At 41.9% G+C, this 71,316-nt stretch overlaps 2 protein-coding genes across 4 annotated transcripts; one reads left to right on the top strand and one right to left on the bottom strand.

The window, feature by feature from the left end:
* The first annotated feature begins 10,786 nt into the window (after positions 1-10,786).
* Positions 10,787-51,053, top strand: CEP41 (centrosomal protein 41). Of its 3 annotated transcripts, none has more exons than XM_045565486.1 (11): positions 10,787-10,989; positions 24,565-24,628; positions 34,177-34,224; positions 38,706-38,767; positions 40,133-40,202; positions 45,528-45,672; positions 47,684-47,835; positions 48,218-48,285; positions 49,369-49,483; positions 49,956-50,171; positions 50,853-51,053. In XM_045565486.1, exons 1-11 carry the CDS (start codon positions 10,957-10,959, stop codon positions 50,999-51,001), a joined length of 1,122 nt encoding a protein of 373 aa, XP_045421442.1. In that variant the 5' UTR covers positions 10,787-10,956; the 3' UTR covers positions 51,002-51,053. The 3 variants fall into 3 exon arrangements, with proteins under 3 accessions (XP_045421442.1, XP_045421443.1, XP_045421444.1); XM_045565487.1 differs by lacking the exon at positions 10,787-10,989 and adding an exon at positions 18,627-18,656; XM_045565488.1 differs by lacking the exon at positions 10,787-10,989 and adding an exon at positions 32,741-32,871 and having other exon boundaries at positions 24,585-24,628.
* Positions 51,054-60,158: 9,105 nt separating this feature from the next.
* On the bottom strand, positions 60,159-66,992 carry CPA1 (carboxypeptidase A1). The gene is made up of 10 exons (XM_045565490.1): positions 66,901-66,992; positions 66,305-66,386; positions 65,617-65,850; positions 65,286-65,387; positions 64,633-64,734; positions 64,329-64,439; positions 63,550-63,640; positions 62,876-63,075; positions 62,296-62,380; positions 60,159-60,443 (listed from the first exon to the last, which is right to left on the bottom strand). Exons 1-10 carry the CDS (start codon positions 66,963-66,965, stop codon positions 60,256-60,258), a joined length of 1,260 nt encoding a protein of 419 aa, XP_045421446.1. The 5' UTR covers positions 66,966-66,992; the 3' UTR covers positions 60,159-60,255.
* Positions 66,993-71,316: the final 4,324 nt, after the last annotated feature.

Raw genomic sequence — 71,316 nt, forward strand, 5'->3', positions numbered from 1 at the left:
ATCATTGCCAAATCCAATGTCATAAAGATTTCCCCCTATGTTTTCTTCTAAGAGTTTTACAGTTTTAGTTCTTAAATTTAGGTCTTCGATACATTTTGGGTTAATATATGGTGTAAGGTATGGCGCAACTTCATTTTTTGCACGTGGATATCCAGTTTTCTCAGAACCATTTGCTGAATAGACTCTTTTCCCCAGGCCAGCTTTCTTGCAGTAAGTGCTTGCTTGGTATGCCTTTTCCCATCCATTTACTTTTAACCAATCTGTACTTTCATTTTTAAAAAGTATTTCTTGTAGATAGTATATAGTTGGTTTTCTTTGTCCAATCTGATAATTTTTGCCTTTTAATGGTAGTATGTATACCAGGGGTTGGCCAGATAGTAAATATTTTAGGCTTTGCAAGCCATCCAATCTCTCTGATGAAACTTCTCAACTCTGTCATTGTAGTGAAAAAGAAACCATAGACAGTATCTAAATGGGTGTGACTGTGTTCCAGTAAAACCTTTCTTACAAAAATAAGCAGCAGGCTAAATTTGAACCAAGGGCCATCCTTTATCTACCGCTGGTTTAGACCATTTGTATCTATTTTAACTATTGATATGGCTGGATTTAAGGTTAATATCTTGCTATTCATTTTCTATTTGTTCCATTTAGTCCCTGCTCTACTTTCCTTCTTCAGAATAACTGAATATTTTTATTAATCTTTTTTATCTCCACTACTGGTTTATTAGTTATGACTCTTTTTTAAAAATTGGTTGCTCTAGGGTTTACAATATGCATGTTAAACTTATTAGAGTCTACCTTGCAATAATATACCATCTCGTGTATAGTTTAAGAACCTTAGGCCAGGCACAGTGGCTCACGTCTATAATCCTAGCACTCTGGGAGGCCGAGGCGGGAGGATTGCTCGAGGTCAGGAGTTCGAGACCAGCCTGAGCAAGAGTGAGATCCTGTCTCTACTAAAAACAGAAAGAAATGATCTGGACAGCTAAATACATAGAAAAAAAATTAGCTGGGCATGGTGGCACATGCCTGTAGTCTCAGCTACTTGGGAGGCTGAGGCAGAAGGATTGCTTCAAAAAAAAAAAAAAAAGAAAGAAAGAACGAACCTTGGCTGGGCACAGTGGCTCACGCCTATAGTCCCAGCACTTTGGGAGGCAAAGCAGGAGGATCGCTTGAAGCCAGGAGTTCAAGACCAGCCTGGGCAACATAGCAAGACCCCATCTCTATAAAAAATAAGAAAAATTAGCCCAGCATGGTGGCACACACCTGTAGTCCTGGTTACTTGGGAGGCTGAGACAGGAGTGGTGCTTCAGCCCATGAATTTGAGGCTACAGTCAGCTATGATGGCACCACTGCATTCCAGCCTAGGCAACAGAGTGAGAACTTGTCTCTAAAAAAATTTTATTTTATTTATTTATTTTTTATTTTTTTTGAGACAGAGTCTCATTCTGTTGCCTGGGCTAGAGTGCCGTGGTGTCCACCTAGCTCACAGCAGCAACCTCAAACTCCTGGGCTTAAGCGATCCTTCTACCTCAGCCTCCTGAGTAGCTGGGACTACAGGCATGCGCCACCATGCCCGGCTAATTCTTTTTCTATATATGTATTTTTAGCTGTCCAGTTCATTTCTTTCTATTTTTTTAGTAGAGATTGGGTCTCACTCTTGCTCAGGGTGGTCTTGAATTCCTGACCTCAAGCGATCCTCCTGCCTCGGCCTCCCAGAATGCTAGGATTACAGGCGTGAGCCACCGTGCCCAGCCAAAAATTTTTTAATTAAAAAAAAAAAAATCCACAACAGTATACTGCCATTTCCTCTCCCAACCTTTGTGTTATTGTTGTCATACATTTTAATTCTACATGTTCTAAGTCCTGTAACACATTGTTACTATTGTAGTTAGTGAATTTTCTTTTAAAGAGAATAAAGACTAAAAGAAAAATATCTTTTATATTACTCTGATTTTTATCATTTCCATTGCTCTTCATTTCTTTGCGTATACCAAAATTTTCACTGATATCATATTCTATCTGTCAAAGAACTTCCTTTAACATTTTGTGTAATACAAGTATATTGACAATAAATTCCTTCACTTTTTGTCTAAAAAATCTATTTCATCTTCATTTTTAATAGATATTTGCCTTGGGTATAGAATTCAAGGTTCACTTTTCTTTTCTGCACTTAAAAAATGTCCCTTCATTGTCTTCTGTTTTGTATAATTATTGTCAAGAAGTTTGCTGTAATCATTGTTCTTCTGTGTGTAATATTTCTCTTTTTTTCTGGCTACTGTTGAGATTTTCTCTGTTTCTTGGTTTTTTATCAGTGTGACTATGATGAGTATATAGGTAATTTTATCTTGATTTTCGTTTCGGTTTGGTTTGCTTGTATTTATGCTGCTGAACTTCTCAGATCTGTAGTTTATTATCTTTCATTAATTTTGGAAAATTCTTGGCCATTATATCTTCAAATATTTCTTCTACCCTATTCTCGCTCTCTATCCTCTCCTTAATTTTGTCCAAGTATTTTTAATGCTCTGTTCTGTACCCTCCTTCCCAACTTTTTTCTCTTTGTGATGTATTTTCGATAATTTCTATTGTACTATCTTCACGTTCATTGACTCCTCTATCAGCTGTGTCTAGTCTCCTGATGATCCTATTGCAAAAATTCTTCATCATTGGTATTGTTTTTTATTTCTCACATTTCCTTCTTCATAGTTTCCATCTATTTGTCAAAATTCCCCAGATGTTCATATGTATTTTCTAGCTTTTCTGCTGATCTTTTAATATATTAGTCATAGTTATTTTAAATCCTTGTCTAATATATTCTTATTGATGAGTCTGGTTCTGTTGATTATTTTATCTGTTGGCCATAGCTTTTTTCTCCCTCTCTTCTCTCTCTCTCCCCCCTCTCTCTCATTTTTATTTTCCTTTTTGTATCATAATTTGTTATTGAATGCCGGACATTATGTACAGAAGCCAGTAGAGACCGAGGCAAATAATATTTATGCCTAGAAATGACTATGCCCATTTTGTTAGGCTAGAATTGAGGAAGGTTGTATCTAGTCAGTAGCTGAGCGGGTTTGAGTTTTGTTTTTGCTGTTACCACCCTCAGTGCACCAGAGAGTACCATAACCTTGTGTTTAGTGTGGGGCATGGGTTGCGGGAGGGTTTTTCTCTGTATTCCTGCTCTACCATTGCCTTTCAGCAGTACCTGTACACTTGCACCATTGGGTGGGGGTTCTATCCATAGTCTTGCCTCCCCCTTAGTGGTAGACTATTGTTGCTTGCTATTTGTTGCTGGGCTGTGGTGGGGGCAGGTGGTGGTTCTTAATTCTCCAGCTCCAGCCTCAGTCTTAGGCAAGGCCTGTACACCTAGACCTGGAGGGTGGGACCTTCTCAGATTCCTCCCCTCCTCCCCTCCCCTTTCCCACGGTAGCCAAACTCTGCTTTGTATCTTTGGCAGGCCTTGGGCAGAAGAGAGTTACCTGTATCTCTATCATGGACAGTCTACCTCTGCTTTATATTGGTGCAAGTTCTTGGACTCAAGAGGTTTTTTTGTTCCTCCCTCCCCACCCCAAAAGCAAACAGCTTTTACTTCTACCCTCCCCCTGAAGCAACAGATGTTTGTTAAGTTCCCGAGAGTGAGAAGAATGGTTTCCTTCCCTCCCCTAAAGGCAGACACCTCCCCTGATGACTTGGAGCAGAAGGGTCTGCTGCCCCTCCCCTAATGGCCTAAGAGAAGCCCATTAATAAGAGAAGGATCACAGGGTACCGGTGGTGGTTTGTGCCTGTCCCCAGCAGCAGCAGTCAGTCATTTCCTACAAATCTACACCACCAAGGGCGTCTATATCTGGTCTCCTATCCTGCCCCCCTATCTTTCTTTTAACCACTCAGTGGACACTGACAAAGGAGACATTGCAAGTGGACATAAACTCCCCCTTGTGTCTGGGGCTCTGTATTAGTCAGGGTTCTCCAGAGAAACAGAATCAATAGGGGAGGGCGTGTATATGTCTGCACATGCAGAGAGATTTATATTAAGGAATCAGCTCACACAACTAATGGAAGCTAATAAGTCCAAAATCTGCAGGGAAGGCCAGTAGGCTGGAGACCCAGGACAGGGAGTTCAAAGGCAGTCTGCTGGAAAAGTCCCTTGGTAGTCAGTCTTTTTTTTTCCCTAAGGTCTTCAACTGACTGGATGAGGCCCACCCACATTATAAAGGGTAATCTGTTTTTCTCTAAGTCCACTTATTTAAATATTATTCTCTTCTTAAAAAATACCTTCTAGGAAACATCTAGAATAGTGTATGACCAAATATCTGGATACCATGGCCTAGCCACATAAAATTAACCATCGCAAGCTCCCAGTTATTCTAAACTGATCCACTAACCCAAACTCACTCAGCCTTTAGGGATTAGTGAAAACTTGAGCTGATTTCCTCTTCCCCACTTCTTTTCTTTTCCTTTTTTTGAGACATAGTCTTACTCTATCGCCCTGGGTAGAGTGCAGTGGCGGCATCATATAGCTCACTACAATCTCAAACTCCTCATCTCAAGCGATCCTCCTGCCTCAGCCTCCCTAATAGCTGGGGGACTACCAGCATGTGCCAGAACACCTAGCTAATTTTTTTCTATTTTTAGTAGAGATGGGGTCTTGTTCTTGCTCAGGCTGGTCTTGAACTCCTGAGCTCAAGCAATCCTCCTACCTGGGCCTCCCAGAGTGCTAGGATTATAGGCATGAGCCACCGCACCCAGCCTTTTCTCCACTTCTATGGCAGTAATTTTTTTCTCCAGTGCTCTGTCAAATGTGAAACAGTTTGTGTGTCCCTCCTCTTCTCAGTGGTGCTTGTCACTTTTTAGAATTAGGTTATGTGGCTGCTTTGTGACCTCATCTCTCTAAAGGATACAAGAAAACTTATCATTCTGTAGATGATTTACTTTTCTTATTTTAGGATGGGAGTGATGTTTCCTTGCAACTTTTTACATCTTAAAATGGAAGCAGAACTCCTATTAATGGGATTTTCATTTTGTTTGGTTTTCACTATGGCATGATCTTTTTTTTTTTTGAGTCAGAGTCTCGCTCTGTTGCCCAAGCTAGAGTGCTGTGGTGTCAGCCTAGCTCACAGCAACCTCAAACTCCCAGGCTCAAGCAATCCTTCTGCCTCAGTCTCCTGAGTAGCTGGGAGTATAGGCATGTGTCACCATGGCCAGCTAATTTTTTTTTAAATATATATTTTTAGTTGTCCAGATAATTTCTTTCTACTTTTAGTAGAAATGGGGTCTCACCACTCTTGCTCAGGCTGGTCTCGAACTCCTGACCTTGAGCGATCCTCCCACCTCGGCCTCTCAGAGTGCTAGGATTACAGGCATGAGCCACCGTGCCCAGCCAGCATGATCTTGATTATTTAAAAATCGTGAAGGACAGGAATTATATTTGCAGAGTCTAGCATAGGAATTGTAAGTTAGTGGTCCATAGGTTTCACATGAAAACCTAGGTTTCTGGATTATTTTGAGAAATGTGAACATCTGACATCCTTGACTCACATTTACCAGCCTTTTCACGGTCACAGGTTCTCCAGCTGTCCACTGTGCCCAGAGTAGGACAGGTACCTCTAACACTGACTCCTTCTCCATCTACTTGGGGCAGACCATTCTGAGACCCAGGCCACTTCCTCAAGAGTCCTCTTGGAACTGGGTCTGTGGCAAGCATTGTTCTGTGAAAATCTCAATCCTGAAGCCAACATGTCATGTGACAACCAAATGCCCTGGGTTCAATCACAAATCATAAAGAAGGTCTTGGATCTCCCTGGCAGAGGGCATTGTGCACCTCTTCTACCACAGCTAGGAGTTCCTTGTGGCCTACAGAGGTGGCTCCAGAACCACATAGGTGAGAATGCTAACCCCAATCAGGTAAGCAACCACAATGCCAATTTTTTTGTTTCGTCAGAATATAGTGTAGCCTGTGATGGTCCCAAAGAAATCCTGGGAGGTAGGTATTACTCCTCTGCGAGGGGCTACAGGGGTAATCGAGGCCTTCGGGCTCAGGCCAGGTACTTCAACTCTAGCCTAAGTTGGAGGCAGGCAAGGGCCAGCCCTCCACTCAGAGGCTGATGTATTCCTTACTCGAACACATTCCACCGCTAGGTAGAATGACACCAAATTGTCTCCACAATTGCAGATACTTCAGCACAAGGTAGGGCCTGTGGATCTGTGGGTTCACTGCCTCAGGCAGGTACAGTTCCATTTCCAGAGGCCAGGGGAAGAACCCCAGCAGGACTGGACTGGATTGAGCAGAATTGTTTCCTTTGGCATCTGTTAGTGCATGTCATTTAGGAAATGAGGGTGAATGAAGCCAGGGGAAAGAGCGGATGCCCATATCTGAGAAGTAACATCATCAGTCAGGTCTGAGGGGAAGTTTCTGGGCTCTAGGCAGAAAACCAGGCTTGAGAGCTGGGGGTGTGTGGATGGAGAGCTAACCGGGGCTGTGAGGCTGCAGGAGAAGAGGGATTCAGGATGAGGGAGGGTCCACAAGGTTTCAGACTGGGGAGAGGGCCAGCCTGCTAGACACCAAAGCACCCATTTAGTTCCGGAGGAAGCGACATGAGCACCTAAATCACAAAATGGCTTTAAACTAGCCACACTTACCTATCTCGGGCTCCCACCAACCCTGCAGAAATTAAGAGCTTTTTGGAACACATACAGTGTTAAAAAGCAGACATCAAACAAATGGAAGTTCACAAGAGCACTTCTAACTTTGAGAAAAATGAGATTAATCAGTGGAAGTAGGAACTTTTAAAGAAAAGAATTAGAACTTTTTCTCTTACAAACAAAGCTTGAACCTCTTAGTAATCACGACTCTGATTGCGAGACTCTTATTCAAGTGCCTGGAGAGTCTTTTATTGCCAAGAACCGTGGCACTTCAGATAGAAGAATTACTCAGAATTCAGCTCCAGTCTAAATTAGCCCAGACAAAAGACACAGACAGTTTTCAGGCTGAAGTCAACATCAGGTTTTTTGTTTGTTAGAGGGAGAATATGATTTTTAAAGTATGAAATTAATTCACAGGCAATGAAGAAAATCAGTGAAATATACAAAAGCATAAAGAATAAAACAAATATCCATAGTGATACTCCAGAGGTGGTTGACATTTAAAGTTTTTTTTTCAATTTTATTCTGTGAATACCTGTATTTTTCTCCATGCAAATCAGGATTATATTAAATAAAAATTTGCTTCTTGCTCTTTTCATCAGGAACAGTTTTCCACTGCCTGAATTATTCCTTGAAACATACTTTTTAATGGTTCCATAAGATTAGTTTTTATGAATGTCATCATTTATTTTATTCATTTTTTATTTGATGATCAATTAGGTTGTTTCAGTTTTTCATGATTTTAAATATATTAATAATTGTAGCAAACATCTATGGATGTAATCTTTGTACATCTCTCTGATTATTTCCTTAAGAGGAATTCTTAGACTATTAAAATTTGAGGACTTCTTGTTACCCACTCTCAAATTACTTTTCAAAATGGTCACACTTCTTTACTGTGTGTCTGGGGTGGGTTAATTTGAATACACGTTTCTCCCCCCACCCCTTGATTCTGATGCAGGGGAGCCTGAGAGCCACACTTGGAGAGACTGCTCTTAAAAAGCCACTCATTTCCTTCACATTTTGCCTCAATGGAATCCTCAGAAAACTTAAAGCTATAAACCAAAAGGCTTGTGACATCCTGAGTTTCTCTTTAAGATTCCTTTTGGACCCTACTATGCCAAAACTAGATCAAAATTCAGGCAAAGTGCATACCTTGAAAACATAGGTAAATGGTATAAAATGATAACCCATAGAAGAAAAATATTCAATGAACATATAAAGAAGTGTCCAACTAATAATCAAAGAAATATAAAACAAAACAGCTAGATCCCATTTTTCAACTAACAAATGGATAAAGGTTTTTGTTTTCTCTCTCCTTTTTTTTTTTTTTTAGTGATAATGCTCAGTGTTGGCTAATGATTCATGAAACAAGCACATTCATATATTGTTATTAATATTTGCACACATTCAAGTGCATTCAACAACGCACATTTCTATAATCTCTCTATATGCTTCACTGACAGCCCAAATTCGACAACCACATGACTACTGAGGCAAATAAACCTGATGTTCCTATACCCTCTGGAACAAAACACAGACAATCATACAAAGAAGTGAGCTAAAACATGGAAGAACAGAAGTTGCATGGGCTGTTGGGTCATATTGTACTTTCCGTTCTTTTGACTTCATTTTTTTTTTCTATTTTCTTTCTTCTTCTTTTTCTTTTTTTTTTTTCATTCTTTTCTTTTTACCAGAAGAAGTGAACAGATCTTTTGACTTCTTGACCAATGTTCTTTAACACATTAAATTGCCATGTGAATTGTATTTAACTCACGCTAGTTTTGAGCCTGGGGACTTGTGAAGCATATGAGGACTCAATTCTCTGAAACAAATTCAGAGTCCTGAGTCACATTCAACTCATGGCGTGCAGTGTAAAAATTGATTCTAGCACTATGTGAATAGCACAGAAAATAATAAAAAATAACAAATTTTTCATTAAGTTAGAAAGGATTGTTTTGTTTTCTAAGTTTTTATTCTATTTTCTTAATAAAACACCATGGCCCCCGGGAAAAAATTTTTTTCTAGTGGGTGGCAATCAATGTGTTAATTTGATTAGTGCATTATCACCCATCTACTCAGTCCCCCAAGTTAGAAAAATTATAGCCAACCTTGATGCCTTCCTGTTCCTTGCATCCCTTATTTCTTCTTGTGTATATAACTATTAATTTTACCTACAAATATCTTTAAACCTCTCCCTTCCTCTCTTTCTCACCACCTCTTAGTTTAGTCCTTTATCATCTCCCTCTCCCTCCTGTTTACTCTATCCATAATCTCTATGGTCACCCCACCCCTGTCAATGGGGGAAAAAAGCCAAACTCTGTAAAATAACTTTTAAAAGATTTATTCTGAGCCCAATTTGAGGACCATAACCTGGAGCTAAGCTCAGGAAGTCTTGAGCAAGCGGACTCGCTGTGGCTGGGTTACAGTTTGGTTTGGGAGACAGGGGTTACAGGTAAAGTCATAAATCAATACGTGGGAGGCAGACGTTGGTTTGGCCCTAAAAGGTGGGCCATCTCGAAGGGGGAGGGGCGCTTACACGTTATAGGTGGGTTTAAATATTCTTTGACTTGTAATTGGTTAAAGACATGAAGCTTTGTCTAAAGGCTTGGAATGTTTTAACATAAGGAGCTGTTCATCAGAGATAAGCCACCGGACATATATTTGTTGTGTAAATTGAGGACCTGCAGGTTTGTCTTGCATACCCTTAGGCCTGTTAATGGGTTACAAAGGATGTCCCCAAGAAGGGAGGGGAGGCATGATGAAGCATATCTGACCTCCCTCCTTCTGTCAGGCAGTTTAGTTTTAGGATATTCCTTTGGCCACGAGGGGATCCATTCAGTCAGCCAGTGGGGGGTGAGCCTTAAGATTTTATTTTACTTCACACCCCCAAACTGCACCAGGTCAGCATACAATCTAAGTAGTAATGTGACTAGAAGCTTTTGTTGGCTATGAAAAAGCTTCTAGATGAATAATATCCTTCCCATTGCCCTCTTCCAATTTTTTACAGCTTCAGACCTTTCCTTAGTGAAGGAGTGAGAGTGGGAATTTTAGAGGGGTTGAAGGACTGGAGAACACTAGGGAAGTTAAAACTTAGTAAGCATGAAAGAATGAATGAAATGCAGGAGGCAGCTATGGCCTGAGTTTGAAATTCTGGAGGTCAAGCAGCTCTGAGTGACAGTGATTCAAGGTATAGCCCTAAGGGTGGGTTGCCGAAGTGTGTGAGAGACAACGGAAGGCAAGGCCATGTTGTTGAATGGGTCATCTGCACAGACCCTTAAGTAGCTCAGATGTACGCTATTATTCACACAGCCAGCGAATATGAACAGCTCAGTGTAACCTTTCTCCATTCTTGGAAAAACAACTTAGAACGAAGGACAAAGGGTTACTGTGTTGTTCCTTCCATGTAAAAGGAAATAATAATTTTGATGGATTTGGTAGGACATTTAGGAGCCAAATCAAACTGTTCGCGTAATTGTTTTGCAAAGGTGCTAGGACTTAATTTTCAGATCTGGAATGAGAACAGGTGGTGGCTGGTGGCAGGAGTCACAATGGTTTCCATGACGACGGGATTGGGTCTTAGTCATCCTCCCATCCTCCACAAAACCTACTGCAGCTTTTCTCATAGGGTGCTTATTAAATATTTGTTAAATGAATGATGAGCCAAAGAATGGCGTGTGTTCTTTGCAATTAAGGCTCCTGTTCTTTAGCTAGTCTAAAAGCTTTTAAAGCAACAGTAATTACTGTATTTACACATGACATTTTGCATAATTTGCATATTACCCTGAAAATAACAAACTATATACTCCCATTCCAGCTGAACAATCCCGGCCCATATTCCCTGTTGTGGAAGAAGTAGCCCAGATGTTCGGTTAAAATGGTCATAAAAGAGGGGAGTGGGTTCAGGGGGTGTGGGGGCGTCCCGTGCTGTATTTATGCTCCCACATTAGCTAAAACGCTTGTTTTGTTCCCGCTCTCCAGCCCCTCCCCCCTCTCGGGCTCGACGCAGGCGCCAGCCTTCCCCTCCCCCTGCGGTCCTCTTCCCGCGCTAAGGCTAATGCCGACCAGCCCCGGCCCAAAACACAAAAGGCCTTGCTAACTGGCGTCCCGCGTTGCCCTTGGCAACCATTGATTGGAGCCTTGCTCTCTTGACCCTACGATGAGAAAGTAAACGGGGCTCCCATTGGCTGGCCGGGGAAGACAGGCCAATCGGAGAAGAGCTTATAGGGAGGCGGCTGAGCTGGGGGGAGGGAAATAGGAAGCTAGGGTTAGCGGCAACCCGTGAGGCTAGAACCCCGAGCGTGGTCGGTTGGAGCAAATATGTCTGTCCGGAGGCACATTGGGAATCCTGAGGTGAGGGCTAGGTCCCGGTCGAAGAGCCGGAGGGGGCGGGCGCACCGGAAAAGACTTCAAGTGGGCAGGGAAGAGCAGCTTGCGACTTCCGCCGCCCGGAAGGCGGGAAGTGTCCGGCGTGAGGAGGGGGTCGCAGGGCCGGGGGCGGGGCAGGCCTGGGGGACCCGGAGCCTCGTTCAGGATCCGGCGCTGAGAGGCGATCGGTCACCTCGAACGTGCTATATGCCAATACTTGTTGCGAGGAGTGAAGGACATAAAGACACAGCCCCTGCCCTCAAAGGGCTTACAGTCCCGGAGTGACAGTTACAAAACATAAGTAAAAGACAAAGGAAGCGCCAATACTATTGGAACGAGATGAAAGGGAGCCATCGTATCTGATTGTGGGGATGTGAGAAGAACAGGAATAAGCAGACCAAGGCATTGGGAGAGGGGGCAAAGTAGACATTAGTTTTGCCCCTTCTCCATAGGACCTTTCAGTTTCATCATCTTTTTCAACCCTAGTGCCCTGCTGCACTTGTGGCGATATAATTACTTTTTTTTTTTTTTTTTTTTTGAGACAGTGTCTCACTCTTGCCCGGGCTAGAGTGAGTGCCGTGGCGTCAGCCTAGCTCACAGCAACCTCAGACTCCTGGGGTCAAGTTATCCTCCTGCCTCAGCCTCCTTAGTAGCTGGGACTACAGGCATGCGCCACCATATCTGGCTAATTTTTTTCTATTTTTAGTAGAGATGGGGTCTCGCTCTTGCAGAGGCTGGTCTCCAACTCCAGAATTCAAGCGATCCTCCTGCCCGGGCCTCCCAGAGTGCTAGGATTACAGGCGTGAGCCACCGTGCCCGCCTGGCAATTTAATTTCAACAAACATGATTGGACTCTGACCATGCAGTAGATGCTAGACACACAAAGAGAATAAGACAAGGCCTCTGTCCCTTAATAAATTCAGTCTAGTGAGGGAGACCTGTAAATAGTTTGAGTACAAATTTGGGGAGCAAGATGCCATGAGAATATTATATGAGATGTTATGAGAAAAAAGTAGGACTCAAGGAAGGGAGTCAGAGCAGGGTTCTGGAGAGAAGGGTTCCGCACATGGCAAGGCCATTAGTCACGTGAGGCATGCCAGGTAGAGAAAACAGCCTGAGCAAAGGTAGGGAGTGTGTGAACTCTGAACAGTTCCCTGAAGGAGTCTGTCTGTACAGAGGCAGGAGTAAAGTTGGGAGGGGCCTTCTGTGCCTTACTAAGGTTCTTAGATGTTATACCAAACAGGAGTTGAGATAGTTTCATCTCTTGGTGAATGCCTGGTGCTACCTTGAGAAAGTTGTAAGGCTGAGTCTAGGCTCTCTAGGACAGTGCCATGATCAATTACTAATGTCTAAAGACTGCATGATCTTATTTATAGAGGGAATCTAAAAAAGTCTAACTCATAGGGCTGGGTATGGTGGCTCACGCCTGTAATCCTAGCACTCTGGGAGGCTGAGGCGGGAGGATCGCTTAAGGTCAGGAGTTCGAGACCAGCCTGAGCAAGAGCAAGACCCCGTCTACTAAAAAAAATAGAAATTAACCAGACAACTAAAAATATATGTAAAAAAACTTAGCCGGGCATGGTGGCACATGCCTGTAGTCCCAGCTACTCAGGAGGCTGAGGCAGGAGGATTGCTTGAGCCCAGGAGTTTGAGGTTGCTGTGAGTTAGTCTTATGCCATGGCACTCTAGCCCGGGCAACAGAGTGAGGCTCTGTCTCAAAAAAAAAAGTCTAACTCATAGAAGTAGAGTGTAGAATGGTATTTACCAGAACTTGGGGGTCAGGGTGGGAATGGGGAGATGTTGATCAAAGGGTACAAAGTTTCACTTATATAAGAGGAATAAGTTTGAGATCTATGGCACAGTAGGGTGACTCTAGTTAATAATAAATACAGCCAACCCCCAGTACAATAGAAAATCCACTTAGAACTTTTGACTCCCCCAAAACTTAACTATGAATAGCCTATTGTTGACCAGAAGCCTTAAAGATAACAAACAATTAACACGTATTTTTATGTTACATATATACTGTATTCTTACAATAAAGTAAGCTAGAGAAAAGAAAATGTTATCAAGAAAATCATCAGGAAAAGAACATATATTTTCTATTCAGTGGAAGTGGACCATCATAAAGTTCTTCATCATTGTTACATTGAGTAGGCTGAGGAGGAGAAAGAGGAGGGTTTGGTCTTGCTGTCTTAGGGGTGGCAGAGGCAGAAGAAAATCTGCATGCAAGTGGACTTGCACAGTGCAAGCTCTGTTCAAGTTTCAACTATATTGTATATTTCAGAACTGCTAAGGGAGTAAATTTCAGATTTCTCGCCACAAAATATAAGTGAGGTGATAGATATGTTAATTAGCTTGATTTAATCATTACATGTATATTTATCAAAATATCACATTGTACCCCATAAATATGCAATTATGATTTATGGATTAAAAATAATATAAATAAAAGTATTAGTATTGTCTATCATGGGGGTGGGAGAGGTCGATGTGGAGAGTGGCCGTTTGACATATTTATCCTGCCTGCTGGTCAGAATTTCAGAAGCTTTTGAAGAGTTTTAGTAAGAGTGACATGGTCAGATTTGCATTTTAGGCAGACGGCTGTAGCCACATTGTGGAGGACGGATGGGTTTGTTGAGGCTCCAGGACTGGAGATAGTGAGATTGGTTAGGTGGTTACTATTTTGATGCATATCTAAACTAAGGCTATGGAGCTAGGGACAGAATTGAAGAGAAATATTTGGGGGTAGAATCATTAAGACTCCATGATTAGCTTTGAGAGATGAGAGTATGATGGGTGACTTAGGTTCCTAGCTTGGACTACTCATTGATGCTGGTGCCATGAGTGAGATCAAGAATATGGGACAAAGAGGAGGAGAAATAGTCTTAGGAGTGTAGGGTGATGATGCCCTGTCTGGTTGTAGGTTTGTGCCCAAGACAAAGATGCCCAGCTTACTCTCTTGCTTAAGTGGAGCACAACTTCCAGTAGTTTCTTAAGAAGAATATATAAGAAATAAATATTTTTTATTTATGTCTTCAATGTTAGGCATGTCTAAAAATTTTATTATTCTACCTTTACTTTTATTTGTCTGAGAGTTTAGCTGAGTGTAGAGTTCTTGGTTGGAAATACATCAGCATCTTGAAAACATTGCTTGGTGTTCTAGCATCCAGTGTAGCTGTGGAGAAGTCAAAAGCCATTCTGTTGCTTTGTGACTTGTTTTCCTCTCAGGAAGCTTGTAGGATCTTCTCTTTGTCCCCATTGTTATGACTTTCACAAAGATATTTTTTTCTGTGGTCTATTTTCACTTATTTTAGTAGGCAGTAGAAACTCATGTGTCTTTCTAGTCTATAAAATATTTTTAAATTATTTTCTTATTAACTTTATCCCAGTTTCTCCCCCTATTTTTCTTGGATTCATTATTCTGATTTTGTACCTATGTGACTGGTTCTCTAATTTTCTTAAATTTTATCTCCTGTTTTCTTCACTTATGTCTTTTTGCCCTTTTGGGGAGATTTAACTTTATCTTCCAATCCTTCTATTGAATTTTAATTTCTACCACCATGTTTTTAATTTTTAAGAGCTCTATTTTTTACTCTGATATCCTTTTAGAAAACTTTTTATTTTAAAAAGCTGCAAAAATAATACAAAGAGGTCCTGTGTATCCTTTACTCAGTTTCCCCCAATGATTATATTTTACATAAGTCTAGTACAGTATCAAAACTACAAAATTGAAATTTGTACCATGTGTGTATGGTTCCAGGCCATTTTTGTCACTTGTGTAGATTTAATATCATCAAGATTTGCACATATGTAGATTTGCAATCAAGATAAAGAATTATTGCATCACCACAAATATCTTCCTCATGCGACCCTTCCTAGTCACACCCATTTTTCTCCCTCTAACCATCCTAACCCCTGGCAACCACAAATGTGTTCTCCATCTCTATAATTTTGTCATTTTGACAATGTTACATAAAATCAGGACAGCGTGTGACATTTTGAGTTTGCCCTTTTTGCACTCAGGATAAAGTCCTTGAGGTAGATCCAAGTTATGGCATATAGCAATAGTTCATTCTTTTTTACTGCTGATTAGTATTCTATGGTATGGATGTATAACAGTTGTTTAACTATTCAACTAGTATAGGACATTTTGGTTGTTTTCAGTTTTGGGCTATTGCAAATAAAAATAAGAACATTTGTCTTTGTGTGGACGTTAATTTTCATTTCTCTGGGATAAACGCCCAGGAGTACAATTAGTGGGTTGTATGTTAAGCATATGTTTAGTTTTATTAGAAACTGCTAAACTGTTTTCCAGAGACGCTGCACCATTTTACATTTCTGCCAACAGCATATGAGAGATTCAGTTTTTGCACATTCTTGGCAACATTTAATATTATCAATATTTTTTATTTTAGCTATTCTAATAGTTGTGCCACTCTCATTGTGGTTTTAAATTGCATTTCCCTAATGGATACTGATTTTGAACATCGTTTTTTTTTTTTTTTTGTATAAATCTGAGGGGTACAAATGCGATTTTGTAACATGGATATATTGCATAGTGGTGAAGTATGGGCTTTTAGTGCACCAGTCCCCAACCTTTTTGGCACCAGGGACCAGTTTCACAGAAGACAATTTTTCCAGGGCTGAGGGGGTGGGTTGGGGGTGTATGGTTTCAGGATGATTCAAGTGCATTGCATTTATTGTGCAGTCAAACCTCTCTGCTAACGATAATCTATATTTGTAGCGGCTCCCCAGCACTAGCATCACCGCCTCAGCTCTACCTCAGATCATCAGGCTTTGGATTCTCAGAAAGAGTATGCAACCTAGGTCCCTCATATGTGTAGTTTGCAGTAGAGTTCATGTTCCTGTGAGAATCTAATGCCACCACTGATCTGGCAGAAGTGGAGCTTATGCAGTGATGCAGGCAATGGGGAGCAGCTGTAAATACAAAAGAAGCTTTGCTCACTGGCCCACCACTTACCTCCTGCTGTGCAGCCAGGTTCCTAATAGGCCATGGACTCTACCAGTCCACAGCCTGGGGGTTGGGGACCACAGTTTTAGTGTATCCAATGCTCAAGTAATGTACATTGTACCCATTAAGTAAGTTCTCATTATCTATCTCCCTCCCACACTCCTGAACATCTTTTCATGTGATTATTTGCCATCTATGTATCTTCTTCAGTAAAATATCTCTGTGTATCTTTTGCCTAGTTTTTAATTTTTTTTTTTATTGTTGAGTTTTTTGTTTCCTTTTTTTTTGGTGGTGGTGACTGTAAATATTTTTATTGCAAAAACAGTGATCATTAGGATTACATTTTCTTTCTTACTGCTTTTTGTTTTCCCTAGAGTTTCCATCTGCCTTTATTTTTATTCTATAGTTTTATGAATGATTTAGGACATTTTCCTATATCACTATGATTTTTTTCATGTTTATCTTTTCTAAAGCTTTCTCTATACATTTATACAAGTGTGTGTATATATGTTTGGGGGGTAGAGAAAAGAGTTTTATTTTGTGCTTTTGTTTTACATAAATGTTATGACATTGTGCATATGGTTCTTTGACTTGCTTTTTTTACTTACTGTATCTTGGATATCTTTCCATGTCAGAAAATTATACCTCAATTTAATTATTTTCTTTTAACTCTTACCTAAGTACTTCGTATGGTTGTATTGCACTTTTGTTTATTTGTTTTTATTTTTCTAATTGTGTTAGATTGCACTTGTAGAAATGGATTAATATGATTTGATTATTCATACTTTTCAGTTATAGCCAATTTTGGTTTACCCCCCACCTCTTCTTCCTTTCCCATAGGTATCTGCTCCCATTTATGTAAGGTGTATCTTTCCAATTCACCTGCCACATTTTTATAATGTAACATACAACATTATTTTGTGAGCTTAAAAATTTTACAAAAATAGTATTATGCTATATGTCTACAACTTGCTTTTATCATGCAAATTATGCTTAAGATCCATCCATGTTGATAAATATGTGTAGTTTATTCCTTTTAACTGCTATGTAGTAATCTAGCATTTGATGGCACCACATTTGATCTATCTATTTCCCCATCGTGGCCATTTAGGTTGTTTTTTTTACTATTTCTTATTATAAACACTGATGCAATGAACATTTTTACTGTTGAGTTTTGAGAGCTCTTTATACATTTGAGACACTAGTCCTTTTTCAGATATACAGTTTGCAATTATTTCCTTCCAGTCTGTAGCTTATCTTTTCATCCTGTTAACAGGGTCTTTTGTAGAGGAAAAGGTTTTTAAAAAAAATTTTTACTTTTTAATGTTTTGGATAACAGCTTTATTGAGATATAATTCACATACCATAAATTCATCCATTTAAAGTGTACAATTCAATGCTTTTAATATATTCACAGAGTTAGTTGTTTAATCATCACTACAATCAATTTTAGAATGGTGTGGACATGTATTTCCATTGCTCTAATTATAGTTTTTGAAAACATTTTCTCCCTGCATAGTCTCAATTTCCTCCAAATTGCTGTTTTTGTTTTGTTGGAAGTGTTTGTGTTAGCTCAGGCTGCCATCACAAAATTCCAGACTGGGTGGCTTAAACAGAAATTTATTTCTCATAGTTCTGGAGGCTGGAAGTCCAAGATCAGGGTGCCAGCCAATTTAGTTTCTGAATAAGACTGTCTTCCTGGCTTGCAGATGGCTACCTTCTCACTGTGTCCTCATGGTGGAGGGGAGGGGATAAGGAATTCTCTGGAGTCCCTTCTTGTAAGGACACTAATCCTATTGGATAAGGTTGCCCCTTGTGACCTTATTTAACCTTAATTACCTTCCAAAGGCCCTATCTCCAAATGTAGTCACAATGGGGGTTAGGGCTTCAACATGCAAATTTTGGGAGGACACAATTTAGTGTATAACAGTGTTCTTAGACTTATTTTAATCCATAGCTTGTTAATTTATGTTTTCAAGTAGGAGACTTTAAAAGGAGATTGAGATCTCTGTATATTTGGGAGAGGCTTGCTGATAGCAAACTTTATTATAGAATGATCTCACTAGGCCATGATCTCAGGACTCCTCCTCCCAAATCTGTACATTCCACTCTTTCCTCTCAGGCTGGCCATTTTCCCCAGAGAAGTCCTTCAGTCTCCTGAGGGTAAAAGCCTAGTTGAATTCCTGGAGAGATTAGGGTTGGAGGCTAAATCTCAAGATTAGGGTGTGCCATGCACTTATTACCCCTATTTTCAGTAATGGTATCTCTGCCTTCTCCTGTGTGGAGACCTCCCACTCTACAAACCCTCTCCAGGGAACAAATCTATAGATACCTGCCAGGATTGGGGAGGGATAATCGTCCAGTGGCACTGAGGGGAGAGGGATTTGGAGATCCACCTGCTTCTCAAACAGCCTTCAACCAGCCCTTGTTTCAGCTATTGCTTTTACTCCTCACTCCTTAGGAGCTGCCTAAGGCTGTCATTTCCTCAGCCTTTTAGGAATTGTTCTTGGCTTTCCCTGTTGCCCTTTAGTCTTTGGCTATCTTGAGTCCATCAAGGCATTTTCACTTGTTGATCAGCTTTCTAGATTTCAGAAATCTAGTGCTCTATTGCTGTCCCTTCCCCCACTCTCTTTGTTTTTTGGGCTTTATGTCTTTAAAACAGTATCCTTTTAATGAGGTTTTATTGAAGTTTTAAGAGGAAATAAAATTAGATGCATTCATTCAATCTGCTATCTTCACCCAGTAAGTAGATCAATCTGTAATTATTTTATTTACTTGTTTATTTCTTAGCTTACTTATGAGAACATAAGATAGGGACTTCATCTGCATTGCCCCATTGGTTGGCATACAACAGTTGTTTCATACATATTTGTGGAATGGGTAAATGAATATATGCCTGAAGCTCAGAAGAGAAGTCAAGGCTAAAGTTCACTGTTTGGGCTATGCACAGTGGTGGGCGCCTGTGGTCCCAGCTACTTGAGAGACTGAGGCAGGAGGCTTGCTTGAGCCCAGGAGATCTGGGCTGTAGTGCACTATGCTCATCAGGTGTCCTCACTTAATTCGGCATCAATATGGTGAACTCCTAGGAGTGGGGGGACCACCACGTTGCCTAAGGTGGGGTGAAATGGCCCAGGTCAGAAATGGAGCAGGTCAAAACTCCTGTGTTGATCAGTAGTGGGATCATGCCTGTGAATAGCCACTGCACTCCAGCCTGGGCAACATAGCAAGACCCTTTCTCTAAAAATAAATAAAAAAATAAAGTTCCCTATTTGGAATCAGAAGCTTGTAGATGGAATTAAGCCTAAGTGTTCAGCCCATAGAAAACCTATAGACTGAGAAGTTGGAATCCTGAGGAACATAACAGAGGAACAATCGATGTGTGATTGGTGAATCAAGGGAGAGAGACATCACTGAAGCTGAGGGAGTGGAAACTGAAGAAAGTAGGGATATCTAACAGTGTCACATGGATAGAAAAGTGAAGTAAGTTAAGGACTGTAAAGTTATCCATTATATTTGGCAACTAAGGGATCTCCGATGTTGACTGACTGCCACAGGAACCTCTCACTAGAATGGTGGGGACAATAGCCATATTGCAATGGATTGCAGAGTAAGGTCTGGATACTCAGTGTAGATTTTTTTTTCAAGGAGGTTAGCTAGAAGGTAAGAAGGGTGGGCTGAAGTTCCAATTATATATTGGTTTATAATGAATCACCCCATATCTAGTGGGGTGATTCTCCTGATAAACTTCATTATTATGTCTGCCTATCTTACATCTTTATTTTAAATATATATCCAAAGCCGAACTTTCTACCTGGACCTTGGACCCATCCTCTCCCACTCTCTCATACCTGAAACCTCTCTTATCTTGCCCGTTAGCCTATACACATCCAAATCTCTCCTTTTTCTTTTTTCCAAAACAAAACAACAACAAAGATTATCCCTTAGCATCTCTCTTTAGGGGAAAAAAGACCATCTAGCTACCATCCTTTTCTTTGCTTCCTCCCTCTCCTGCAGTTGACCTGCTGTTCTGCTTCTGCCCCATCAGTTGACTATAAGAGCTTCACCAGGGCTGTCAGCAGTGTCCTGGCTTGCTAAACCCACTTTCGGCTTTTCTCTTGGTCTCTTGACCTGCATTCTTGTTTGCTTGTTCATACTTGACCTCTTGTTCTCTTTCTCAACACTATTGTTCCCTCTTGACCACTCCCTTCTTCCTGAAACTCTTCAATTTTCATTGGCCGCTTTTGTAGAGCCTCTTCTGAGTCGCATCTAAAGTGCCTCTCCTCCACCTCACCTTAAATGTTGGCGTTTGTCTTCTCAGTGTACACTCTCCCCCAGGAAGATTTCATTCATTCCATGGCTTCCTTTACTGACTGTATGCTGACAATTCCCACATCTTGTTTTTTCTAGCCCAGATCTCTCTCCTGATCTCCAGACCCAAATAGTCAGCTAGACACTTCCATTTTAGATAACCCACAGATATCTCACACTCAACATGCCCCAAACTGAACATAACATGTTTTTCAGTGTATGCTTCCTCCTTAACTCCTTGTTTTGGGGAATGGTATCACTGTCCTCTTATTATACGAATCAATTTTAAATCGTATTGCTTTTACATTTTAAAGATTTTTCAAAACTGTCTCTTCTTCATCTCTATTGCGACTTCCTTAGGACTACAGATCCTCATAGCACAACCCTTCTTAACTGATTTTCATGCCTCCCTTTTGGACTCACATTCTCTGTATTGCTGCCAGAATGATCTTCTAAAATAGAAATATAATCTCATCACTCCTCCTTAAACCTTCTTCAGTGACTCCCCTCCATCTTCACCGGGGTTTCTCAGCCTCAGCACTGTTGACATTTAGGCTAGCTAATTCTTGGTTGTAGGGCTGTCCTGTCATTGTAGGATGTTTAGCAGCACCCCTGCCCTCTACCCAGTAGATGCCAGTAGCGCCTCCGAACCCAATTGTGACAACCAAAAATGTCTCCAGACATTCACAGATGTCCCTGGGGCTGGGGGAGCAAAATTGTACCTGTCTGAGAACCACTGATCTACAGGACAAAATCAAGTTTCTTAGCATATATACAAAGCCCTTAGTGATCTGCCCCTGCCTGCCTCTCTAGTGTCATTTGTCCTCATATTTCCCCCTATGCTCCAGGTCTGCCAGTTACAGATTTCTTAAATCTGTTCATACTCTCTCTCATTTCCCTTCTTTGCCCATGGTTTTCCATCTACCAGGAACCCTGTAGCTCCCACCCACCACTCCTTTAGCTTGACTAACCTCCTCAGCCCTCAGAGTTCAGCTCAGAAGTCACCCTTCAGGAAACAGTTCTTGACTCTTTTAGTCTGGATTAGGTGCCAATCTTAGGTGTTCTCGTCGCACCCCCTCTTCCCTCTCCTTGTTCCTCATGCAGTCAGGCATCTGTTTATTCACTTGTCTGTAAGAGCTGGATGCCCAGGACTGTGTCCTCAGCACAGGGCCTTGGCTCTAGCAGGCACTCGGAAGTGTCAACTGAATGAATGGTTGGTGCTCAATAAGTCTTTGTTGAATGAGTGGTCTTCCTTGAAACAGCTTCTTTTTTCAGCTCGTTCACTTTCCACCATTCCATCGTGTTTATGTAACTGAAAGAAAGCCAGTTGGTCAGTAGGTCAAGAAGCCACCGCCCCCAAAGCAAGAATTTTAAAGAAAAAAGTATGACAGTTCCATAAAATCTACGGTGCTCTGCTTGCAGTAGAGCACAAATAGTTTTACGCTGTAGTTGGTACTAGAAAGTCAGGAACGAGAAATTTGACTGAAATGGGAACATGGAAAAGAAACATTACATTTTTCTCCTGTAGCATATGGATTTCTCATTAGTCTGGGTAAGGGAAAACCGGGGGCGGGAAGGGCTCAGCGACTGCAGCTGTCCACACTCTCCCTCATCATTGTGCTGCCACCACACCTGGTCCCCAGAGACATCCTCACTTCTTAGCTATTTTGGCTTAGGTATGGACAAATCCCCTTGGTTCACCAGAGACTAGCCTGGAATTTTTCAAAAGAAGCTTTGCTAGGAAACTAGCAGGAAAAACAAAACAAAAGTAAAAACAGGAAATAGGGTATAGAAATGATAAAAATACAGAGTGCAAAAAAAAAAATCCTTTAGCCTAAGATAACTAAAGTCTAGTATTAGCATTACTTGACTCAGTTTACCAGGCACAGGTTTTCCCTGTTTTTTTTGTTGCATTTTGCCATGATATTGTCTCCCTCTGGAGAATTTGTCCTGAAGTTTCCCTTTTCAGTCTTTGTATATTTTTCTTCTCTTACTTAAGAATTTTCTCCATCTTCATCTAGGGAAGGAATTGGAATTGGTGTTACAGTCACTGTCTCTTATAGACAACGGGTTACTGCTCATATGGAGAAATGAGCTTTCCAGCCTTTTTCTACAGATAAAATAGCTTAGTGGTTCCAAACAGAATCCGAGGACCAGTGCTATGTGTTTATTATAAAGATTTTATTTGCTTGGGATGAAGTGAAAAACAAACAATACCATCAGGTTTTTGTTTCTTTTTTTTTCTGAGACAGAGTCTCATTCTGTTGCCCAGGGTAGAGTGAGTGCCATGGCGTCAGCCTAGCTCACAGCAACCTCAAACTCCTGGGCTTAAGCAATCCTACTGCCTCAGCCTCCCAAGTAGCTGGAACTACAGGCATGCGCCACCATGCCCAGCTAATTTTTCTATGTATATGTTTAGCTGTCCATATAATTTCTTTCTATTTTTAGTAGAGACGGGGTCTCGCTCAGGCTGGTCTCGAACTCCTGACCTCGAGCGATCCACCCGCCTCGGCCTCCCAGAGTGCTAGGATTACAGGCGTGAGCCACCGCTCCGGCCCCATGAGTTTTTTTGATAACACTAAAGGACTAATGTTTTTACTCTGGGATATTTTTTCTTTCTTCCCCTTTAGATATTAAAATAGTCAATGGTAGTTGTGAAGTTTTACTTTTTTTTGTTTTTAGTTTTTATGTCCTTGGCAAAATTAAAAATTGGTATCTCTCTGTAGATGTGTGCACCCAGTTTTTATAAATTCTTTCTGGTCTCTGAAATTTAAAACTCTGGCCAACAGCTATTTTGTATGACATTGAAGTATGCTGTATTGTTTTTATGCTTTATGCATCATTTGAACAGGTATTTTTATATGTAAATGATTTATTTTGCAATCCTCCCAACAGAACATGCTGTGTTAACTGTTTTCAGAGGGAAATGATGCAGTTTTTGTAAGTTTGATGTCCCTTCTAAGGAACTGGATAGTTGCTATAATGCAATCCTCATTCTAGATACTTATTTATTGACTGAATATCAATCACCATACGTACCTTATACTAGGTCCTGGGTGAATACAAATATAAGTAAGTCATTGTCCCTGCCTTCAAGGAAATCCTAGACTAGGGAAGAAGATCAGGTGTAAACAACGGTACCAGGTGTGGATACTTTGGGAGCTAAGGAGAAGAAAGTGCCTAATTCCACCCTGGACAGCTTTGCAGAGGAAATAAATTTTGCCCAAGGACAAGTTGAAGAAAGGCATTCTAGGCAGACGTCTGCTAAGCCTGGTGTCCTGCGTAAGTGTGGTACATTAGGGGGATGTTCCTGGCAACTGGAACATGAGAACATGTGAGAGGGTGGCAGAAGGTGAAGATGGAAATTTATCAATATTACCCAGTTTTAATTTTGTATTCCACAGCTACCTGTTACTGAACATAGAATTTTCACACCTACAGGCCAGAAAAAGTCCTGAGCAGGAAAGCAGTATTTTGTAATGTCTTCGTTCACTAGCCTTCCCTCACTTAATAGCTTTTACAGTCGCCACTGGAATTTATTGTGGGTTAATGTCTTGCACTTGGATCCGAAGAGTTAACTACCAGGGTACAGCTCAAGGGAGACCTGACATAGGCAATTTTGCTGACCATAAACTTACCTCGAGCACGACATGAGCCTCAGCTGTCACGAGAGCAGGTGCCATAGTACTGCCATCTGTGGAGCCACAGACACCAGGGAGACAGCTGGAGCCTCCCCACCCGGGTCCTGACCTGACTACATCAGGGCCACTGGTCAGGTCTGGATCCTGCCTGCCACTTTTTAGGGGAGATGTGGATAAAATCTAGAGGGAGGATGTCCAGGGAGATGGCCTAGAAACCATCATACAGACAGCGAAATTAAAAGAAGAGGGACAGGACAGCTTTAGTTATTTTAACAGATTTCTTGAGGCAAAGGTGGATGACATAATGGGCTGCAATTGTGGACTGAGTGAAGGGATTCTGATTTTGGCTAATGTAAGAAATAATTTTGTAAGAGCTTTTTTTTTTCTTATCACATAGTACTTTGAGATTTTTTTTGATGAAATATGGCAGTGCTTTGACAGAAACTAAACAACTGCCTTCACTTGTGGAGATGCTATAGAGAAGAATCCTGTAGTGAAGGGACAGCTGGACCTCTACAGCCCTTTCCTTTTTTAAATTCTATGAAATTTAGCATTTGTTCCATTTTTTAAGTATCTGACTTTGCCACCCTTATCTGTACATTAATCCAACTGATTGTAGATTTTCTTATTTTTTAGTATTTGACCAAAAGGATACCACAGAACCCAAGGTATCAGCATGTCAAGTCAAGACTGGACACTGGTGAGTAAAAATTAGAAAATTAGAACTTTAAAAAAAATCTAATTATTGACTGATAATTAACAAGAAGAAGCCTACCATACCTGGTATAAATCAGAGCTTAAAGTTTCTCACTATCTCGCCTGATGTCTTTCTGGACTCAGGATTTATCTTTGAAAGCTATTTTTCAGTAAAAATTTGTATTCACATAATTTAGCTTGTTATTCCTTACCACATAAGAAATAACATAAACTGAGAAAATGAAATTCCAGAAATCGAAACCATTCTTTAATAAGTTGCAGGGCTGAAGCTAAATAAATATCAGGAGGTCAACTTCTATTTAGGATTACCTTAAATATAATATTCCTTTAAACTGGCAGTAATAGATTATACAAGTGCATGTTTGTTCAGTTCAGTGTTTGCAGAGTGCTGACTACATGCAACCTTATGGACTATGGGAGATAGAAAGATGAGTGTGAATTGTGGTTTTTCATTCAAAGAGCTTAGATTCAAGTGGAGGCAGACAGACTTGAATGAGTAACTAAAGTACCAGACAGAATTTAATTAGTGCCGCAGTGCAGGTAAAATGAACTGCTTATTTCTGTGCTCTTCCCATTTTTCAGTGTCATGGTAAAGACTGCTGCCCAGCCGATAGCGGATTTGCAGTCTTGTGAGGTTTTGGTTGGTTATTTGTTTATTTTTGTTTTCAACCTTTTTAAAGCCTGCTGTGGAAATCCATCTGATTAAGATGGTTTTGCTAGTGGATTGGGGCACTGTGTGCCTTTAGCAATACTGAATTTTCTGCCAGTAGCCTCAAGACAACTGAGAAAAGTAAACTGGGATGTTGACTTTGTTTTGATGTTGACTTTGAAATCATCTTGTTTATTTTGTGTTTCTCTTTTTCTAGTCTCCTTCCAAATCATTATCTTCCATCATGCATGTTTACTCATATGAAATAGACTTACATGTTTTATTTAAATTGACCACATTTGCGGATACTATTTCTTGGTACTCTTCTTTCAAACATTTTCGTGCCATACGGATATTTATCCTTGCAAATATCCTGTTTGATGGGCAGGTGGAAAATATTATCTCTGTTGTAGAAAAGGAGGAAATTGTGGCACAGAGCTTTTGTAATTTATTCCGAGTTCAATAAAGGAGATAGAACTAGGATTGTCTGCAGGATGAGGAAGTCAATGCTGGAGATCTGGTGCCGGGCCTGGTGCACTGTCCCTGTATTTCCCCCAGCCTTATTTCTTCTGCCACACATACCCTCGACTCTTCCATTTCTGCCCATCTTCCCTTAATTGCAACTGTGATCCACCCTTCTGAAGTAAGGGATTCTGTGAGGTAAGCACCTAGATTTAAAATGCCATATTTTTTCTGAGGAGTCAAGATATGATTTTAAGACTACTATAAAGGAATGAATTTCTTTGGGAACCTTTATTTCTTCTTAAAATTAAAATTTTTTAAAGCTGAGGTTTATTCCAGATATATAGATTTATCTATGCCTTCATAATCTTTTTTTTTTTTCCTGGAAATCAAATTGGGTTTGTGAATGGCAACACCCTTCTTTCTATTCAGTTCCTCAATTCATAACCAAAATGTGACTTAATAATGATGCCTGAAATTAATTTCAATTTTTTTGATATTGAGATATTTTTATCTCCCCCCCTCCTTTTTTTTTTTTTTTGGAGACAGGATCTTACTCTGTTGCCCAGGCTAGAGTGCAGTGGCATCATCATAGCCCACTGTAGGCACGAACTCTTGGGCTCAAGAGATCCTCCTGCCTCAACCTCCCTAGTAGCTGGGACTACAGGTGAACACCACCATGCCCAGCTAATTTTTTAATTTTTTATAGAGACAGGGTTTTGCTATATTGCTCAGGCTGGTCTCCAACTCCTGGGCTCAACTGACCCTCCCACCTTGGCCTCCCAAAGTGCTGGGGTTTGACACAGGCATGAGCCACCTCACCCAGCCTTATATCTTCTTTTTATAATGTATATGTTAAATACACGTAACCTTTTATATCCTGAGATAGGAGTTACAGTGGCCAGATCATAGCTCACTATGACCTTGGCCTCCTGGGCTCAAGCAATCCTCCCCCCTCAGCCTTCCAAAGTGCTGGGATCACTGGTTTAAACTAGTTTTGTTTGTTGATTAAACTTTTCATTTTGATATCATTGTAGATTTACATGAATTTTGTAAGAAATAATACTGAGGGATTCCATGTGAACTTTACGCAGTTTTCTACAATGGTAACATCTCGCAAAACTATAATGCACCATCTCAACCATGATATTGACATTTATACACACAATCAAGATCCTGAACGTTTCCATCACCACAATGATTCCTTATGTTGCCCTTTTATAGCCACATCCACTTTCCACTTCCACCCCTCCTTAACCCCTGGCAACCACTAATCTGTTTTCTGTTTCTATAATTTTGTCATTTCACAAATGCTATAGGAATGGAATCACACAGTATGCAGCCTTTTGAATTGGCTTTTTTCACTTAGCATAATTCTCTGGATATTCATCCAGGTTGTTGCATGTCATCAGTAGTTCGTTCTTTTTTATTAATGGCTAGAATTCCATGGTATGGCTGTACCTGAGGTTAACCATTTACCTGTTGAAGGACATCTGGGTTGTTTCCACTTTTTGGCTACTACAAGAAAAGGTACTATAAATATTCATGTACATATTTTTATGTGAATGTAAGTCTTCATTTCTCTGGGATAAATGTGTAGGAGTACAATTGCTGATCGTAAAGTAGTTACCTATATAGTTTTTTAAAGAAACTGCCCATTTTTCAGAGAGGCTGTACCATTTTACATTCCCACCAGCATTTGGTTCTGTCACCGTTTTTTATTTTAGCCATTCTGATAGGTGTGTGGTGGCATAACATTGCAGTTTTAATTTGCATTTCCCTGATGGCTAGTGATGAACATCTTTTCATTTGCTTATTCACTTTCTGTACATCTTCTTCAGTGAAATGTCTGTTCATTTTTTTTGCCTATGTTCTCATTGGATTGTTTGCTTTTTTAGTGTTGAATTTTGAGAGTCCCTTATACAGTCTAGCTACTAGTCATTTGTCAGATATGTGGTTTGCAAATAGATTTTCCCCACTCCGTAACTTGTCTTTTCATCCTCCTAACAGGGTCTTTCAAAATACAAAAGTTTTTAATTTTGATGAGGTCCATTTTATCAGTTTTTCCTTTTATGGATTATGATTTTATTGTCAAGTCTAAGAACTCTTTGCCTAGCCTAGATCCCAGTGATTTTTTTCTATCACTATTCTAAAAGTTTTATAGTTTTAGGTTTTACATTTAAGTCCATGGTACATTTTGAGGTAATTTTTATATGAGGTATGGGACTTTGATCAAGATTAACTTTTGCTTATGGATGTCCAGCTGGTCTAGCAGCATTTGTTTAAAAAGTTACTTTTACTCCATTGAGCTGCCTGTTCACCTTTGTCAGAAGTTAGTTGGGCATGTTTATATGGGTCTGTTTCCAGGTTTTTTATTATGATCCCTTGATCCATGTGTCTGTCCCTCTGTCAACACCATACAGTCTTGATTTCTGTCGCTATATAGTAAATTGGATACTCAAAATTGGTTAGACTGATTCCCTACTTTATTTTTCTCTACTAACTTATTTTAGCTATTCTATTTCCTTTGCCTTTCCATCTAAATTTTAGAATAATCTTATTTACACTTACTAAAAAAATGCTGTAATTGTGATAGGAGTTTCATTAAGCCTGTTTATCATTTGGGGAGAATTGATATCTTTATTATGTAGAATAACCACTAATCTACATTCTGTGTCTATGGACTTGCCTGTTCTAAACATTTCATATAAATGGAATCATACAATATATAGCCTTTTGTGTCTGGCTTCTTTCACTTGGTGTAATGTTTTCAAGGTTCATCTATGTTGTAGCATGTATCACTACTTCATTCCTTTTTATTGCCAAATAATATTCTATTATATAGCTATTTCACATTTTGTTTGTTACTCATCAGTTGATAGAATTTGGATTACTACACTTTCTGTCCATAGTACTGCTACGAACATCAGTGTACGCATTTTGTGTGAACATGTTTTTAATTGTCTTGGGTGTATACCTAGGAGTTGAACATGGTAACTCTGTTTAATTTTTTGAGGAACTGCCAAACTGTTTTCCAAAGCAGCCATGCTTTACGTTCCCACCAGCAATGTTGGAGGGCTCGATTTTCTCCACATCCTCTCTAATGCTTGTTATTATCCATCATTTCGATTACAGCCATCCTTGTGGGCGTGAAGTAGTTATCTCATTGTGGCTTTGATTTGCGTGTTCCTGATGACTACTAATATTGAGCACCTTTTTATGTGCTTATTGGCATTTGTCTCTCTCCTACGGAGAAATATCTATTCAAATCATTTGCCAATTTTTAAATTGGGTTATTTTTCTTATTTGTTGAGTTATAAGAGTTCTTTTATAAATTCTGAATACTAGACTCTTGTCAGAAATATGATTTGCAAGTATTTTCTGCCATGCTATGGGTTGTCCAGGGTTTTTCTTTTATATAGCTGGAGGAGTAGAGAAAAATACATTTACCCCATCTTCCTGGAAGCAGTAGTCTTCCCAACTAGTCTTGTAAAGCTTTTGAAAGGGCCAAAATGTGTTTCATTGCTTAAAACTGAAAGTATTTTAAAGTCAGTGTGGGAGAGAAGTCTTATTCTAGCGTTCAATTTTTTTGTTGTTTCAAATTTAGAAATTATTTTAAAGTCAATTTAGAGGAGAGATTTTATTTTAATGCTTGTGTTTCTATGCATTTTTGTGTCTTACCTCCGTGTGTTTTCAGAGGAAGTTTTTCACCTGGCGTTGCAGCAGCCTGCAGGTGATGTGCCAAGATACAGATCCCTTCAGCCCTTTGGTTAGCCCGGAGCAGCCCAAACCCAGTGTTTTATCCGGATATTATCATTTATATGTGTGCCATGAGGTGAAAAGAGTAAGGAGTCTTGGTTAAGAAAGCACAAGAGGGACCTTATAGCCCAAGTAAGACTAAGGAGTTCCCATCTGTGATATGTTTTTAAGCTCTGCAGTCGGTGCAATGAAAGTAGACACAGGAATAAGTGAGCGTTTCTCATTTCTAGGCTAAATAGATGGGTCTTTAATCTTTTCTTACCAAACAGTGAGCAATTCAGAGTTAATCACAAGAAATTCAAGAATTTCATGATACCTCCTGTCTTCACCCAAATCGCCTTCTACTGAGTTCTTCAAAGGCTGCTGTCTTCCTCCTGGGTAAAGATTATTTTTTGTTTCTATACCTCTGGCTCTACTGCTCACACAAACTCAAACACTTATGTGTAGCCATGGCTAGAAATCTCAGAGTTATTTTGAACTTCAAATATTTCTTTTGTTCCATAGGTGCCTGAGTATATATATCTTACCAGCTCCCCACCATTGCCAGCCTGGGCCATGAATGGATTGTGCTTCTGGTGAAATCCCTGACGGCGTTTTGCTCAGTCTCCACTGCAGGGTTCTCGCTTACTCTCAAGCACCCTGTCTGGGTTTCTGTTTTGCAGCACTGCAGGCTGATTAAGGGCCACTTTCCAAACCGCAGGGCTCTCTCTTTATTAGTCTCCTACACTCTTTCGTTGGCTGCATTGTCCTTTTGTTTTCAATCTATATTCAATCTAATTTCAAATTTCTTTAACTTCCCGGAATGCTGTAGACTTTCTCTATTCAGTCTTTTTTAGCCTTATTTTTATTTTTTAAAAATTCACCTTCCTTTTGTTATCTCTACACAAACTAGTTATTTCCTGTTTTCTTCTCTAGTCTTTACTGTTCCTGAATATTCGCTAATAGCCTTGATCTTAGGCACTCAAACTCATTACAGACTAGGTACTCTTCATTTTCATTTGTTTTTTAATTCTGTTTCTTACGTCAAAGGAAGAAATGTATGTGAAAGGCTTTTACAAACCAGAAAGCACTATACATACGTATAACTTATTGAGGTTAACAAAGGACCACTGTGCCTCTTTTCATGCTTTCTGCTCTTCCCAGCCAAAAGAACTTCTCCATAGAGGAGGGAAATATTGAAGAAAAATAAAGCTGTGGAATTGTCTCTTAGCAACTGAGTTCGTGCCTTATAAATCTTATCCTCTTTAGATTACTGCTGCTCAAATCACTCACTTTTCTTACTGGCTCAGTACAAATAATGTCATTACATTTCAGGAAAACAATGGAAACATCTAATGAATGAGACACTCTGCTAATCGATTGTGCTCTATCTTTGCATAGCACTATGACATAGTTGGGTTGTTTCTTTCTCTAGATTATAATTATAAAACTTTTGTTATATGTCTTTTATTGCAACTTTAGTGGTAAACAAAGTAGAAGTTAAATACCACCTTATTTATTTCTAGGTTGCCTGAGTCCTGAAACAATTAGGGTCATACTGGTAGTTCATAACATATACTATATATAAATCAAGTTATATATATTTTAAAGAAAATCAGATGTGCAAAAACTGAAACAAAATTAGAATGTGATTATTTGCATTATAAAATAACTCATAAGGATTTTTCAGATGCCAGATCTTCCTAGTATATTTCATTCAGCAACTATTTTTGAGTGTCTCCTATGCTAGAGAACAGAAGGGATAAAGATTGTGTGTGTGTTTATACATGCGTGCGTGCATAAACAATCTTGGGCTTTCCATCTAATAAGGTAGACAAGACAGTTCAGTGATAAATGGCCTTGTGAGTGGTAAACTGAGTGCTGTAAAGTTTAGAGCAGAGAAAGGTCACTTCCCACTGGGTGAGCTATTGTGATTACATGGAGAAGGTGATATGACGGAGAAGTGAAGACTGAGAGTTTGTCGAGTTTAGTAATTAAGGCAACATTGAAAAGTAAGCTGTTGGCATCTTCAGTGCTACAGCAAAAAGTTTAAGCTTTACTCAGTAAGCAATGGGGAGCCACTGACTTTTTTTTTCTTTTTAATCAAAGGCTTATCTAGGTAAATGTGTCTGGCAGTAATGTGCAATTTCAAATTTTTGAAAAAATTGGTTCTCTGACATTCTTTTAGGCTCCTTTTATATAAACAAAGATGTGTTTATAAATAAGTGAATTATGAAATTGATTCATTTTCAGTCTTTTTAAAAGGTAGTCAAAAACTGTTTTCAGATGCAATTAGACATGGTAAGATAAACAGCTTAGTTAAGATACAAGCAGTGCACTGAGTGGGATAAAATACCACTTTGCATACTTTCTAAAACCATTTTTAGGGATTTTTGTGTCAGCCATCCTGCTGTCTCATTTCTCCATTCTCAAAATTGAAGCAAAGCAGAAATCCTCCATTCTCATTTTCCCTCCATACTTGGATAGAATGAATGTGTATAATGAAAAGAGCTTCTTATCAATAGCATTCTCAGATTTGTTCTGAATTTTGCCAAATATTTGTATAATTCTGCAAAACACTTTGTTTCTCTGCCTTCTCCTTTAAGTGGGAAAAACAAACAGTAGGTGTGGCAGCTTACCCCCTAGTGTTGTGAGGGTGGGCTGATACAGATGAAGTGCTGTGTAAATACTGGGAAGTGTTCAGAATTAAAAGAGAAATTAACTTTAGACACTTTGTTCGTAGAAACCACTGTGGTTTGGAAATGCAATGTTTCAATAATAAAGACTATATAAATAGGTTGGCTATTGTTTTCCATCCATCATGTTTTCCAATTCTTCAGGAAATTTACAGCATGAGATGGTCCCCACCTGTTACTATTAAGGGAGTAGCACTTTCTACAAATTGACCTCATGATGAGTCTGTTTTTACAACACAACTACAAAAGCCATGTGTTTTTGTGAGCCATATTAGAAACCAGGAGGTTAGGAATGCAAATCCTGGCTTAGTTACTAACTTGCTGGGTTACTGGGCAAATCAGTAATCCTTTTTGTCCCTCAATTTTCTGACTAGACTGCCTGAAGCTTTCCTACCCAGAAGAAACTGCCTACCACATCAACAACATGCAACCACGGGGGACTCAGGGACATATAACCAAGGGCTGCTATGTAAAATATTTTAAGAATAAGACCGTGGGAAGCTGAACAGCATACTGATTTGGCGTCTTCGTCCCCCATTGTATTGACCAGGCAAGTCCACGCCTGAGTTCAGAGTTGCAGTGGGGAGGAGGGATGTGTGTCCAGGAAGAATTCCTGCTTTCTGCTCTGAAGATCTGGTCACATCTCAGGACATTTGCAGTCTGAAGAACCTAAAAAAGATGGTACTTGGTTCTAATCCTGTTTTTTGGTGATGTTTGGGCCTCTTCTGAGACATATTCAGTGTCCCTCTTGAGAAGACTCAGGCCTTCTGAGTAGCCCTGACTGCCTTCATTTTTCTCTGAGCTTCTGAAAGAACACAGTCTGGGTCTAGGACTATACTGAATCCTCCTTTCTGATTCTTGATATAGAAAGTGTGTGTCTTAAGATGGAAAAAAAAACCAACAGTGGATTTTTACCACATGATGAATTCATGGTAAAGATTTAGTAATAACAAATGAAGTAAGTTGTTTTTTGAAAAGGTATTTTGTGTTTCAGAGCAAGGATTTTCTTCCTCCACTTCTGACCCAAACATGAAGTTCAGAATAGTCGTTGAAAATGTCAATTCATGCCATTAATTAGAAGCATTTCTTTTATCTGAAATTGAGGCTGAATCTGACTAGATTGTCTCAAGCCTTAAAAAGTTAGGAACACAATTTTAGAAATGAGAAATTATTTTGAATGTTTTCCCTTTTCCATACCTTTTAGGTGGCAGATAGAGCTTGATGTGTTGAATTGAATCAAATCGTAGCACGCCCAGTAAAAAATAGTAGCCCCTGGCTTGAGAGCTAGAATGTAGTTCATTCGGAAACCAGAATGATCTTGGCCCAGTTTTAAAGTATGAAAACCTCCAAACCACCTTGGCTAGTTCCTAGAATTGTAGAACCAGGCTGTAAAACATGAGGGCTCAGGACATTCCACAGTGGTAGGAATCTGCTGCTATTTCTCAGCAGATCAATCCCATGGTAAATACTAGTGTATGGAGTGTGTGGTCTAGTTCAGGCTGCAACAGGAGCATGAATAGTAGAAGACCAGGTTCAGGGAAGAGGAGGAAACCACAAAGACAAAGCGGAGAGGAAAGGGTTGCTTGAGTAGCCACAAAGGCACATTTTAGACATTCAAAGAATGCTGCTTCTTTCTTGCTACTCCTCTATCTTCCACTCCAAAAGATTATGGGGGGAATTAAAGGAAAAGGAAAGCCTTGACTCAAAAAAAGAAAAAGACATTGACATAAACATAAACTGATCATCTGTATTGTCTGAGAGTTCTTAAACACATCTGACCAAACATCTTCCTTGGTTCCTTATCTTTTAATGATGCTGTGTTATCCAAAAGACCATTTACTATGTGTGGCTCATTTGCCTACTGTCCAGAATCCTAAAAGAACAGAATAGGAAAGCTTAGGGAATACTTTTTCTCCATTCTGTTTTCACAATGGTACTCATTTTCTTCCATTTAAAGCATATCTAAAATCTTCATTTTCTTTTTAGGTAACAGTATGACTAAATACACTGAGAGGCTAGAAGAGATCAAAAAAAGTGAGTATGGTTTGGGAAAATGGAACTTTATAGTTGTCCTATAAGTTGGTCATTCACTAACAAGCATGTTCCACAGCTGACACGCGTGGAGAGCTGTAGGAGTCAGCTGAGCCTGGCAGGTGCCTCGAGGATATGGGAGACAGTGGGTACCATCCCTTAGGTCAGCTCCTAAGATTGTGGCCTGTGGGCCTGAGTTCTGCCCAACTTACATCCCCTAAGGGATATTAATATTGGAATGTGGAGTGAGCTCTGGTTAAGCTTGTAGCTTCATTGTATTACAGTCTTCATGGCCCTCCTCAAGGTATTTAATCTTTTCTATCTTCTTATTTTGTCTATACTTGAGATGGGGGGTAATAATATCTCTCTTCATAACATTTGTGTGCGTATAAATTATAGTATTCATGAAATACTTAGAGGTATAGGAAAGAAAGAACTTATTCTTAGTGTTATGCATTATCAATTCATTGCAGTCTGTTTTCTTTTAATTAATCATATTTCATCCACATCCTTTTTAAAAACTAATCTTCTGCAAAGATACGTTACTAGGCATTGAGTGTGTTGCCTTGCACAACATCATAATTTTTCAATCTGTATCCAAAACTGATGTAAAATGTATATTTCAAGACCAGAATTAAAGAATAAGTAGAAACATCTATTTTCGAAAATGGTTTGCTCATAGCTTAAGTAAAAGAACCCAGTGCTAGGGGAGTATTTAGCTAATGGTGCTAAAGAGGTACTCTGATTGATCACAGTTCAGGCTTTGGCTCTGGTAAAATACATCTTCTTGGAAGAGAAAATTACAAATCCAGAATACACCAGAACATTTTGTTTTTGTACAGCAGACCTTTTAATTTAAAGTGAAAATGTTCCTTTTAAATTGCTGCAGTGTTTAGAAGCCTCAGACAATAAGCTTGGACTCAGGCTTTATGCTGTTTTTATTTGCCGTGTTCAGCTGGAAGAGCTAGGCTATAGACATTTAAAAAAAATATGTAATGTCACAATATTCTTCTCTTTTCTTCTTATACATTTCACATTATCATATAAGTGTATATTTTTAAAATATATATTAAATTTTGAACTGTAAAAAAAATCTTGTTTACTTACCTACACTTCATTGTTGTCATCCTTAACTCCTCCAAGGCAGGCAAACTCCAGCTGGCCTGTTCTGTCAGAATTTGTGGTCCCTTTCACCTCCCATCCGTCTGCAGCTGATTATGAGCTCACATGTCCTCACTAGAAATTTGTCCCATAAAAGTGTCCCATTCTGCCCAGATTGGCAAAACCTTGTTTGAAACATTTCTTAAAAGTACAATGTGGTTTCTTTCATATCTAAACCTTAAAAGGAGATTATCTCCCAAAAGAAATACCCTTGGAGTAGAGCCCTGAAAATGCTCACGTCACCTTCCCTCCTTAGGAGTAGTGGGCTTCCTTTTAGTAAGGCAGGAGGTTCCTGTCACCCTGTTTCGTACGCTTTGTGCTGATTGCCTGACAGAGTTACTTTAGATTCTGGTTTGGCATCTACATTTTAGAAGCGATTTTCTTCTCTTTTCCTGTTTTCTGTTGTAAGTGTTCCTTTGGGTTGAAAGGAAGGCGAGTATTCCCTTGTTTCATGACACCCTAGACCCACCACTTTCCTCGGATTACCTTAGATGCCATGTCTTTCTGTGAAATCACAGACCTCGTTCTGTTACTTCCTTTGATTTGTCTTCCAGTGTGAGCCCAACTTCCCTTTGCTAATAATGCATTTCAACAGAACCCTGAAAATGCAAAAATCCTTTGTAATCTGAATATTCTTTCAACTCTACCTGAGGAAAATAGACACTCTGTGTCTATTGACCATTTACAAAGCCTATTCTTGGTTTCTAGTGATTAGATGACACTAGTTGGATCCAGTGTGAAACATCCTAGATAGTCAGGTCTCTGTCCTTCCAGTAACTCGAGAGAGACAGACTTAGACCCTAGACTTACTGAAGAAGCAAACTTGATAACACATCTGAAACTAGGGTCATTTTCTTCAACACAGAGTTTGGGAGAAGCTACAGTAGCAGAAGCTCCATTCTTAAAGCTCTGTTCGCTCTTGCGAGGACAGACTGACAGAGCCTTCCAAGTTATCCTTTTTATAAAATTTAAAACTTACTGTAAAACATCTAGTTTTATCTTTTATCTCTGAGTAATAATGTCAGAAAGTCCTACTGATGGCTGCCCTTCTAAACCAGAACCAGGTACGTAGAGTTCAGGCTCAAATATACGGGGGGCTTCTAGTGCTTGCGCAGAAGACAGCCAGAGATGCCAATCCTTAGAATACGGCAAAGTCTGGTTTTTTTTGTTCAAGGTAATCTCATTTAGTTAGAGGGAATTTTAATGTGTACATTTTGTACTTAAAAGTATTTCAGACTATGTAACCATACCAAAAGAATATCAGTGGATAAATTTTGCAGTGCAAACTACTTGAAAGCTGTTGACTGTTTCCATTGGCTGATTTATTGCTGTTTTGATTTGCATAAATGACTTTTGGTGGGCAAGTTGGTGGCAATTGATAGGAACAGTGTAGTTATTCAGATGCACTTTTTAAAGCCTCTGCTCAGCCTATTTGGATCTGCATCCTGGCAGGTTTTAGAAGCTCCATTGCATATAGATTTATTACTTCATTGCATTCTGATGAAGTGGCTTTAAGAATTTTCTAGAAGTAATGGTCTGTTATTAGCCAAATTGCTCTTTTTAAGACATTTTAGAACAGAGAAGTTTTAATTCCTTATTAAAAAGTCTTGACATATTTACAGAAGGCTAGTTTTTAAGGTAGTATCATTTCCTGACTCTGAGTCTTAAGGTGCTTGGTAAACCAATATTGTATTATCCTCCAAAATAACTATCCAGTCTGTGCTGGTTTTTTGGAAAAGTTCATGGAAATGATTAGTAACACCAGGTAAATAATCTCAAATACATTTAATCCTTCCCTTTGTTGCTAGGAGTCCTGGCTTATGAGACATTTATGCAGTGAAGGCCACAGCAATTATCCAGCTAACCTTTAGTAATGCTGAAATAATGAGGTCGAGACCATATTTAAAAAGTCATGGGTACCAATGTAAAAACCTAGAAGAGGAGGAAAGGATAAGGGTGCGCGTTGTACAACACTGAAAACTGTCCAGAGTTGGCAGTCATCTTCAGAAAAGTTTAAGGAAATAACTTTTTGTTCTTTTTTTTTTTTTTTTCTCTACTATTACACATCAGTGGCAAGGAAATAACTTTTAACATGTATGTATGGGCAAGATACTCTGTAAAGTGAAATTGGATCAGTTTTTAATAACTTCAATGTGATACAAAGAATTATTAACACAAGTACTCCCATTTGAGTTACATCTCAGAATTGTAAAGATAGCACTGAATAAATATTGATGTTTAAGGTTGGTTTTTGTTTATTTTTTAATTGTGGTAAAAAATGCATAACATTAAAATTTACCACCTTAACCATTTTGAAGTGTCCAGATCAGTAGTGTTAAGTATATTCACATTGTTGTACAACAGAACTACCAAACTTTTTCATCTTGCAAAATTGAATAGGTTTGGTTTTTGGGTTTTTATTTGTTTTTTGAGACAGAGTCTCGTTCTGTCACCCCAGCTAGAGTGCAGTGGGGTCATCACAGCTCACTGCAACCTCAACTCCTGCTGGGACTATAGGCAGCCACCACCATGTCTGGCTAAATTTTTTTTTTTTCCTATTTTTAGTAGAGATGGGGTCTCTATCTTGCTCAGGCTGGTCTCGAACTCCTGAGCTCAAAGCAGTCCTCCCACCGTGGCCTCTCACAGTGCTAGGATTACAGGCGTGAGCCACCTCTCCCAGCCAGGTTGATTTTTCTTGAAATAAAATTGAAGAGAAATTGATACCAAGAGATTATCAGGAACAATCATAACTGTGTGCCCAGCACACACACAAACAAAAGTGTTGTCCTATGTCTCCAGCATAGCCTGTAGCCACAGGAATATTATTGCTCTTCTTTCAAGCTGAAGTCAGAATAGTTGGGGTGTGGATGTCTTACCAGCTCTTTGACCTGGGGTGGCTCAGCATCTCTGGGTCTCTGTCCTCATTTGTAAAATGCAAACATTTATTCCCTGCTTTGTTCTAAGAAGGATTTAAGATGGCTTACAAAAATGCACGCAATACAATGTGCTCAAAGTAGAGACAGCTTAGTAAAAGGAAAATAGTAGACTAATAAAATAAGGTAAGGGGTAAAGTTATTAGATACAAAAAAGTGGCTTATAAATTCAATTTTAAGCTTCCTAATGGCAAAGCAAAGGGGAAAAAATGAAGAGATGAAAATATCACCTGCCACACCCAATTTTGAAGATATCACAAGGATCAATTGAGATAATATATGTAAAATTATGTAAATAACTTGATAGACCATATAACTTGACAACTAGAAAGAATAGCTTTAAGAAGACAAAATAAATCTAAATAAATATTTGTCTTATCTGCTTTTCAGATTATAGGTACAAAAAAGATGAGCTTTTTAAGAGACTAAAAGTTACAACTTTTGCCCAGCTGGTAAGTTTAATGATCTTTATGTTGGCGTAAAGACTGTCTACTTTATGCTGCTTTATGTGAGTATTTCTAAATTCAACTCTAGGGAATGTTTGCAGAGGACTTTCTTCTGATTCTTTGTATGTACTTCACCTAAGAGAGGATTAACTGGTGTGTGGTGTGTTCACATGAGGATGGTGTGAAATTTTTTTCTCTTCTTCGATAAGAATTCTGTAAAGTAAACGTGCATTTTTATTTTTAATTCATTAAATTGATGGTTTAGGTTTTATTTTTCCTTATACATTTAACTTAAAATTTAGAATCTGAAATTCTGGATTCCAGATTGTTTCAACATTTTTCTCTGTGGAAACCAAGTGATTTCCCCTTTTCTTTTTCTTTCTTTCTTTCTTTCTTTTTTTTTAAATTTTTTTTGAGACAGGGTCTTGCTCTGTTGCCCAGGCTAAAGCCCAGTGGCATCATCATAGCTCACTGCAACCTCAAATTCCTGAGCTCAAAGCAATCCTCCTGTCTCAGCCACTTGAGTAGTTGGGACTATAGGCACACACCCAGCACCACACCTGGCTAATTTTTCCTTTTTGTTTCTTCTTCTTTTTTTTTTGGAGAGATGGGGGTCTTACTCTGTTGCTTAGATTGGTTTTGAATGCCTGGCCTCAAGCAATCCTCCCACCTTGGCCTCCCAAAGTGCTGGGATTACAGGTGTGAAGCCCTGTGTCCAGCCTCCCGTTTTCTTTGACTGAGCTCTTTTCCAAATCATTCTACCATGGGCTATTTTGTTATTTTGGACAAGTCACTTTATTCTTTTATTTGAAAATTATGGAGGAGGTGTCCTTCCTCCCCAAACAAGAGTTCCATTGGTGTAACTCAAGTTGGATCTTGGATCTTATGAGCTAAGTTGTGAAAAGTGCTTTAAAAATGAACATTGCATAGGGGTATAAAATGCTATAATCAGCATATTCATTATTACATTTATTTCTTCATTGAGTGAAGAATTGCTAATACCATTCTATGTTATTGTAGGTCAATATTGCATTTTCAAGAAATAATGTGTTCTGTTGGGACCAGAATACATACAGATATAGTTTTAAACTCTTATTCACGTTTCTTGTCCTAAATTATCCTTTTTGTCTTTTAAGTTTATTGTGTAATGTTTTAAATGAATCTTTTCTTCTGGAATGATCATCTGCAGTATAATTACCACTCCAAAAGTAAGGGGGCCTGAGATTTAGTCTCCAGTTGAGGACACTGGCAGCTTCTTAAAACAAGAGACCTTTGATGTTTGATGTTTCCTCATCTTTTGTAAAAGGCAAAATTGCCTCTGTTTAAAAACAAACACACACCCATCCACACATTTCATTTTTTTTCTCTCAGGTCATCCAGGTTGCTTCCCTATCTGATCAAACACTGGAAGTGACAGCAGAGGAGATTCAGAGGCTAGAAGGTAATGAGAATTGAGGATGTGGGGAAAATAACAGATTGACCATTTGACCGAAGTACTCACCATGTACACATTTGCTGTTGTGTTCACAGGGACTCAAGACTTTGATGTATCTATTTGTAATTAGATTGTTACTCTCTGAGAAATGCTATCCAGTGCTTTAAATGTTAATTCTTATTTCTTTAAAATAAGCCATCTGGTTTTCTGGCTCTAACACTTATAGTTTTAAATGTTTTAGATGTGTTTAATATACTAATTGTTATACTTTTTTCCAACAAATCTTTGTTAGTATTCTATTAATATGTATGCACAGGTCTCAGAATTTGGTGCTGTGAGAGTACAGAGATGAACAAAACACAACTCTGCTTATGTGGAATTTATGGTCATGTGTGTATGTGCACGGGTGTATGTGTGTTGGGTGGGGTGAATGATAACAGTACCACAAAATTACTAATCTGGCAGAATTTTTAAATGGAGGAATGGAAGGAAAGCATTATTTGTTGAAGTATATTGCTGAGGACTTCACATGAGTTTTCTTATTTAATCTTCTCAACAACTCTAGAAGGTACTGTCTATAGTTGAGAAGCCCAAGCCTCAGAGGTTAATTTACTTGCTCCAGGTGATACAGCTAGTAGAATGGGCCTGGGATACCAATCTGAGTGTCTCCAGTAGCAGCCAGCACTGCCTGCATTGCACCCTGCAGGGATTCTGGAAAGTGGGATTAAGAAAGATGCGGGATGCTGTGGGATTTCCAAGGAAAGAAAGGTACTTTGCAGTTAGAAGACCAGGTAGGCTTCCTCAAGGCATTTGACCTGGTCCTTGAAGGGGGATAGAATCTTAACAGGTGCAAGTTAAGGATGAGGCTGTTGCAGGCTGAGGAGCAGCCTGAGAAAGGCATGGAGATGAAAGGACACCAGGCGTGTTTGGGCAGTCGAGTAAACCAATCTGGCTGTGGTCTTAGGGAGGAGTAGGACTGGGTAAGAGATAAGGCTAGCAAGATAGGTAGGCTCCAGATTTCCTTTCTTAAATACCAAGTTGGAAATAAAGCCTCCTAGTTGTACTCTCATGAAAAGAATACACAGAGTTAGGTCTTTATTTTATCCTGAAGTACCCAGCAATCAACGTGTGGCTGTTTGTTGAAGGGGAATGTGTTTTGTTAAGGTTGATGTAGGTCAGGAATTTGACTTCTGATTTGAAGACAAGTTTCTCAGGAAGTCTGAACACTGGGTTTGTGCAACTCTACTGCCATTTCCCTGGGCTGGTTTTTGTTAGGGAGGATAAAGGGAATCTGAAAATGACAGGAATTTATCTTTGACAGATGCCTCTCACCAGCAGAGAAATAAGGGTTCTTTGTAACAGAGATAATTGAGTCTTCTCATACAAGTACTCCCAATTTCAACCAGGTTATATAAGCACCTAGATTTGGTCCTTTAATTCATTGTTGAGATTGCAGCACCAGAACATATGGGCACATGCAATTTTCTCTCCTGAGATAAATTTGCACAGAAAATAGTCTGTTGTTGTAAAATAGGATACCATAATACATGAGTAATATTAGTATTTTTCTAATGCTCTACACAGATAATAACTCACTCAGGAGTGCCTGTAGAACAGATTGTATCTGTATGCATATTGGCTATCTTTGAAGGAATATAAAAATCTCCTTTATCACTTTTTCCTGACTTAAAAGTATATCTCTAATAAATTAGAAAACTTCAAAAAATATATAAAGGAGAAAATTTAAATAACTAATGCCTGTTAATACTTTGGTTCATTTCCCCCCCAACACCGCCCCCCCGCATCTAACTCCTCACTCCAATTAAATCCATACTCTTTTGTTTTGTATTATACTGTTTTCAGTTAACATTTTTTCATGCATACTTTCCTATGTCATTAAATAGACTTTAAAAGCATGATTGTAAAGACTGTGTTATCATATAATATCTATCCTTTGGATATTTAATTATTCTCCTATGGTTGGGCATTCCAGTTTTTTTCTGATTTTTCACTTTTATAAAATAATGCTGCAATGTATATATGTAAATGTTGGTATGATTCTGATGATTTCCTGAAGATAAATGGCTGTACATGGTCAATGGGTGGAACCATCGTAGATGCTCAATTGAGACTGTGATTGCCACACTACTGCCAGCATAGTTGTACCTCTTTGCATTCCTACCGAGAGTGAATGAGACCTTTTTCTCCTCATCCTAGCCAATGCTGAGTAATTATAATTTTTGTAAATATTTACCAATTCAATAGATGAAAAATAGTACCTAATAGTTTTCTTTTTAATTCCTCTGATAGTGAGGTTAAGCTACCTGTGCATGTACTCTGTGTGTGTATGTGTGTGTTTACTGGTCATATCAAATACCATATTTTTAAGAACTTTACATGCTGTTTCCCATTTTTTTCTAATAGGATATTCGTCTTTTCCTTATTGATTTGTAAGAGTTCTGAATAATTGTGATTATCTTCATCCAGTAGAAACCAGTGCATCCTTGAAAATGAATGAGAAAAATCTTTACTTGATTATTTGGAACAATTTCCAAGCTGTGTTATTAATAAACACAACAAAACAAAAAACCCAAAGTGTACAACAGTATGAACAGAATTCTCCTGGATATGTAAGAGGGAGAGGAAGTAAAATACATGGAAAAGTATGTAGTTGTTTTATTTCTGGAAGGAGACATATTATATGAAGGTGGTTCCCTTGGGGGAGGAAGCCTGCAGGAAAGAAGACTTCCTTTCCATATTAACAGTTTTATGTTGTTTGCATTTTTACCTTGTACACTGGATCCTTTTATATTTTTTACCTTGTGTACATTAAACAGCTAGTTAATTTTTATAGCTATAAATTAAGTACATTAGCCTTTTCTCATTCACGTGTGTTGCAGATATTTTTCCTCATTTGTTATTCACCTTTTAACTTTCTTTGTGTTAGTTTTTGACATATATGAGATCAAGTTTTTTTACATGATCATATCCATTAGCCTTTACTGTTGTGTTTTCTTTTATTGCTTTACACTCATAAAGTTCAAAATAAGGTAAATTATTTACCTATATTTTCTTCTATTGGCTTTTTGGTTTTTTTACTTTAAACCATCTATTATGTATTTTGGTATATGATACAAAGTGATTATCTAAATTTTCTTTTTCCAGGTAGTTGAGAAATATTCCCAGCACCATTTACTCAATAGTTAGTTCTCCCTTTACCCACTGATTTGTGATATGGGTATATTAACTTTTTTATATATGTTCTAGGATTTGTTGCCACGTTCTCTGTTATAGTCCATTGTCCTGGCTGTAGTTCTGTACTGTTTTGATCATTTGCCTCTTCAATATATGTTACTATTTGATAAGGCAAGTTCTCCAAATTAGCCTTAATTTTGTGTGTGTGTGTGTGTGTGTGTATGCTCTTCTTATCTTTGAAATCCTTTTAAGTTTTTTAAAATCCCATTGGGATTAGTATTAAGGCTAAAAATTAAATTTGGAGAAGACTAACTTCACTTCACATTTAGTTGTCCAGTCAGGAATATGTAAGATATGATACTGTCTTCACTGAAGTCTTCTTTAAGGCCTCTAAGTAAAATTTTTATAAGTCTAATAAAGGATTGATGAGTTTTTTAAGTCCTTTACATTTGTTTTAGGTTTATTTTTAGGAGAGTATATTTTACAGCCGCAGTTGTTACTGTAAATGAGATTTTTTTCATGTTACTTTTTAATTGGAACAAAAATATTTTGTTTATTAGCATTTTTTAATCTTACCATATGTTTATTGCCCTTATTCTGACAGTATTCACTTAAAGTTTCTATAATAGGTATATTATAATATTATATGCAAATTAAATTTTAATATCTTCTTTAGTAATTACGCTTCTTATTTTTATTTTTTCACCATTGTATTAGTTAAAATAGCAAATTCCTAAACTTTTTGGTCTCAGTCTCCCTCTACTTGCTTAAAAATTATTGAGAACCCCAAAAACCTTTGGTTTATGTGGATTATATCTATTAATATTTAGTATGTTAAAAATTTAAACTGAGAACTTGAACAATATTTATTTATTGTTTAAATATATAAAAATACTAAAGTCATTATAAATATAAATAATATACTTTTATGAAAAATAGCTATATTTCTAAAACAAAATTTTATTGGGAATGGCATTGTTTACATATTTTGTAAATCTCTTTAATGTCTGGTTTAATAAAAACAACTGATTTCCTTATCTGCTTCTGCAATTCAGTCTGTTGCAATATACTGTTTGGATTGAAATATATAAAGAAGCTCCAGCTCACGCAGACCTGTAGTTGGAAAAGGGAGGAGTAATATATCCCTTTCAGATAATTGTGGATAATTTTTCTTTGATACTATGCCAAAAGTTGACAACTGGTAGTTTCTTAAAGGTTGGCTGTGATGTGGAATCTGCAACCTTATCAATGATTTCATATCCTGTTATTAATACTTTAAAATCCATCTGTTGGTCTCACGCTTTATGAATCATACATTGGTCATTTAGAAAATATTATGTTATGAAGATCTTCCCAAATGTTAACACATTTCATTACACACTATCAAAAAAAATCACATTTATTAATCTTACTATCTATCTTACCAGAAAGTCCATAAGTGTGGGGAAGCAGCTACCCATATTTCATTTAGCTCCTGATGGCAAATATAGTTTCCCAAATTCTGAGTTTTGCTCAAAATTTAATCATTAGCAACAAATACCATAAGTAGTTTTTCTTGAAATGACAGGCTTACTTAGTTCATTTTTGAGAAAATGTCTGCCAAATACACAAGTATAAGTAACTGTAGTTTTTCTGTCAGTTTTTCTTCCAAATAAAAATGGTGTTCATGGCAAAAGTGGCTGGTTCAGCTCACAACTCAACGATCACACTAATACTTTTCCTTGAGATAACCCTGGTAATTTGGTGTGTAGCAAATTTAACTGTATGTGGATTCCCCACGTCATCAATAGAACATTAAAAGGACATGTACTTAAAATTATTAATTATTCCTGCTTTATCAGGGACTTTTTTAGTGTGACTGCCTTATTTATTTACAGTGAATGTGTGCATAATGGTGAAAAATATAATGATTGTGACTTCTTATGAAAATAGTTTTTCCCTTGCAAACCCCACAAAAGAGTCTTAGGGACACCTGGGGTCCACTAGATTTTGAGAACCTGTGCATTAGAACTTCCAGAACAATTTAATAATGGTGATAAGATTTCCTTTTCTTGACTTAGTTTCAGTGGAACTGCCTAATAAGTAAATACAAAGGCTGAGGTTAAATTTGATAATTTCTTCATTTGCAAATTTTAGACAACGACTCTGCAACCTCAGACCCTGATGCTGAAATCACTGCCAGGACCAATGGGAAAGGGAGCCCTGGTGAGCAGTCACCCAGCCCTGTCCAGTTCATAAACAGCACAGGAGCAGGTGACTCCAGTCGCTCAACTCTTCAGAGGTACTCTCACCTGATTCAGATTTTCACTATATTTTACCAATTTCAATAATTTATTTACCTTAGAAACAGAACTGGCAGTTGTAAAGTTCCACCTTTTAATCCCAGCCCTTCTTCTTTTCTCTATACAAATGCTGCTTCCTGAACCTATTTCACAGTATTCTTATTGAGTTAATGAAAGACTATATCAATAGAGTTTTCTCTATATAAACGCCACCTCCTGAACCTTTTTCACAGTATTCTTACTGAGTTAATGTAAGACTATATCAATAGAGTATTAATTTTCACTTCTCAGTTCTATTCTTCTCTCTCCTATACATAAGTTTGTTATTAGGACTTAGCTTTGCAAGTAGTATCTTTTGATTCAGAGAATACAGTTTCCATCCCTTTTCTGTCTGCCACAGCTTATAATTACCCTGTCTAGAGTTACAGCGCTGCACATGGGGCTCTGATGCTGAGTAGGTGCAAAGGAGAGTGAAGCAGCACTCGGTCTTGATTCTAAAACTGCACGTGGCTGGTCCTTTTTTGAAAATTGTTTCTTTTATTTTTTTCCTCTACGGCTTCTTCTGAGACATGGTCCTTCTTATCCCATGGATTTACATGGACTTTATTCTATGCAGTTCTTTCTCACAAATATTCACTATTGATTATAAGACATTGCTGATATTCAGCACATAGCCATCCCTTCTACTGGTAAAACAATTCTACTAGGGAAAGAATTGCTGTCATCAGTACTATTATTATTGTCATCATCATTATACTACTTATATGAAAGGACTCTAAAAATGCATCCAAGAAGAGATAGGCCAATAGGATTTCCACTGTGGATATGGTTTCATATCAAATAGATTTTCTTCTCCTTTGATTCAACAAAATATGCACTATATGGCATAAAGTTACAGGTTTTTTGGGGGGTTTTTTTTTTGGTTTTTTTTGAGACACGGTCTTGCTTTGTTGCCTAGGCTGGAATGCAGTGGCGTCATCATAGCTCACTGCAACATCCAGCTCCTGGGCTCAAGTGATCCTCCTGCCTCAGCCTCCCGAGTAGCTGGGACTATAGGCACACACCACGCCTGGCTAAGAGTTGTAGTATTTATTGGATTTAAATGCAGAATTTGATTTGTTGTGGTGGGAGAGGAACTATGCTACGTACTAATCTGTAGTTTAGCATATGTGTCTTAATATCTCCAAGGCAAGTAACCATCTTGTTATTCCGATACAGATGTCTCACAATTTGCCATTTTGTTCATAATACTTAATCTTCTTATTTCTTTTATTCATGTTTTTATCACATCTTCCCTATGATATTAAGATGGTGACCAATTTTAGTGACTTACTGACCTTAGAAAAGAACTGGCAGTGGTAAGCTTCCTCATTTTAATCTTAGCCCTTCCTGTCTCATTCTATGAATGTCACCAAATGTAAAAGCCTCTTCAACCTCAACAATATAACCTATAAAATGAAAGTAAGTACAGATAACTATTGAAAGTATTAAGGTTCAATATTCAGTATCTACAGTGAATAGGTCACTGGATAAGTATATGAAATATATAAAGTATTATTACTATATATATTAGATATACATAGTAACAACTTTCATTTTTCCTGTCTGACAACCTTATTCTTTCCCCTTTTGCTCTGATTTCTTACATTCCTCCAAATTCCATTGGATTAGCTGTTCCCCTCTTTCTTCCTCTGGATGCTGCCCCTGCTGCTGAAGGCAGCACGTGGCCTACAGTTTCTACTCCCTCAGTCATGTAAGGACTTAACATGTCCTGTCTGAAGGTGAGTAGGGACGCGTGGATCTTCTCTTTGGAGCCCAGTGTGATAGAATAGGAATCCATAGGACCCTGCATTCAGAGGCAGAACTGAGACACCATATCCACTTTCCTTTCTCTTTGAAGCATCTTTTGAAAAAATACTGAGCACTCGTCTCACTGCACTGAAGAAACGCATTTACCTTTAAGCCACCAACCCCTGACTAGTTTCTGCTGACCTACTTTTTCACTTGCAGCGTCATCAGTGGTGTTGGGGAACTGGATCTGGACAAAGGGCTAGTGAAGAAAGCAGAGCCCAATACTAAAGACAAACCTTATCCTGACTGTCCCTTCCTGCTGCTAGATGTGCGTGATAGAGACTCTTACCAGCAGTGCCACATTGTTGGAGGTAAGAGAAGGCTTTCAAGTGACTCAACGCTCAAGAACAGAGTCTGTCCTTGAGTCCAGGCAGACTTGAACCAGCCCATGGTCAGCAGTTAAGGAAACCACACGTTAGCTGCATCCATTATGGAAACCTATGGGGTTGGCACCACTGTAGTCCTCTGGGAGGGGCTGCTGATTTTCACAGATGGCTGTTGGAAACAGTGAAGTGAAGCTTCATACTTTGTTCATAGTGTCCTGTTTCTTTTCTTTCACGAAAGTACTTAGGTTAATGGCTCATTGATTTTGAAAATATATTTATTTATCTTAGATTTTAAACCAGCTGGGAATTGGGGCCAAGTTGCACTAAGAGAACTACAGACTTCCTAAACTTTTTCTTCTCTTTCCAGCTTACAGTTACCCAATTGCAACTCTGTCTAGAACAATGAACCCTTATTCAAATGATATTCTTGAATATGTATCCTTTGTTGCATTTTAAGGAGTTGGGTAGTATGAGGATTGTAAGAATCAAATGTATCTTGAGTTGTGCTCCTGGTAAAAAAAACTGTGAAGGACCTTTGATATTAATCAGCTTAGTATCTTTTAGAATTTGGATTCCTAGCTGTTGCTGAGAATCCTGACTCTATTAAGACAGATGCTTCCAAACTGTACTACATTGGGCCAAAAAACATTAGGTTAAGGGTTAGGATCCATTGAGAATAGTCTTAAGAGCTTTTTTCCCCCAGTAAAGCTTTCCCAGGTAGAACTTAAGAAGTAAATTTATTTTAACTTTTTTCTTCTTAAAATTTTAATTTATTTCATTTATAAAAAACTTACAAGTAGAAAATAATTTAAATATTGAAAAATATCAATATAAAAAAGAAAATTGAAATCTCCTGTAATCTACACAATTGAGCAATAGCTCCTATTATATTATTGATATTGTTTTTCATTATTGATATATTTTATTCCAGACTGTCTCCTATGTGTTTTTTTAGAAAGTTGAAATCATACTGTATATGTAACTTTTTTCCACTTTATATTGTAATGTATTTCCCCATGCTGACACAAGCTCTTCGTAAACTCCATTTTTGATACTGTATAATATCTCATTTGCAGATTTACTACAATTTACTAAATGTTCTCCTATTTTGGACTTTTAGGTGGCTCCCATGTTTAACTATTATAAATAAGGCTTTCCTGGACACATTAAACATAGAAGTTTTTCTATTTCTTTGTCTGTAAAATGGAGATTGTAATATTTACTTTCCAGGATTGTAGGGATAAAAGAACTGAAGGGTGTAAAGTCTGTAACTAGTCCTGTCTTAGACCATGGTAACATTAGCTTGTAAAAGAAAAGAATACTAGTTTGTGAGGCTTTCATGACAGGAAAAAACCCCAATAATCCAATAACCGCTGGTGCAATGGGAAGAACGGGCTCATCCGACACTCCCCAGAACCCAGAAGGGCGAACCCTGACAGCCCTCTACCCCTTGGGGGTTTCTGATAGTCTAGGAGCATCGGCTCTGTGCCTTGGAACCTTAACTCATCTGACTCTTAGAAAAATGCCCACGGCAAGATCATCATTCTGTACGACGACGATGAAAGGCTGGCCAGCCAGGCAGCCACCACCATGTGCGAGCGGGGATTTGAAAACCTCTTCATGCTTTCCGGAGGTGAGCAAAGTCGTCCTCTGCTCAGGACTTAAAAGGCAGATATTTGGACTCACAGTCCTTCAGCCCCACCTCCATCACCTTTTTCCCTTCAGTGCCCAGAATTTAGTGTTCTGGAAAGAGAGAAAACCATGCTGGCCAAAAGAAGTCACGAGTTATGTGAAACTTCCCTTAGCTCTATCAGCACGTGCTTTTAATTCCTAAAATAATGATGTTGCTTCAGGGCTCTGTAAGAAAGCCCTAATGCTGAAGACGTGAGCAAAAGAGTTTCTTGTGGCATTCTCAGAATCCCATGTAACTCCTGACATGTTCTGGTGTAAGTTGCTCAATGATGAAACAGTTAAGAAAGATTTCATGTCCTTGTGTCGGCCTCGACTTGGTGATCAAAGATTAGAAGACATGCAGGCTTCTTTCCAGGTTTTGGGTTGGCCTCACCATATTGATGCTGCTTTTTCTGATGTTCTTCTAAACCTAGGTCTAAAAGTCTTGGCTCAGAAATTCCCAGAAGGACTAATTACTGGTTCCCTGCCAGCGCACTGCCAGCAGGCCCTTCCTCCTGGTTCTGCCCGGAAACGATCCAGCCCCAAAGTGCCGCCCCTACCAGCTGAGAATAAATGGAGATTTACCCCAGAAGACTTAAAAAAGATCGAATATTATCTGGAAGAGGATCAGGGTCCTGCAGATAATTCTAGTAAGATATTTTGACCTTTAATATTTTCTGTGGAACATAAGATTTGTAACTTTGAATATCACCTCATATGAAAACCTTCATCTCTCATATTAAATTCTGAAAATATTTGGGAGGATGTGGTACAGGTCTAGGGAGAGGGGACAGTGAAGATGATCCCAGATAGCAGCAAGAATTAGGCATTGAGCACGGACATAGAGAAGAGACTTTATCAAAATGTCCATCTCAGGCAAAGTTGAAAAGCTAAGCTTAAGGCATTCAGATTCCTTCTTGGAAAGCTCTCATTTCTTTCTGCTGCCTCTGGGTACATTTAAACTTCTGAGGGCCTTCTACCTACCTTACCTGTGTCACGCTACTTTCTCTTCTCTTTCCACTAAGTGCTTCTTACCCTGCATCCCTCTCTACCAAGGAGGGAATGAAGGACAGGCTAGGTCTGCTGGAGGTAATGGCCAGGAAGGGGAAAAGGCTATCGGGGTTTCCCTCCATCCCTGCCCCCTTCCCCACCTTCAGGTTGACCTGAAGGATGAGGAGTAGGTTATTACCGGCCTAAAGCAGATGCCTCACAGGATTTCATTAGCTTAAAAGTGGTTGTAGACTAGGACTTCATTAGCCTAAAAGTGTATCTGGCGTATTGTCCTTGGAATCATTCTTGCAGCTCTGCTCCTGCTTTCTTGCTCCCTTCAGGCCGGCTGAACCAAGCTAACTCCTCCGGAAGAGACTCCAAGGTGCCTGGTGCCCGTAGCGGTCAGAACCTTCCTGCCAGGGGCCCTGCCGGCCACTCGAACCCCCGCTCACTCAGCAGTGGACAGCAGCAAGGCAAGCCCTGGAAGTAAAGACTTTGTCTCACTTCGTCAAATAAAATAAATGTTTTTTCTCTTTTTGGAACCCCTGAGCAGTTCCCAATTTGGTCATTTGCAGAAACTGCTGCAGAGGAAAGCCTGGGCCGTGTGGGAGAGGCCCTCTTCCCTGTCCCTGTGTCCAGTTCCGCTCCCCACGGCCAACATGGGAAGGATTTTGACAGGTGACCACAAAAAGCAGAGGCACAACAGGCTCTAGTGTCTCCCCTGTTGTTTACAGAATATTTATGTCTTTTGAAACCGAAAAGGAAAAAAAAAATCTAATTGAGGCGGGGGTAGGCTTTTTTTAAAAAAAAAAAATAAGGTCCAGCTTGTTTGAGCTATATCCCATGTTGTTCTGTAAATACTTCAGTCACATCTGCCGGTGTGCTCTCTGCAGTCAGTTTTTCCATTCACTGTTCTTGATTTCATGAAGGATTCTCCAGGTAGGCCTCGTGCAAGCCGCTGTCCCCAAAGGTGCAGATGAGTCTTAAGTCCCAGCCATGCACAGGCTCCGCACCGAGTGCAGGCTCCCTTGCTGCGAAGCTCTCTGCCCAGCACAGCGCAGTCTGCTGTGAGTCTGGAGGCCACTGCCTGTGAGCATCACTCAGTGTTAAGGTTTAGTAGAGTAGCTGTACACTTCCTGAATGTTCCCCCTCCCTGGATGTTTTCCTGGAACCAGAAAGGTGTGCACTCAATTGTCTTCACCCCGAGGAGGAGGGCCTCTCCCGAGAAAGCCCTGGCCATCGTACAGGTCTGTGTTGAGAGCCCCGCAAAGCCCACCCGAGCAGTCCCTCCCTTGTGGTCGGTATAGCGGTTGTGAATTTCCACTGCCCAGCTTGGGCCCATCCACGCTAGATGAATAGAAATTATGGCCAGTTGAAAATACCAGCTTTAATCAGACAACTGGGGACCCACAAGGTGAGGAGGACCCCGAAGTCCTTTGTGAGGGCTGACAGCCCCTGAAGCCCTTGCTTAGGAATACAGTGTTAGTCTAATTGAGTAATTAGTGCAATTTCCTGCTTACTTTTCATTCTCATGACTGAGCTGTGATTAGGAAGTTGTGATTATAGATTCTGGTTTTGGCCGGAATTTTGAATCAGCATTAATTGAATTGCTAGATGACTGACATTCATTCCATTTAATTGGGGGAACAAAAGACCTCAGGTAAGGATGAGGGACTCTGAAATTATATGGAAAAGGGAAAGAGCCTTGTTAATTTTTATGGTCTGTGATCGTAGCTGTGATAAGGGACCAAGGAATAAATTGTGCTCTTTGTCATGGCAACCAGCTTCTGAAAAGCCAACTGACAATTGCCTATCCTGCTGGTTGCTGCTGCTGGGTAAGAACTGCCTTCACGGGACTATTTTCTCTCCACAAAAAAAAAAAAAAAGCACCACAGTATTTCTAGCATGGGGGCTGTGTTTGTAAGAGAAATAAATGTAATAAATATCTCATAGAGACATATGGAGAAATAACTTTCAGATTCAGCCCAGCTCTGCTTTAGAGCATGTTTGTTCTTCTCTACTTGATTTCCAAAGTGCAACATTTTCCGATGCTTTAGAAATCAAACAAACCAGGGACATTGTTCCGATGTCCAGCCGTGCCCAATTTTCCACAAGATTCAAGAATCTTGTATAAAATTCAGCCAGCATACATATAGCTCTAATGAGGAGCCTGTCGTGTTTCCCCATAAATTTATTGCCTGAGAACTTAGTTTAGCCGTTTGCTAATGCCAAAATGCTCTGGCTTTTTATTTTCTTTACGGCATAGATAGAAAAATGCAAATTTTTCCACACTCAACTTTCTCTTAGCATGGATAAGATTCTCAGCCATTTGACACATACACATTTTTAAGGAAAAAATATTTTGTCTATAACAAAGTTCCAATTATGCCATTTTAAAGCTGGCTAGGCACAAGTTTAGACTTCCCCACCCGATTCTATTTTGAAAGTAAATAATAGTCTCCCTTCGTTCGGATTCTGCATTCCCATCATCAAATCACGTCGGAGTGTTAGAAACCACTGTGTATATGTGGACAGTCGGTTTAGCCAAACCTATTAGAACTGTTGTGTATTTACCTGAGCGATCTGACAGGTTGAATGAATTTATGTGTATTTCTTCATAGTGCTTTGCCCCACTGGTAAGGATTTTAAACATCCACTCCTCAAAAGACTTGTTCTGATTCTGTGCTTTGTGTGTTAAATGTTCCTATCAGACATTTTTTTACACGCTTAAGGTATTGCTTTTACTGTTATACTTCACTAGTTTCTTCATTAGATTAATTGACATTGTATTATTTAAATGATCAGTGATACTTTGTGCAATTATGAATGTTGAAGATTAAAGTACATAGTTACTAATTTGTCGTTTGCTATTAATATGCTGAAACCTGCCAACTTCGCTCTTCCTCTCTGCCAAGAGGATTTGGGGGAGCCACAGGAGACTGGGGTGATTTGAAAGAGCACCTCTTCTTGCTGCATCCCCCAGAAAGACATATGTTCTTTTGTAAATGAATCCAGAGATCAGTCCAATTAAGGGAAGGGACCTAGCTCTCTAGTCAGACGGCCTGGGGTTTTGTTTTCTTTCTTGCTCAGGCAGGACTGATGGCCACCTTAAACAGACAGTATCCTGGCTTCTGGTTGGTGTTTTGGGGGTCGACTAGCTGCCTTGCCTGGGACTGAGGACCCCCAAGACAGAAGGTGTTTTATCGCTGTATAGCTGCAGCTCCACCTGAACTACGGTGATGGCCACAGTTTAAATAATACATTAAATGCTTTAAAGGGATATGTATTTAAGAAAAAAAGAGAAAAGGGAAGGAAAGAAGTAAGGAAATAAGGAAGTGGGGGGAGGGAAGAAGAGAGTCAAAAGAGGGAGAGGGAGGAGAAAGCTACATTACTCATTCGAAAACAAAAGGAACGTCCTGGGCTGTAATATTGTTGGGCTCAATCTATTGAAAAGTATAGAATGATTTAAATGGGCTAAAAGTCATTTTATATTTTACCTTCAGTCGAAAGCCAGAACCGGCACATTCATATTGGACTTGGTATAAATCAGAATTAAAAGAGAACAAATAAGGTTCATTAGTTGCTCAGGGATTTTTTCCTGTGGTGCTATTATAATATAAAAATTCTTAAGACTTTAGCCTACTCACCAAGAAATCAGAACAAACAAAAACCTTCTTTTCTCCAATTCCCTTGTGAAATATAAGTGAAATCAGAATCCTAGGCTAGGAAGAAATATGTAGGTAATTTTTCTTGTGTTGGTTTTGATTTCTGTCGTGTTGTTTATTGGTTATAGATTCTGTCTTTTATATTAGCTGGCTTTCTTAAAGGGGATAATTAGTTTCTGTCCACCTGGATTTACATCCATGACCACCTTCTTGCTCTGCTCTGAAGATAATCATTAAGAACATTTCTTTCTCCACTTCCAAAATGTTCTCTGTGTCTTTAACGTGTGTTTATTTTCTTCACAGTACTTTCAAAGATGTAATTCATATAATACTTATTTTTCACAAGAAATATCAGAAAATGTGGACTATAATTCATCAGTTTAATTATGTGGGCATGTTGACAACTTATATGCAGTTCAATTTATTTTTTGATTAACAAATATGTTTTTCACATAAAAGCAATAAATAAGACACGCTGTGTTTCCGAAGTGTTCAGATGCATTTGGGTAGTAATACTTAACGTAGGCTTGTAGTAATTATTGAAATTATTATTACGGCATCCTTAAATTGATACACAGGTCAATTATAGGATAAAAAATGTAATGGCAAAAATTTGTCAGTCTTGAATTCTGACAGAACAGGATTCAGTGCATGATCTTATGTGCGTGTGTTTGTTGTACTGCCGTAAGGTCTCACTCTCCTTCGGCTCTTTGTTCTGAATGCAGAGAGAGGCAAGTTCTCTTGTCTGCATAATGTCCTGAGGCACCTGGTGAAACGTGTCACAAGCAAGGGGCACTTATTAAATGCTGTTGACTGATGGACTACATTTTTTAAAAGATATCAATATGTCTTCTCTCTGAAATTATTTTGACTATGAGCTCCCAGAGGGCGAAAATCACCAACCTTATGACAGTGTCCCTTAACAAGTGTTTTTGAATAAAATGAATTGAACTTGTCAAGATTGAGGTCTGGATGTGACGGTGGCCACCCGATGCCGGTCTGCCATTCTGGAGACCCAGAAAGCTCGTTATCTTTTGTCCCCTTGTGCATCCTGCATTTGTTAGATCTCTCTCTGCAGCAGGCGCCCAGGGAACTGTTGGGGACATTATTATTCTGTCTGTCTGCCGCGTGCCAGGCTCCAGGTTCCTGCAAATACAGGTTGCACACCATCCCCATCTAAGAATGTGTTATTATTCTCTTTTGTTTCAAATCTTAAAGATCTCCAGAGAATAATACTAGCCAATATTTATGTGTTAGGCAGTTCTCCTAGATTCTTCATTATGTGTTTTGACTCCTTTAATTCTCACAACAGTGCTGTGAGATAGGCGCCCCCTTTTCAGATGAGGAAACAGATAAGGAGATTCAAGTAGAAATTAAATGACTCAGGTTCGCCCTGAGTCACTGAGCTAGGTGGTTGGGAAGCCAGGATCCAGCCTGAGAATCGTGGTCCCAGAGGACATTCTTTTAGCCACTCTGCCCTGTGCTCCCCACTCTGGCTGTGCACAGCCATGTCCTCCCTTGGTGATGCCTCTAATTACAACGAGACTGTCACTTTCCCTTGGCTGTTGGCTCCCTTCCGTCCTAGCCACCCAAGATTCCACAGAAAACTTTCCTCCTGCTGCCTGCATGAAAGGCAGTGTAAATTCAGGAACCGAAACATCCGCTGCTGGGAATATGCATTTCCACGGTTTGTGTCCAGTGTCCTGTCTTAAAGACGGCTGTTCCAAGGTTTCTGAGTTTATTTTGTTTGTTAATGGACACCCTGTGAGGTACCACTTAAGAAATGAGAGTTACACAGTTTTAATTTGATTGTAGGGGGAAAAGTAGGCTGTTTTCCTGATAGGTCAAACTAGTTATTGAGTAAACCATATTGATATGATTTGTGTCTGATCTTTTCTTTCCTTTGTGGTGATGTTTCTCATTTAGGCTGAAACATATGTTGTATGAATTGGCTGATGGCACAGGCCTGGGTTTTTAGGGGAGACAGAGGCAAACTCTGACTGTCAGCAGAGCCCATATTCTACTGCACTCTTCTAAAACTGTGGCTGACACCACTACTGTGGCTAAGCAGAAGACTTAACTTTCTCCTTTTAGTTTGGCAATAAACACTAGGCAATCTTAGTCTCTGGGGTTGTTAGATGATGCTCACTCTTTGAGTTCCCAAATTAAGGCAGATCCTGAAAGCTTTGGGGAAGAATTCATTACCCTTTGACAGTTTTTCAGATTTGTTGGGTGCTGTATGTTTTTCTCAGAGCTCCTCCTTGATCTCGTGATCTGGCCAGTTTGAATATTATGGTTGGTCCTATCAGCATCCTCTAAGCAGCGCCTGAGTCTTAGTGTGTTCACAGAATGATGTTTCTGTGGTCCTCGGAGCAGGATCCCCTGTGCATCTTGAGATCCGCTAGTCCCACTTGCCCTTGCAAAACAGTTGCCAGGATGATGAATCGCCCTGCACTGCATGAGGGACCAGTGAGGTCATATCTGGATTGTATTCAGTGACATTAAAATGTTAACTTTAGGCCAAAGCCAGAAAGCTAGCCGCAAATATCTGAATGTTAATTCAAGAGACTACCTGAAGGATTCTCATGGACTCCCAATGGCCCACAGACCACATTGAAAACCATATGTAATGAATTCATTTAAAAATAAAGATTTTTGAAAGGCCCTGGAGAATAGGCATTAACATAATCAATGCCCAAGATTGCTGCAGGAACTGAATGTGAGCAGAACGTGTACTTGGGAATTTTCATTGGAGCTGAGTGTAGAATGGGGAAGGGCTCCTAACCGGGGATCTGAGAAATCCCTTCTCTCGGTAGTAACCCTGCTGCTTCCAGCTCTCTCTGGAGTGCAGATTTTTCTGAAGATAAGACAACTGCAGTGTTCTGGGAAAGATGGTAAAATATGATGCAAGAACAGAGAAATGAGTTTAGACAAATTATAAGAAAGAATCTGAGCAAAAACTAAGATTAGCCATTCAGATGTTTGATGATGTTGATAAGTTGATGTTAGGTAACTTTACGCACAGGTTATCTGGTGTGTTTGAAATAGCTCAGTCTCTGGGATTGTTAGATGGTGCATCCGATTATAAAAGCTCATGGCAAGAAATTCTGAAAAGTAGAAAGAGGATAACTACCACCATTACCCAGGTTGGTCACAATGATTATTGAGGGATATATACTTCCACTTGGAGAGTGTGTGTGTGTGTGTGTGTGTGTGTGTGTGTGTGTGTGTGTGTGTGTTTTCAACAGAAATGGGATTCGTACTCAACACACTATTTTGCAGCCAGCTTCTTTTTTAAAACAACTGAATTCTATAAATCACATGCCATCAAATTCACCCATGTTAAGCATACAATTCAATGATTTTTAGTAAGTTCACCACAACCCAGTTTTAGAACATTTCCATCTTATAGCCAGCTTCTTTCACTTGGTATTTTGTGAGCATTTTCCCACATCAACACAGACCTTACTGGCTTCATGACATTCCATTGTGTGGATGTGTCATATCAGCACCAATACTGATAATTACTTAGGTTCTTTTTATTATCCCAATCTTGTACATACATATTTTGAACTTGTCCAAATATTTTTATAAAATAAATTCTTCCAAGTGGATTTTCTGGGTCAAAGAGTCGATACGTTTAAAATTTTGATTTATATTGTCAAGTTTGCCCTCCAGAAAGGTAGTGCAAATTTATCCTCCCACCAGCACATGACAGTGCTTATTTCATCATGCCCCGATAACACTGGAGTCGTCAGTGTTTTCATTCTTTGCCAGTCTGATGAGAGAAAAATGATACCTTTGTTTTTTTCTTTAACGTACAAGAAATCACTCAGGATCAGTATCTTTCATATGTGTATTGACTCTTTGTGTTTCTTTGGGGAATTGCCTGTTTTTCTTTTAAAGTGTTAGTGTTTTATCTTTAACCCCTTCTACTCCAACCCCTCGAGGTTACTAATACTTATTTTCATATAAGTTGCAATATTTTCTAAAATTATTTTCTTTTAGCTTTATGTTTTTATTTATAAATTTAAAATATTTACATAAATTTGTAAAAATATGTATCTAAAAACAAAACGTAAATCTCTTCCCACACTTGAAAATAAAAATAACCACTTTCATGTCTCCATTCAACAAGCACTTATTACTGATATTAATGAATATTATTACTCTGTGCCATGCACTTGACCAAGCAGTGGGGACAGAGCGGTAAACGAAGCACAGCAATCCCTGCCCTCATCTAGCCTGCATTCTGGTTCTTAATTCCTTGACTTTTCAGTTTTCTTAAGACTCTTACTTGGCTCAGAGCTTTACTTTCTAAACTACAACTCTGGGAATCCAAAATAATGTTCACATGGGTATTTTCAGCAAGCCTACAATATACAGATTGTAAAATGTATGAATTCATTAATAAAAGTAGAAAACATTCTCAGCAAATTTGTTGGGCATCTATATATCAAGTACTTATTGATGGTGTTGGAGATTGGATGCCAAACAAGGTAGTCTCTGCTATCAGGGAAAACAGTTAATTTTAAATTAAGCAATTCTACCATCAAGGTCTAGGTAATCCAGATTTGTAAAGTGATAAGTTGTCATGCTAACTTAATATTTTTTCCCTTATCAGTCTTTATTAAAAAATAAGATGATTGGCTTCCTATTTGCCTAAACTAAGCAGTTAAAATGGATTTCAGCTTGTCTACAATCTCTTATCACATAGATTGAAGGGAAATGTTTTGCAAAAGATAAATTGAAGAGAGCATTAGGAGATCTTTAGGTCATCTTTCTATAAAGACTGAAACACCCAGTTTACCTTGTCTCATAAACTTACATATGTATAAGTTTGTGTCTGCTATATGCATGTAGTACACATGCACACTATATGTATAGTCAGGCTTATTCTTTTTATTTTTTAAAATGTTTGGTAGCAAAAACAATATTAAAATAAAACTCCAAGGTGAAAATTCCCTCAAAAAGAAAAAAAGGCATTTTGATCTTCAGGCCATTTTATGTGGTGAAGACTGAAGTCAGTGGAGCTGGGTGCATCTTGAAACCTGACCTGGCCAAAAGTAGAGACAAGCCGCAGTCCTCGACCCTGGCCCCCGGCCCCGTCCACCCCGACCCACTTCATCAGCGACTTCTGTGGGAGGAACCCCTGCCACCCGTTCCCATCTAAAGAGATACGGAAGAAACAAAAGGGAGAATCTGGCTTCGAAAACCGTTGGGATACCCAGCGTTTCGTGTATGGCTAGCCACTGAGTGTACTATCACAGGCATCAGGGGCACCAAGCCAAAGAGGGAGGCCAGATTCTGGGAGCTGTGGAGGGTCTTAACATGGGAACAGGAAGGAATAGGGGTGATGGGAATAGAGGGAGCAGAGACAGAACCAAAGATGCTAGGAAGTCTGTGGCACATGAACAGTGAACTACTATCCCTAAATGCAGTGTCTTCATGATCTACTACAATTAATAAACTATCCTAGGATTGGCATTTGGCTTGGTTCTGTATCTTCAGTAAATGATTTCATTTAACCCAATTGTTTTCTTCCAATTTAATTCAGGCGTGGAAGACCATATTTTGCTTAATCTGTTTCACTTGGCTACAGCATCTATTTCAGACAGCCATGCCACCAGGATTATTATAGTTCATACTCCAGGTTATCGCTTCTGTAGATGAATGGCTACAACTAGCTAGACTGTTGTACACGCTGAATTCCTTGCCACCGTGGGGTGCCAGGCATTTGGTTAGCAGCTGTGGCTGCTGCTTGCTGCTAAGGTATGAACAAATCACCCCACTGACGAGCTGAGCTCAGGGTGGTCTAATTAAAACAGACGCCACTTGGACACAACTTCACAGGACCTTGGAATGCAGGGGAATTTAGGGGTCATCTAGTCCAACCACCCACACATTTCCAGTGAGGCCTGCAGGAACTAAATCACTTCTGCCCCAGCTTGAAAACGCAGACACGCCACATGTGTTCCACACGCAAGCCCCAAGGTTCTATTCCTCGTATGTTCAAATGCTTTATTTGGTTGTCTGGGTGGGGCAGGAGAGGAGGAAGAGGAGGGTGCCAAAGGGCAGTTCAGTAGGGGTGATTCAGGGTATACTCTATGATGGTCAGAAGTGCCAGCCATGTCTCTTGGGCAGTGGGGATGATCTGGGAGGCCGGCAGCAGGAAGCCATAGCGCCCGGTGTCCCGGAGCTCAAAGGTGAAAGAGTACTTGATGCCCTGGCTGTAGGTCCAGTCAACAGTGCTTCCACTGGCTTGATCTGGGGCAGGAGCAAAACCAGAGAAGAGCAAGGGTCAATCACTTTGGAAACATTGACATGGGCCAGGTTAACCGTCCAACCCTGTGCAAAGCCCCGTGTCTTGTGCAACGCTGAGTGGAGTCAGTGTCTACGAAGGGCCGGTGTTGACCAAGCCGCCTGCTTCCAGGAAACTCCTGCTGGAAGCCCAAAGAGGAGATCAGCAATGGTTCTCCTATTCACTGGGGGATGCAATTGCAAAGCCTCTGCAAAAAAAGCCTCTGCAATTGCAAAAGCCCCTCTGAAAACTGCCTCCATCCAACAGCCACTTCAGTGAAGCCTCTAAATATACCAGGACTTGTTCCCTCGGGACTCAGGTCTGCAGGGGAAAGTGCAAAGAGCAAGAGGCAAAGCAAAAGGCCCTTATCTTCCTTAGGAAGAAACTCCCCGGTTGACCAGGTAACAAAGCTGCTTTCGAACTGGCCAGGGGAGAAGGTGGTAGGCTATGCATCAGAATTTAACTTGACAACATTGAACGAAGCAAAACCTTGACTCAGGGTTGAAACAGTTTCTAAAAAAGGCCTGGGGTCCAAAAGCGACGTCATTATTGGGTACATCTGTGACCCACTCGCCCACCAAAAACTGGGCACTCAGGCAGGAAGGGCGTGAGATGTGCGTGCAGCCCTCCCCCTCAGATCCCTGTACCCCACTTTTTCCCCCAATTACTCTGATGCAGCCACACTGGTCTCTGTGCTATTCCTGCAACACCTCAGGCCACATCACACAGTAGGGCCTTTGCTCTAGAAAGTTCCTCTGCCTGGAAGGCTCCCCCCTCACTTCCATCAACATTTGCCCAAATGTCACTCTCTCCGTGAGGCCCACCTGCCCCACCTCCACCCCCAGCCTTCCTGATCCCCTCACCCTGGTCTAGTTTGAGGCTTCACCTAACCTGTAGCATGTCCTTGTTTATATTTCTTGTCAGTCTCCCTGGCTAGCACGTAAGTTTCCTGATTTTTGCTGATTTTATTCACGGCTGTATCCCAAGCACATGAAACAGGGCCTGGCACATAGTAGGTGCACAATACACACGTGTTGGCTTAATTCCATTTTATGCAGTAATAGTCCTCCCAGGGGCAGTGCATGTATTATAAGTAAGTGGGGCAAAAATCAGGTATAGTCTGTACTTAAAGAGCATTAGAGAAGTGTTTTTTAAGTTGAATTTGCCAGTGATCTACAAATCGCAGCAGGACTCTCTACCCCATCCATGCAACAAGCTGGACTTAACCCCAAGATTAGGGGACTAGAGTTTCCAGAAGAATTCACATGTTTGTCTGCAAGTATCAAAGGAGCCAGAGTTCATGTCAGGAAAAAGGACCGTCTACCCCTCAAAACAGCCCTGACCAGCCCTGCTGTCAGGCACAGCTGGAGCTGGGGCAGTGTTCTCCTTGCCTAGGAGGAGGTCTGGGCACCTGGGCTACTTTCTTCCACGAGAGATACTCCCGTGGGCAGGAGAAGCCAGCTGACATTTTTTGTTTGTTTGTTTTGAGACAGGGTCTCACTCTGTCACCCAGGCTAGAGTGCCGTGGCATCAGCCTAGCTCACAGCAACCTCAGACTCCTGGGCTCAAGTGATCCTCCTGCCTCAGCCTCCCGAGTAGCTAGGACTACAGGCACGTGCCACCAGAATGGCTAATTTTTACTACTTTTAGTAGAGACAGGGTCTCACTCTTGCTTAGGCTGGTCTCAAACTCCTGAGCTCAAGCGATCCTCCCACATCAGCCTCCCAGAGTGCTGGGATTACAGGCGTGAGCCACCGCACCCGGCCGCCAGCTGACGTTTGTCCTGCCACCACCCAGAGAGACTACGTGGCCACTTACAAATCGTTTTGATAATGCTGCCATACTGGAACTCGGTCCCATACAGAGAGGCTAGGGCCGTCACAGCGGCTTTGGACAGCTGATCCTGGAAAAAACACCAAGCAAGGCCACCCGTCATGGCCAGGCCCCTAGACCAGCATGGCCAGGGTAGCCTGGGGGCTGGCAGGGTGGCCCAGTCGCATGCACCCTGCAGAAGGACAGAGCTCAGCCTGCTCAGCCCTGTGGGGTCAGCCTCCGAGCTCAGCAGTGCCATGATCTTCTGACCCTGCAGGGTGCCTGGCTGGCACTTCCCTCTCTTTGGTCACACTGAAAGCTCCAAGTGTGGTGCTGCAAAATCAAAGTCCAGTCCTTCGCCTTGCTCTGCTGCATGACAAAAGTGATTCAACCACTCTGTGCCTCAGCTTCCCAGAAAGAAAGTGAGGCTAGTCCACCTTGCTCGTCTTCCCAAGCCATCAGGGGTCCATGGGAGGAGAGGGGTGGGGGGCACTCCGTAGGCAGGTCACCCATTAGGGTGAAAGCCCAGGCCTGCCCAAAAAAGCTGCCTTTGGGGTATGAGGGCAAGCAGGGGGTCAGCGCCTACCAGCTCGGCCTCGTCGGGGGCTGGATCTGTCTTGTAGCCATAGGGATAGAGGAGGAGCTGGGAGTAGCTATGGATGGAGATGAAGGCCTTGATGTTCCCGTGGTCCTTCACGAAGTCCACAATGGACTTGACCTCCACTTCGGAATTGGCAGCCTTGCCGTGGTAAGTCTCGGAGCAGGGGTTGCTGCTGGCTCCAGGCACTGTGGAAGGACAGAGGGCAAGAAGTGTGGCTTCTACAGCTTCCATGGCTTCCAGTTCTTTGCATGGAGCTGGGGGTAAGGTGGGGTGCAGGAGGGCTCCCCTCCACTCCTGGATTAAGGAAAGGCCAGAGGCCTTTGATAACATGGGGGTCCTGCCTTCCCACCAGGTTTGGGCTGAGCTGGTAGACACGCCCAGGGAGGTAAGACGGGCCCCTCAGTGGAAACCGGTTCTCACAGAGACGTGGCCGAGGAGGGAAGTTGTTGAGGGGAAGCTAGAGAACTCCAGGACAGCCTTCCAGCCCTTAGCTTCATTTGGAAGGAGCTTTCTTTTCACAGACAAGGGACAACCAGCTTTCAGAGCACCACCGCCATCACACTCAGAGGGGGAGGTGACACCCCACCCTCCCCCACTGCTGGGGCAGCACATGGGCTGGGCCACAAAACAAGGGCCCCCCAGATCACGCAGGGCCTTACGCCCAAATCCTGCGTCCCAGTTCCTGTTGGGGTCCACTCCGACACAGGCGGAGCCCGACGTGATGGATCGAGTCTTGCGCCACAAGCGGTTCTGAGGAAGGAAAAGGGATGAGCCAACCCCGGCACGCGGTGAGCATTGGGCCCAAGTCCACCATGGGGCTCAGGGCCTGCAGAGAGCAGAGTGGGCTGGGAGAGGCAGGGCCTTCCGGCAGGGGCCACTGTCAACACAATGTCCCCTCACTGGGGGCTTGGCCTCGGCACAGCATGGGACGGGAACTACTGGTTGGTGGTGGAAGGCCGGTTGGGGGGTGGAGGGGGTGGAATCCACAACAGTGGGGGGACCAGGGATGGCATTTGGCCAGAGAGGGCTGTACGTGGTGAAGAAGCCATGAGGTGTCCCCCAACACCACTCGACCCCATTTCACTTGCTGTAAAAATAAAGTAGGACGAGGAATTAAGTTCTAAGGCAGTGGGTCTCAACCGGGGACAATCTTGACATTTTGCAATGCCTGAAGACATTTTTGGTTGTCACCACTGGGGGAGTGGGGGGAGTGCTCCTGGCGTCTGATGGGTGGGAGATCAGGATGCTACTAAACACCCTCCATGCACAAGACAGCCCACAGCACGGAATTGCTCGCCCCAAATGTCAGTTGTGCGGAGGTTGAGAAACCCTGGCCTGGGAGGACAGGTCTGTCTGCCACTCCCTCAACTTCTGGAAGTTGAGATTAACAGTGAGCAGGTCGTGGGGCTCAGGGGCCAAGAACAGGAGCAGGCTGTACCGTGCTGTGGGTGAAGGCAAAACCATCGGGGTTGGTGACGATCTCCAGAAAGATGTCCATGGTGTCAAGGATGGCGGTGAAATTCGAGTCCTGCCCATAGTCTTGCGTGATCTGGGGTTAGAGGGGCAGAGGGGAGTGTGGGCCAGGCCAGGCAGGCATCTGCCACACTAGGGCGACAGACACCTTCCCTTGGCCTCTCTCTGTGGCCACTGCTTCCGGAGGGATAAGAGGAGTGCCAGGCTCCTGTGGGCGTGGGCACCAGTGCCCCTCCGGGCGAGAGCCCTCCACATCTCCCTGGCCTCACCTTCTTTGCAAACCAGACCCCGCTGGCCTGGGTGACCCACTCCCGGGAATGGATGCCAGTGTCGATCCAGATGGCGGGACGCTTGTCCCCTCCGGTGCTGAACTGGAGAAGAGGCAGGGAGGTGGTCATGGACAACATCACAGCTGGGGCCTCATGTCACCACCCCTTAACTCAGCCCAGGCTAGAGACCACCTGCTGTCCTCGTTTCTCAGGCAGAGGCTCTGTTCGGGCGGAGGGGGGTGGGTGCTCCCGCAGAGCTCGGCCTCCTGCCCTCAGCCCAAGCTCGGGGTGAACGTGACTCAACCAGACCCCAGGCCCTCCCCTGTTTTGCTGCTCAGACAGCTCTCTGTGTTTTGTCACAAACAAAATGCCTTATCTGGACTACCCAGACTCCACGATACTTTCATAATGTGACACTTGATTGGAAACACTCGGGTCACCTAAAAGTTTAAATTGTGTGTGTACATGGGTGCAGGCACCTAGGCCGGCCTGGAAATTCAGACCTTCCCGAATGTCTGCACGGTGAGTCCCTGCAACAGTATGTTCCCTGAGACCGTGGGCTTCCCACAGGAGCCCACGCCCATCTGTGGGTGCCTGCGTGGGTTCGTTCTTGCATACGCACCCACCAACATGCACACGTGGGCTCCCGTTACCTTCAGCACATAAATGGGACGGCCTTCATAGCTGTTGCCAATCTGGATCTTGCTGACAAGTTTCGGGTACTCAGCCACCAGTAAGTCGATGAAGTCATAGATCTGAAATGGGAAAGAAAGGAAGAACGGCCTGAGTGGCTTCCAGGCACCCAGACACCTCCCTTGGCATGTCTGTCCTCCCAGCCTGCTGACAGCCCTGCAATGGGACAGAGCTGCCACCCAGACCACACAGGCCACGTGGACACAGAGCAGGTGCCACATACACCCAGGCTGGCCAGCCACAGTGAAGTGCTTCCTGCTTGTGGGGAGTGGTGGCCAGGGGTGCACTCACCTCCTCCAGGGTGTGGTAGGAGGCGTAGTTAAAGGTGTCGGTGGAGAGGGCCCGGGACTGGAAGGCGAACATCTGCTCCTGCTCCTCGTCCAGCAGCGACTGCACATCCTCAATCATGGTCTCATAGCTGATGCCGTGGGCCTCCAGGAAGACTCTGACGGCCTGGCCGCTGTGGAAGGGCACTCGGACATCGATGGGGGAGCCAGGCTGGGCAGGGCCCCGCCAGAAGTCCAGCTGCAGAGGACAAGAGCAGGCACCGTCACAGCAGGCTGGAGGCACCAGCCGGGACAGGGCTGGCCTGGGAGGGGCTGTTGGTGCCGGAAGCTCCCATATTGTTGGGATGCAACATGATATTGGGAGCAGGGAAAGAAGGGGAGACTTGGGGCCAGGACAAACCCCAGTATGGTCAGGAAACAGCCAGGAAGCACAGCGGAGGGGCTTGGAGGCAGCGAGGCAGAGAGAACTGGAAAGGGGGGGAGTTCCTGGCACTTTGCTCAGGTGCTCGAGGGCAGCAAGAGTCTGGCCCTGGGGCATTTCAAGTCACTTCCTAACAGGAATCAGTTCCACGTCTCCTTGCTGGTGAGAGAGCCCAGGCACAGTCGGCCACAGAGGGTGGTGGGGACGGGGTGGGTGCAGCTGGCCCCAGAGGTGCCCCGGGGCCTCAGGGAGCCCCCTTCCCCTCTCTGACCTGCAGGTGCTCCAGGTCCTCCAGCTCCTTCACCTTCTGCACCTGGGCTTCATCGGCGGCAGAGATGCGGAGCACCTGGTGCCTGGGTGGAGGGGAGGGGACTGAGCACCCGAGGCAGCACCTGCCCTGGCCACGGACAAACCCCGGGGGGAGGGGGGAGGCAGGGGGACAGCAGCCTGGGACCCCCAGATGGGCCTGGGTGCTCTGGGCTGAGCAGGGCGGCACAAAGGGTCTTAGCAATGGGAGGCCCGGACTCGCTCACACCTTCTCTCCCCGTCTTTGGAAAATTCTAGACACTGTTACTGTGCCCATCCCAGTCTACACTATTTCTCTCTCCCAAGGCAGCCAGGCCTCCTCCTTCCTCTTCTCCTGAAAATTCCTCATCAGAGCTCAGATTCCTCCAGGGCTCAGGAGATTGTCCTGAGAGACCAGACCCCTTCCCAGCCCAATACCCCATCAGCCTGCTGTCCCAGGGTGGTGCCAATACATCCTCTCTGGCTGTGTCCCCTTGTGTCTGTCTGTCTCCTCCAGACACTGGGTGGGGGCTGAGCCCTCCCACCTCCCCTCGGAGCACCCCCTCCTCCCCACACTCCTACCCTGCAAAATTCTCCTTGCTAAAGACAGCCCCCAGCAGAGCACTCAAAACTAGCAGCCCCCGCATGCTGCAGCCGTTTGGAGAGGTCAGACTGAGGTTAAGATGACCCTGGGGCTTTTAAACCCTCCCAGGACAGAGATCCCCTGTCTGTGCCTGAGGGCTGTTTTCCGGTTGCACCTGGGCCCTGTCCCACAGAGAAGGGGCGTGGGAGTTCCGAGCCCTGACACCCTCTCACCCTCCCAGATAAGGTGGCTGGGAACGGGCAGCTGGAGAGATAAGCCGGCCTCAGCCCGGGCCTTGAGGGGCCAGCCTGGGCCTGAGGTCAGCTGGGGCCCAAGGCCTCCAGCCCGCAGCCCACAGCCACCACCCACAGCCCCCACCCCCGCCCCCGCAGCTGGGGTCCTGTGCGAGGTGCCCCCTTCTCCAGTGCCCCGAGCACCAGCTCTTCCGTTCCTGTGATAGAACAAGCCGGGCCCTCCGGCTGTCCTGCAGCGGCGTCCGCTCTGCCCTGGCCACGCCGGCCACGTCCACGATGCCCCTGCCCTGTGCACGGCACACCCCTCGGGGACTTCCCAGCCCCTTCCTCCAGCCCCACCACCATGGGGCCCCGGGATCAGGGTTACCCTTGACGGGAACTGTGACCAGATGTCAGCTGGATAGGAGGAGTGGTTGTGGGGACCAGGGCCAGACCCCTGTGGGGACTGCACAGTGTCCAGGAGAAGCTGGAACTCACAAAGGGGAGCTCGCCCAGCTCCGATGCTGATCTCATTGCAGAGACATCCAACGCAAATCTGCCCTAATCCGCGGGCCCCAGGGCTCCCCGCACTATTAGGGGCTCTGCTCTGTGTCAGGGTCGCTGCCTTGGGCACTGACGACAGCCAAGGCAGCCCTTTCTGGTCTCCAACTGTTCCCGCTGCCTCCCCACCCCACCCCTACCTGGCCACCCCTCTATGCCAAGGCAGAATGAGCCCGCTACGTTCACAGCTCTCTCCCAGCCTGACTCTAGGAAGACGGTAAAACCGCGAGTCCGGCAGACATGGAGCCTGCACCGAGGCTCCTCCGCTCCCCTCTGGCAGCCTCAGCCCTGCCCACGTCCTCCCAGGGCTGCCTCTGGCCCTCACCTGTCTGCTCCTTCTCTGAATGCTCAGCCCTGGGTTCATTCATTCAACCCACGTTTCCTCTTGGGCCGGGTACCGTGCTCCACACTGACAGGACGCCCAGGACAGCCTAGCAGGGAAGACAGAAGTAACCAACCAACTCGTTGATTCTCCAACAGGTCCTCTGAGCAGGGGACTTCTTGGGCTGTTCCTTTCCCTGCAGGAGAGCCAAACAGCACCTTTTTCATGGGCATGAAAAGTGCCAACAGGGCTAAGGACACACATTATGGCACATACAAGAAGGTCCAGGGAAGACTTTACTGAGAAGGTGACATTTGACCTGGATCCTAATGACAGGATTTTGGCAGGCCAGGAAGGAAAAGGGCATTCATCACGCTATTTAGTGCTTGAACGCAAACTCGCACTGGTTTCCCCTTCATCATTCCAGAGTGTTATTTTTGTCTCCCCAGGGAGACCCTAAATTTCCTCAGGCCAGGAACCATGTCTTCCGCATTCCTCAGGCCTCCCTGGCCTCCCAGTGCCCTGCAGGGTCCTCGTGCTTCTCTAATCTCCCCGCCAGGAGAGAAAGGTTCTGGAGAGCCTTTCTTTAGTTCACATTATAAAAACAACACTTCTTTTTCTGTTTCTAAATACAAAGCTGTCCTATAATTTCGAATCTTTCACTCGCCCTACACGGGCTGGGGGATGTCGGCTAGTTCTTGGGCCTCTGAGGATCCCTTCCAGAAGAGACAAGCCCCCCGAAAAGGGGAGAGGCCGGGGGAAGGGCACAGACTCACCCAGAGAGCCTCTGTCTGCCTCTAGCCGGCAACCTAAGAGGCCCAAGAGTCATACAATATTTTTCTTTCGAGGTTGGAAGGGGTGAACTCAATGTTGCAAGCCGAAATTATGGCCCTCGCCGGGCAGGAGGCAGACAGCATTGTGGCTGAGGAATTTGGGTCTCAGGTGCAGAGTAAGCCTCATCCCCTCCGCCCCTCCAGAGCACCTCAGGAAGCTGAAAAGTGCCTCCTGGTAAAGACGTTTTGCTAGAACGTGACCTGGGGCAGAGGGCTACGGCTCTGCCTCTCCAACCCGTGGGATTGTCTCACATTGGTCCAAAGTGAGGGCAGAGAGGGCGGCCTCGAGGCTCAGCGCTGGGTAAATAGACAGGGCAGTGAAACCACTAGGCTGGGATCTGGATTCAAGAGTGAGTCACCCCAAAAGTGCCCAAATGCAAATGGGGGGAGGCCTTGGATAGCCACACTGACTGTTGTCCCCAGTGACCCTCCCCATTTCTTCCAGGCTGGACAAACCCAGACTGTGTGTCGGCATCATCTCCAGGAAAGTTGCTCCGTTCCCAGCCCAGGGATGAATTCTGATTGGTCTGAAATAGTGGGGGAAATCCCATTTACTTTTGCAAGTGGCATTGGCATGTGACCTAGCTTTGCCAATGTGATGTGAGGGGAGGTCAGTGAGGAAGATTCTAGAGGTTTCCTCATTCTTAAGAAGGAAGCATCTTTTTCTGGATATCCTCATGCCTGTCCCCCCACCTTTGGACAACATAACATGACAGAATGTACATTTATTTCTTTTTTGTTGGTTGGGGTTTCTGTTGTTGCTGGAAAAAGCTTTCTAACTGATGCACCTACTAAACTTTTAAAGCGCTTGTGTTGTTAGAAGAGGAGGCCAGTTCTGGCCTATCAGGGCCTTTATGTGAAATGGAGAAAGGCATCCCTCGCCATCTGGGCAGGCATCGGTCCCTCTCTCTTTCAACAGGATGACTTTGAGCAGTGCGCAAACTGGACAACTATCCACAGCAGCCCTCTTGCCAGAAAATTCCTACATGTGGTAAACAGAGGCTCAGAAACTCTCAACCCAAAAGCTAGAAAATGAATTGTTAAAGAGGCAAAAGGAGAATCAGTCCCCAGTGTCTATATTAGGGATCAAAGCCGGATGCACAAGTGTGTTTAAGGTTGTATGTGGTACAGTTGTATGTATAGGAAGAGGAGTCTATGAGAATTTGGAACAACCACGTGGTAGACTGCAGTGCACATCTCTCATTTTCCTTACCCAGGGCCAGGCACAGTGGCTCATGCCTGTAATCCCAGCACTTTGGGAGGCTGAGGTGGGAGGATTGCTTGAGGCCAGGAGTTCAAGACCTACCCAGTATCCTCTTCCTTCTGATAACAGTATCTCCATTTTCTCTTAGGGAGCAAAGCAGCCTTCCCCACTCTGAGGCCACATGATTCAGGTGGCCCCAGCCACCCCAGCCCCACCCCAGCTCTCAGGATGGGCCAAAAATTCCATTTTTTTCCCTCAAGCTTTTTCAGGTTGGTTGTCTGTCACATGTGACCGGGTAAAGTGCACAGGCGACACAAGGACATTTTCTAACCTTAGAAGAGAGCAAAATGGGACAGAGAAGGCTTTCCAATAGGTTGCCACAAATGGGTTATATGACTTTGGACAGGTCACTTCATACCCCTGGGCCTCAGTTTCCACATCTAGCAAACGAGGAAGTTGGTCAGAAGGATCTCCGTGGTCCCTTCTGGCAGTGACACTTTACGATTCTAGGACATTTGGACTTTTTACTTCAAAACAAATCAAGCCCTGGCGGCAGGTCTGGGAAGGGTGGAAAGAGGATGCCAGGTTTGCGGGAAGATGGGAGTCGAGCCACAGAGAGGCTGCGGCTTGCGATGGATAAGTGTGTCCGGGGCAGTGTAGGTTGAGAGGGGCCACGTCCTGCTGAGCCTGCAGGAGAGGGAGGTCTCGGGGGCTTGGGGACGTCATGCAGGCTGGGAGTCTGAGGTCCAGTCAGTGGCCTCCTGCAGTTTTGCTTTTACAACTGAGTGCCTGGTACAGCCATTGGTTTGTCTGCTTTGAAGTCACAGAACTGTCGCTTTAAGGTGGCTAGTGGTGTCTGTCCCCAGAAGTAGAGCCAGGATTTTTCTCTGGAGGAAGAATCACCTGAAGAGGGGAGACGCCAGTGTCCAGGCTCTTTAGGAAATATTGAGCCAGAGCCCAAATCTCACGGTGGAGACCTGTGGCCGAGAGGAGCTGAGCAGGGTGCACAGCCCCGTGAAAGGGAGACGGGAGGGAGGTTTGCCTCTGGCTGGCCTGAGAGGAGTAGGAGCACTGCCGAGGGCCTCCCACACCGGGTTGGGGGCAGCAGGAGGAACGGGCTGCCCCAGCAACGTGGGACGAGGCAGGGGTGCAGGGAGCGAAGGCCTGTTGGGGCTACACCATGACGGACATCAGAGACAACCAGGGTCCAGTTTAAGTTTTCTATTTTCCATATTGTACTTTCCTTCTATATCCCCAGTAAA

This window comes from Lemur catta, chromosome 11, assembly GCF_020740605.2.
Source record: "Lemur catta isolate mLemCat1 chromosome 11, mLemCat1.pri, whole genome shotgun sequence".
Lineage (NCBI taxonomy): Eukaryota > Metazoa > Chordata > Mammalia > Primates > Lemuridae > Lemur > Lemur catta.

What these genes read in the sequence shown, in the direction of transcription:
- CEP41 (XM_045565486.1), top strand. Translation starts at nt 10,957, where the DNA reads ATGTCTGTCCGGAGGCACATTGGGAATCCTGAG. An exon ending in GGAGATTCAGAGGCTAGAAG is followed by an intron (nt 40,203 to 45,527) that starts GTAATGAGAATT and finishes TGCAAATTTTAG; the next exon opens with ACAACGACTCTGCAACCTCA. An exon ending in GCAGTGCCACATTGTTGGAG is followed by an intron (nt 47,836 to 48,217) that starts GTAAGAGAAGGC and finishes TTCTCTTTCCAG; the next exon opens with CTTACAGTTACCCAATTGCA.
- CPA1 (XM_045565490.1), bottom strand. Translation starts at nt 66,965, where the DNA reads ATGCGGGGGCTGCTAGTTTTGAGTGCTCTGCTGGGGGCTGTCTTTAGC. An exon ending in CCTACCACACCCTGGAGGAG is followed by an intron (nt 65,388 to 65,616) that starts GTGAGTGCACCC and finishes TTCCCATTTCAG; the next exon opens with ATCTATGACTTCATCGACTT. An exon ending in CTGGGACGCAGGATTTGGGC is followed by an intron (nt 63,076 to 63,549) that starts GTAAGGCCCTGC and finishes GTCCTTCCACAG; the next exon opens with TGCCTGGAGCCAGCAGCAAC.